Here is a 71504-nt window from a genome sequence, read left to right on the forward strand (position 1 = left end):
TTTTTATTGTGTGTTTTTTGAGTATTAGTTTAACCTATTGTGTGGAAATGGCTACTTTTGCTCTTGGAACTTTTTGCACTGTTTTTCTGTTACTTTGGACACTCTATGTAACGGAGAGCACTGCACAGCTGAGTGAGGGCATTGTGTACACACGTGATCATCTGATGGCGCTCTCCAAGGTGCTACTGCCCGGAGCAAGGCCTGTATTTCCGGGGGAGCTGAGGAGGCGACGCCGGGGTTGTAGAGCTGGAGCTAAGAGATGAGCTAAGAAGAAAAAACATAAGCCTTCTGTACCAGCTGTGATTATGGGGAACGGGAGGTCTTTGGGCAATAAGACGGACAAACTCGACGCGCTTGTTCAGCACCAGTGGGAATACCGCCAGTGCAGTATTATGTGCTTCACATAATGCCTGATTTGACCTGTCTGACTAGTGCTATTGTTTTTATGGTTTTATTGTAATTGCAGCACTAATTAGAACGCTAATAAGCAACTAGTTAATAGTGCATACGGTGAACATACCACACTACAGCCACTTTCACATCTGCACTTCTGAAAATATCTAGATGAGGACTGCCATCGCGCTATCCCGAGTTTTTCAGGAGTTTTCTGAAAGTGTGAAAGCCCTTTACGTTAAAGCTCCTGTGAGAAAACTGCAACTCATGCTACCTGACATCGTCCCTGTGGCAATGGTTACAAGCATTTAAAACATCAGAAATACAATGTAGAAATAATCAGTCCTTCTCTGACGGTTTTGTTGGCTTTTCACACAGAGGCATCAGAATTGGTTTGAGTCTGCTTTATAACCGGCTAAAAACTGCTCACAGGAGCTTTAATTCTAACATCCTTCTCTATTTCTTTTTTCTCTCTCTTCCAGTGAACAAAAACAATTCTATAACATTTCCATAAAGTTGTGATTAAATCAGAGAAAAACCTGAACTTACCCCGAGTGAGGAGGACTTAAAAATGCCAGGTGGACTGGGTGGAAGTGTTTCCTCTAACAAACAGGTTCTTGTGCTGTCACTAAAGAAACAGTTTGGGGGGGATGTGAGTCCTTTAATGAGAAAAGAGTCCAGAGTCCGCCTCCTATGCAGGTCATGTGACCCCCCCCCTTGAGCCGATAGCAGCACATTGTTAGTCTTTTCTTCTCTATTTATAGGGACCACCCTGGAGGCTACTGGTCTTTACAGAGTGTGTAAACAAAAGAAACCTTGCAAGAGCTAATCAGCAAGACAGATGACAATGTGTTTGTGTGTGTGTGTGTGTGTGTGTGTGTGTGTGTGTGTACGATGAAGACGACTACTTTCCTCATTTTTTTGTGCATGTTATATAAACCTGCAGTGTATTTTACCAGACAGCTGGAGAAGAATACGTTCTCACCTCCTGAGAGGAGTTCACTTTCATCCGAATGAAACGGTTGTCCAAACGGTTTTTGGGTCGTTCACAGGTGACAATCATGTCCTCATAACAACTGCAAACAACAACAACATTTATAACTCACAGTGAACTGAAATTTGATACTTTTCTTTTCTTTTTTTTAACTTTATCATTGTAAATATATTAAAACTAAATGTTACCATGACTTCCTGTCTGTGGTCTATTAATCATCAAACCAGTACTGAGTCAATTCAGTGTCGTGATACTAATATATATACAAACATGCCGGAGCTGCCCCACGATTTCTGAGAAATTCAACTGGCAGCATGCGGGCAAAATATGGCCCCTTGACTTCCTCAAAGTCGACTTCAAATTATTTATAAACTTGTGCACACAGACCTACAGAGACATCAGCTCTCACTGAAATATGAGCAGAATTAAGGAGCTGCTTCATCTGAATACAAACTGTTAGAAATAATAATCATGTGTAAGCAGCTCACACTCATTAAAAGAGGACAGTCACTTTTTTTAAAGATAATTTCTGGGTTTTTTGTACGATTATTAGAGAGACAGGACAGTGGCTAGAGTCCGACATCAGAGAGAGAGAGAGAGAGAGTTGAGTTTTGTATTATTCATTAAACGTAGAATTTTCCTTCCTGTCTGATTGTATCATTACTTTGTTGTACTAATAGTGTTAGTGTAATTTTATGAGCCTTTTGCTCACCATCAAATTACTCTCACAAACAGCACCCAGAACTGTTTGGTCCGAAAACACCTACAGTAGGTGGTCTGAAGCCTGAGTGACGTCATCCATCTGTTCCTGCAGGGGGGTCTGGAGGCTCATCAGCAGCAGCCGCCATGCTGGAAATGCTGTCTCAGTCTAACTTTCAGTCAACCTAACGACAGGCTGAGAGCTGGAGCTGTTAATCATGTCAGCTACACGCCTAACTATGGATAACATGTATCGTTTTCAAAATCAAAACAGAGCCGTTTAAATGAAATGAACCCCCCATACGGTGTGTGTCAGTGATGACAATAACTAATCAGACCTATTTTGTTTTTTGTACCAGTCTGTAAACATGTTTATTGATGCTGTAAAAACAGTTTTTTTGCCAGTCATGTGTTTGTGACTTCCGGTGTTCCTGGAGCCAGGCCTCTAGTGGACACTCGATGAATCTGCAGGATTTTGCACTTCCGCATTGGCTTCATTTTTCAAGACGGGAGGTTGCCTGACAACTACACAACATGGGGACTTTTTTCTGTCTTCATGGTACCATGCCACCATGGTACCTACTCTGAAGCAGGAGCTAAAAAGGTTCCACTAAACGGGGTTCTGGGAACATAAATAGTTCATAGTTCCTGCAGGAACTAGCAGCGACGGGCAACGATCTCCTTGATGTGTCAGGGCCTTAAAGCTGTACATGTTCTCACATCTCTCTGATCCATATGATAAGGCTGGTAATGGATTACTAAAAGGACATGTAGTTAAAGTCCCTGGAAACCCAAATCAGCTGCGTCCGATTGTGTAGGCACTTTTGCCACCCCGCTATAGAGTGTGAACACTGGGGACAAAAACTACAATATAAATCAGGAAACACTAAAGACACAGAGAACTTGAGAATTTACAGAGAAACTTTACAAAATAAAATCAGGAAACACTAAAGACTAAACTTGGAAAAAATAAGATAAAAACACACAAAGGAAACAAGCAACACCAGGGAAGAATGAGACCTAAAACAAGATAAAGAATTACTCAAAACACAAAACTAAGCAAGACCAAATCATGACACTGTCGTTAGGTTTCCTGGAAGTTAGGGTGAGAGGATTTCCAGCCTGGAGACCGCCACCAATGGGACTCCAAAGGCGCTGCAGGAACAAACGGGTGATGTCACTTAGGCTTTGTCCATTCATGTTTACAGTCTGTGGTGCTGACTCCTCCTTGGCTCCAAGAAGAACTACCTCAGTGATCATGAACATAACTCTAGAAGTAGTCAATCAATCCAAGGTTTTTATTGTTTATAATGATTTTATTTAAAGCACAGACTAATTAAGTTATTATGGTTCCAGTAAACACCTAATATAGGCAATGGATAATACATGAAGATGAAAATGAAGAATCAGTTATTAAAACTTGTTGTCATAATTTTCTGGGAGGAGGAGGGGTCTCTGGATGAGGAGATGTCCGATCGAGACTTGCAGGTCAAAGCGACAGACCACAGGAACACAAAAACACCTGAGGAGATAAAAAAAAAAGAGTTTTAATTCTCTCAGAAAAGGGTAAAGGTGGAGTGCAGACTTCCTGTATGAAGATCATCACACTGACCCTGCAGGGAGTTGAGTATGGTGAACACGTAGATCCCCGGCAGGGAGACGTAGGTGGTGCTCGCTAACCCCCACGGTAGACCCAGCACCCAGCTGAGCCCGATCACCGTGGCACAGTCCTTCCACAACCTGGATCCCTTCTCTCTGTCCATCTTCTGCCTCTCACCGCCCCTCCTCAGGCCCCACATCTTGAACACCACCAGCCCCAGCATGCAGGAGTTACACAGGATCACCAGACACGGGAGAGCCACGGTGGTGATGTAGCTGACCACAAGCCGCTGCTTGAAATCACTGCTAATCCAGCATCTGCAGGTTAGCAACAAAAAAACAACAAAGTCCAAGAACGTTTGAATAACCGCTGAGTTGGACATGAAACAGAGCACAGATTCAAACTCTTGATTTCTTACATGGCTGCTGTTGAGTTAAGATTGTTTTCATCCGTCAGCTCCACTTTGTATTTACCATAGACGCCGGAAATCCCACAAACCACTGCAGTCAGTGTAGGAAGTCCTGCATGAAGACAAGAAACTCAAGTTACTTCAACATGACGTGACAGCTGTGGAGGAGTCGACATGTTCACGCAAACTGGTCACTACAGTGGATACAGTGGATTCAGTTATTTTCACTGATGGACTTTGGATTTCACAGGAGAAAGACATGAGACGCTAAGCAGGGCAATGAGAGTGAGCGCTGTCAGATGGGGACCCATTAGGGAGGTTTCCTACTGTCTTTGCAAAATTTGCACATTTTTGAGCTCCTGCTGTGGTTTAAAGTACGTCAGCCCTCGGGGGCCCCTAAGTGGCCTGTTGACAAGCAGCGCCTCTGCCAATACACACCCTCTACTTCCTCCTGTGTGAGTGATGTCGAATGAGAACGATATTTTTCAACTGCTCTGGGACAATTTCTTCAAGTGGATTCAAAAGTTTGGATTAAAGACAAATAACAAAACCAAACTTTTCCACAAGGTGAGAAAACATGAAAAAAAGACAAAACACAAGCTCATGAAGACACCTGTAATAAACAACAGTTTCTTTGTGTCTCGTCTTGTTTTCTCAATCTGACCCATGTGGTATCAAAAGGATGTTTTTTTTTATTTCTTTGATTTTTGTCTAAATTCATCAGTTAATTCATTCATTCAACATTAAACAGATTAATTTAATTCTTCTTAAACCATTCAAATAAACGTCATCATACTCTTCACTCACCCCATCCCACCACGCTGAGTTTGAGCAGGTATCTCCTGACGTAGATGTTAAACATTCGGACCAGCAGGAGGTACAGGTGGAATCCTTCCAGAGCGGTCCAGGTGAAGGTGGCCAGCAGGGACCAGTGTAAAAACAAACCCAGACCACCACAGACCCAGCCCTCCTCCTCCTCCTTCTCGCCCTTCAGCTGCCACACCCAGAAGCAGCACAGCAGGAAGCTGAGGTGGAGGCAGAGCAGCGCTCCCGTTAGCTGCATGTGCACACTGATGGCCTTCTCAGGGCGCCGGCGCCTGGAGAGGAGGAAACGGTTTATCATGATCACTGAGCAGATAAAGGGCTGCATCTGAACAGTCGTGTACAGAGACATGCATCCAATATCACAAAAAACTCAAATTAATAAAAAGGAAACATTTTCACAAAATATAAACTAAACGAAAATCGAAAGTCAAAACAAAATAATGAAAAATCAAACTATTGTAACCTTGAACTGCAAACCTTAAAATAATCTTTAAAAAAAGATCTATATAATATACTGTGTATATAAACCTGAGTCATTGTAGGAAGAATGTGTGACTTTTTGATCCAGTAGATGTCGCCTTTGAGCCCCAGCATAAAAACCAAAACAAACTGCTGTTTGGCCACACCTCCTCCATACTGAAGCACCTCCACTCACGTTCGGCCAAAGGAGTTATCAATTAGAATGCACCATAATTAAAAACCATTAAGAGCAAGCAGGGGACAAACTTGTCCTTTGCTCGAGCTGCAATCACCTGTGTCCTGCGTTGTTGTGTTAGCATGCTAATGTTAGCGCTCTTTAGTTAGCTCGTAGCTTCACTTTGTTGTGTTAGCATGCTAATGTTAGCGCTCTTTAGTTAGCTCGTAGCTTCACATTTCATGTAAACTGACACAGAATGAGCGTGATCTAAAAACTCTTACTAACATCCAAATAATCAGTGAGTATGTTCTTCTTCTTCTCTCTAGTTCTTGACTAAAACAGCTTTTATACACAAGGGGAGGAGCCGGCCGTCCCGTCCATGTAAACACGGCTCTGACAACAACACAGCCAGCGGGACTCGAGCTTCTCCCTCATTGTAGACAGTCAGGACTCAGAGACACATTTACACAGGATGTATAGCTGATATATTAATGTCTAAAATGTCGCACAGTCTTCCTTCAAGGTGTTTCCACATCAGAACACAGTTTTACGGTCTGGCTTTCTCGTCACGTTGGGGTCAAGAAAAGTCCTCTTAATTCAATTTGTACTGACATAAAGTTCAATTTTTCTTTCCTGTTTCACACTCGAACCTTAAATAGAGTTTGCGAACACAAGTTCTCATGCAAAGGTCGCTTTAGAAAGCCTGAGATGTTTTTTTGTGTTGCGGCCGTGTGATCTGTTCATGCTTTCTTTCATTAGTAGTTCATTAGTAGTGTGCGAACATAACATGCTGTGTCCTCACAAAACATTGCAGTTTAAGGGGGCTGCGGCCACATCGGTCAAACTAAGTCAGCGTGAGAAATTAACAGTGTTAAAACCTCAGGCTTTATTTTAAGAAATTATCTTGTGGTTGGACTTGTGCAGGAAGAAACACCTTGGGCTCTCTTTTGAAGGTGTAGAATGAAGCTTACAGCGATTTGTAAAAAAAAAAACGGGTCGGGTAGCGACGGAGCCGGACACACTGCAAAAACTAGGACGACGTCTGGGCCTTTAAACACACTGAACTCTGACCGGCTCATTTACCTTCTCTCCTCTCATTGTGCCCCTGGTCCTCTCATTATTAAAACCTCCAGACACGCCGACAGGATGGGACAGGATCTATGATAACCAGCTAACCCATGTGATTAAATGATAGACCCTTTTTTTTATTTTGTCTGTTTCTGGATCAGATCAGAGCAGCCAGAGCTCTTTTATCGGCTTTGAGCCTCAAGCTTGAACTGAACTGATATTGACCTGTGTGACTCTGTATCAAGTCAACAACATAATCGTAAAGAGCATTAAGTGAAAGTCCGGTTTTTAGTGTGCTGCATTTGGCTTCCAAAAGGTCTAATTCACCTCAGAAAACTGTGAATATGAAGTGAATCCAAACAATCACTGTTGACAAATGTAGATGATCAGACTGATGGTGGTGAAGAAGACGGACAGAGCTGATCCCACGTAGGTGATGTAGCTCAAGTTATCAGCGCGACGTTTATCCACAGAGAGTTCAGGGTTCTGAAGCAGAGAAACATACGATCAAAGTTCAACTTAACACAATCTTTAAGTGTAAAAATCACAGAGACGACAATAAGCAGGCATGCTGATCACGGCTTTCATCTCATTATATAATAAATGATTCTTTGGATTATGTTTCGATACATACATATCATCCAAAGGGATTCAAATGTTGTTAGATTGTTGTATCAATAAATACAGATTTTTATTCCAACTCAGAAAACTCTTTCAAGTGTGTGATGAATCTGTGACTAAATTTAAGTTGTTCAAAGCTTGATCCAAAGGCGACTGGACTCGTTTGAAGCTCTTGAAAACGTTTCGAGCAGATGTCGCCCTTGAGCACCAGCATGAAACCAAAACAACTTGCATTGTTGTATTAGCATGCTAATGCTAGTGATCTTTATTATGCTGGTATCTTCACACTGCATGTAAATTTACCTGAAATGAGCGTGATCTAGAAACACAGTTAAGCAGTGAGTACAGTATGTTATTCTTCTTTTCTCTAGTCCCTCAATTAAACAACTTTTATACGAGAGGGGAGGAGCCGGCCGGCCGTCCCGGCGATGTAAACAAAGTGAAGATAGGACTCTGAAAACTCTGAGAACATCACAGACAGTGGGACTCGGGTGTTACACCCATTGTAGACAGTCATGACTCACAGAGTTATTTTCAGAGGATATACTTGATTTCTACATTTAAGTGTGAAAAATCGCATATAAAGCCTTCATCCGTCGTCTGTGGGTCGTCGGGGTCACATGTGGGACTGGGGCTTTAGTTTTGAGGGAGAATTCAAAACAGCACTGTAGGTTGGTGAAAGATGGTGTCTCAGACCACCACCTCGGTCAAGAGACGGTTTGTCCACCTTTACATGGATGACTTCTTTAACACCCCCTTCCAAACCAACGGTCTTCCCTGGCCAGGATGGGCACCTCGTCATCTCCAACATCTTGTCCTCAGCTGGCTCTCAAGCTGTCCCCCCAATGTATAAATCCCTGCATCCCTCTTCTTCTAGTCCAGTTACCTTTGGATCAAGCTTTGAATTTACCTGGATGACTGAGAACCTACACGGACAAACTGAAGCCGTGCGTTAAGCTCTCTCTGCATCTACATGTCTAAACGTGTTTTTTTTTTGGCAAGTGAAATAAAAATGTTCAATGGCAGATGTCATGAGCTGCAGCTAAACCTCAAAACAAATACTCCCCCGGGTGCTAATGGGAGTGCTAGCTCATTTGCTTTTTTAAACAAAGTGAGCGCTGGGCGTTAAACTGCATCAGGAGGAAAACAGGAAAAGACATCTGTGCCACCTGCCAAAGACGCTTAGCGCCACAAATTTACCACAAGTACGGCAAAGAAGCTCATGTGGTTGCAGCTGCAGATTGTTTCACTTCCAGTGTTGTTGGTTTCACAGCCGTCTGGGCTCCAATACACTAAAACACAAACACAGCAGGTTCATCATAAAATGAAACTTAGGTATTTATCCAAGAGAAAATATATTGTTTATGTCTGGCATGTGAAGTGAACCTGTTCCATTCCCGTGTGCAGACTCGTACCAGAACACACACGTCCCAGCGTCCACCTGAAACACGTTCAACATTAGAGCATATCTTTACATGTTTAAAGTGTCATGCCAGCACATCAGCTGTCCTTGTTGTACCTGTTTGTTGTGCACAAAGGTTAATCTGATGGGGTGTGGGAGGTTTGTGACCGACTGACTCCCTGCCCTCACCACCAACACAAACCCCCCCATGACATCTCCGTCTATGCGGGTTGGCATGATTGCTCTGCTCTTACTTCTTCTTGGTTCACTCACCTGTAATGAAAAAAACAAACACCAGAGCTATCAGAGGGGGCATGATGAATTTCTGCTGAGGTTAGCTTATTTCAACGTCAACTAAAGCCAAATAACTTACCCGTATTTATAAGAAGCCTTTAAATTAAGTAAAGTCACGAGGAGAGGTGGCTTTGAGTGACAGGTGGATATTGTTGACGTTTGAAATCAACTCAGCTGATTTAGTCACTAAAGCTGTTTTCATACATGCACTCCAGAAAATATCTAGATTATTTTAGAACCACCCTTCCTATTGGCTCGCGCTGAATTTTCCGGAGAATATCCTGCTGAGTTCTCACATCAGCCCACTCGGACTTGCTGCGGAAAAAATACCCGGCAGGAGAAACTGTGTGTGAAGTCTGAGCTGAGGCCTTATAAAACCAGGTCCCTGAGGTTCCTCTGACCAGGGTCTGCTGGTTGTTCCTCGCACAAGGCTAAAAAACCAAAGGAGACTGTGCCTTTGAGGATGTGGCACCTAAACTTTGGAACTGTCTTCCCCCCAGAACTGAGAGCCTTGACCTCTGTGGACACTTTTTAAAAAGCAGCTAAAGACCCATCTGTTCAGACTCGCCTTTGTTTGATCAGTCTGTATTTCATTTATGTGACTGTTTGTACTCTGTTTTTGTTTTTCTGTGAAGCACTTTGTGAGGTCTGCTCTTTAAAGGTGCTACACAAATAAACTTTTACTTACTTACTTACAGCTCCTCCTGGAAATATCAGGAGATTTTCAGGAGTTTTCTGCAAGTGTGAAAGCCCTATATCTCAACCTCTCTCTTTTGTTGTTGGGTCCTTTTGGGGATTTTTCATGAAACATAGAAGTGGAAAGAGTTTTAAATTCCTCAGGACACAAATCACAGAATTCCCATCACATCGACAATCACCTCCCCTCTGGTTAAAAAATGGCTTACACAGAGGGTAAATAGCACCAAAGAGGCTATACTCCCTCAGAACTCTGGAAAACCAACCTGTCTGCAAAGCTGCTCCTGTCCTTCTTTACCACTGCTCTTTAGGAAGTGGGCATACTAACAGTGTGGTCTGCAAACTTCTCAGCAGCAGACATGTCTCTGCATTTATCAGGGATTTTTATAAACAGAAATCCGGGGCTACATCCAGCCCATAAAAAGTCCATAAAAAAAACATCAAACAATGGTGTTAATAAAGTCTGCGAGTCAACGCTGTTGAATACTTTTTTGAGTCAGTTTGTTCTAAACCTATACAAACACATATATTTAAGAAATAACGGATTGTACTGTCACTGTAAGGCCACTTGTGACAGTACAATCTCAATGCAGGCTCACTGCAGACTTTCATCCTTTTCATACTAAACGTGGCGTCACAGTGAGTGTGTGTAGGATGATCCAAAATCATAGTATGCAATTTTGTTTATGTGAGAAATCCCCGGATGATTACTAGACAATGAACTGGGGCTCTTACACTGGCCAATCACAGAGCTCGAAAGCCAGCCAACAAGCGGCTTTAAAGAGGACATATCATGAAAAATCCACTTGTACAGTGTTTGTGAACATTTATTTGAGTAACCTGAGTGTCTACTGACCAACAAAATGTGAAATAAACCCATCCAGTCCTTTGTTTGTGGTCTGCATAAGTCTTACAACACAGAGAAAAATGCTCAGTTTCAAATGTGCTCTCCTTGTGATGTCACAGTGGGATTCTGGTAAAAAGAAAATGTAGACTCTCTGTCTAGCAAACAGTTGCTGACAACATATGCTTGGCTCCTATCCAAACATAGATCTGCTACTACTTAGGTGCTTCGCTCATATAAGGTTACAGCTTCAGACACCTAAAGGTAGGAGTGTTAACACGTGGTAGACAGACTTGAATAATACATTTCACGAAGTTACAAGATTAATGAATTTCATGAAAATTCGTACTAACAGGGATCTAAGGAAGTAAACCTGTCTCGCCATGAGGTCTCCAAAGTTGAGGTTACAGGGTGACTGACCTTAAAGTAAATGCTTTCGATCACAGTGCTCACCAGCAGCACCTCGTCTGACGCAGCTCCTCCCATGCTTCTTTGGAGCGCCGAGGATGGGATGTAAAACCGGTGCTGAGGCGTGAGGCCCTCTTCGATCTTTAAAAAACAACGCACACATAAAGTCCAGTTAAAGTCTAGTTTGATAATACAGTTTTTAATGTAGCCTCCAAAGATAGATAACATCAAGGTGATCAGAGTGCAATATGTAACTCTGACACCTAGTGTTTAAAATGGGTACTGCGGTCTAAATTCTAAACATTGTAGAGAGCTGTCTCCCCCCTCCTCTCCAGAGTGGATGCTCACACAGGTCACCATGTGGTGGACTCTGAAGCTTCAGTGTTTATCCAGCTCTGCATGGGTCTGTAAACCTTTCTGTGTTCTAACCTCTCTCCATTTTTCAAAAGCATCTCCAATATTGATCCTAGTTTGAGCACGTTTCTGCTCGTGGAGCTTATTAGAAACATGCAGAGGCTTTTTAGGTCGGGTACAATCACTTCTATCTGAACCACTTCTCTTGACCGCTTCCATCACTGCAACACCTGTTGACCTGATAACTGCTCTCATATCTGGCAAACAGAGGGCGTCCAAAACAGCCGTGTGGGGGGGTCGCCTTAAAAGCGCCTACCTTCTGTGGTCCAAACAAATCCAGAGCATTCAGGAGCAGAATCTAAAGTTAGAAGGAGGACATACTGGCTGCTGCATTGTTGTCAGAGAAGCCAGCACTTCAACATAGCATGTTTCCTTAATGTCTGATCAGATAGTAAGATACCTTTATCATTTCATTGGATAGATATCTTACTGATTGGTCCTTTAATAACAATTCTCCATATTTAGAGGCTACACATATATGAATTATATTTACTAATTTAACACCAAACCAAGAAAAAGCATTCATTAAATACCACTTACAGCCAAGGAAAGATAATAGACAAAAACATGTGACACCCCGAGCCCAAATGTACATATATATATGTGTGTGTGTGTGTGTGTGTGTGTGTGTGTGTGTGTGTGTGTGTGTGTGTGTACAATGAAGACGACTACTTTCCTCATTTTTTTGTGCATGTTATATAAACCTGCAGTGTATTTTACCAGACAGCTGGAGAAGAATACGTTCTCACCTCCTGAAAGGAGTTCACTTTCATCCGAATGAAACGGTTGTCCAAACGGCTTTTGGGCCGTTCACAGGTGGCAATCATGTCCTCATAACAACTGCAAACAACAACAACATTTATAACTCACAGTGAACTGAAATTTGATACTTTTCTTTTCTTTTTTTTAACTTTATCATTGTAAATATATTAAAACTAAATGTTACCATGACTTCCTGTCTGTGGTCTATTAATCATCAAACCAGTACTGAGTCAATTCAGTGTCGTGATACTAATATTGTTATTGGTGTCAACGTCCTCATTTGTTAAAAAAACAAAAAAACAGACCTTTGACACCTGAATGATTATTCCACAAAGTCTTCTGTGCGGTGGAGGCATTTCTGTGTTTTGTATCACAGTGTGTTGAAATGTCTTCACCACACAGATGACTGAGGTTCTTGATGTCAACACATCCGGTTCTAGGTTATCACATCTAAACCTTTGACATTTGAGTGATTTCCCCCGGAGTGAAGACATTTCGACACACTGCGGTAAAAAACACAGGAATGCAATGACATGTGAATTTTAGTTTCCTGAAAAGCAAACCTCCGACACAATGATGATAACCGGGTTTGCTCACAAACATGCTGGAACTGCCCCACGATTTCTGAGAAATTCAACTGGCAGCATGCGGGCAAAATATGGCCCCTTGACTTCCTCAAAGTCGACTTCAAATTATTTATAAACTTGTGCACACAGACCTACAGAGACATCAGCTCTCACTGAAATATGAGCAGAATTAAGGAGCTGCTTCATCTGAATACAAACTGTTAGAAATAATAATCATGTGTAAGCAGCTCACACTCATTAAAAGAGGACAGTCACTTTTTTTAAAGATAATTTCTGGGTTTTTTGTACAATTATTAGAGAGACAGGACAGTGGCTAGAGTCCGACATCAGAGCGAGAGAGAGAGAGTTGGGAGTGACATGTGGGATAGGAGACCCGGTTCGGATTTCAACCCGGGACGCCTGCTAGAGCACTGTAGCCTCATACGGCTTGCAAACTAACCACCAGCGCCCCCAGGGACAGTCACTTTACATTTCTTTTTAAATGGACTTGAGCTTGTAAGTTCTTTTCTAGTCCATCAGTATTAATCATGCACTGTAAATATGAATGGAGGAAGCCTGAGTGTTGTTACCCATCTGTTCCTGCAGGGGGGCTCTGGAGTCCCATCGACAGGCTGAGAGCTGGAGCTGAGGCAGGTTTTAAGGCTCTTTACAATTGGTTACACCTGCGCCCACCTGTCAATCATGTCAGCTACACGCCTAACTTTTGATAACACGTATTGATAATACGTTTTTGAAATTAAAACAGAGCCGTTAAAATAAAATACCTATTTGTTTTTTTGAACCAGGCTGTAAACATGTTAATCTCTGCTGTAAAAACAGACTTTTTTAGAATGGGTGTGTATGTGACCTCTGGTGTTCCTGGAGCCAGCCTCTAGTGGACACTCGAGGAACTGCAGGATTTCGGAGGTTTGGCTTCGTTCATTCACATTTACAGTCCATGACGCGGACACATCTGAAGGCTGAACCTTCTGCTCATGTGCTGTGAACTTTACAGGAAAAGAAACAGAAACTGCAGACACTTCGGGGATTTCTTTTCTTTTGAGAAAGAGGGGAAATGCAGCAATTTCTTTTCAGTAGAGGATTACTTTTAGGATGAAGTAACTATTGACTACAAGAAAGTAATCTAAGCACTCGGCTCACTTTTTAAGGCGTGACTTCCAACTGGTAATTAACCCCTGGTAATAAAATGTTAAAATGTTAAAGGGCCTATAAAGGAACCTTCAGTTGATGTCATTTTGTGCGCCCCCTGTGGACAAATTGATACTTGCATGCTTTTTTTTTCAAGTTATAAAGAAACATCAGTTATAATTCCTGCCTGTCTAGTTGGCTAAAAGGAGAGCTTTAGAATCTGTATCTCTACAGGGCTGTGCTTAAAACATTTCCAGATATCAACTCTCTGTCGCAGTGAAAAAACAGATCTGATCTACAGTTTGAATTCAGTATTCATGATTTGGTATACCCGGTCCAGGGGAGGCCGTAAGTAAGACAGGAGCTGATGACATCATCACAGGAATCTAACAAAAAAACAAAAGTGTCATCGAGGTAACAAAGTGCATAAAAGTGATTTAAACACACACTGGAAACATTTCTGTCTGATCATCACTTACTGTTGGAAACGCTGTTCGTTTTTTCCCCAGGATGAAATGATCCTCGACCTTCATGTATTCACAGTAAAGTTTTAAATTCATGAACACAGAGTCATATTTAAAATCAAACACAAACGAACAACTCACCACCAGCCAGAGTCTCATAGAAGCAGACGAGAGAGACAATTAAAACAATCCACATCTTCTCTTCACTGACGTTACACACTTATGTCAAACATCGCTCTGCATGTTTGAGGTCTGCTTGATGAGGTGATCACCGAGTTTCACATCTACAAAAAACGACACGTTGGTGGAGGAGCAGCTCATATTAACAGGAAGTAACTCATAACAATTGTGCTTTCAGAGGTGTTGCTTTGACTACAAGAGATCCAATCTCTGATAAAGAAACTCTGTATGATGTATTTAACAGTGTTTTTTCATGTCTGCTGTTTTGATTCACTGGGCAGGACTTTGTCATGTGGGTTTCGATCGGTTCTTCAGCAACAGATTTGGAGTTTATTCTATTTAACCTCGATGACTGAATCCCTAATCTTTGAAAAAAAGAGGAAGTTTCCAAATGTAACAGTTTTCCTAGTCACAATGTTCTTCATGTTGTCTGCTGGTCATGACATGCAGAGGAAGTGAAACCGAGATCATGGGGTGCCGGTGGTCGAGTGGTTTGTGCGCCCCCATGTAGGGTGTACAGAGGTTGTACACTGCACCCACACCACCATCCTGTCTCTCCAATAAAAGTCAACAAAAAGCCACACTGACATTAAAACTCCAGAGCATTCAGGAGCAGAATCTAAAGTTTCAGTGAACTGAAATTTGATACTTTTCCAAATTGTGCAGTTCTATAATTTTCTAGGGTTCAGGTCTTGTTGGAGGTCAAATGTGTCTCTGGTGTTTGTGACTCAGAGAGTAAAATCTGGATTGAGAGGAAGATAAATGATCTGAATCTGCACTGTTCAGCAGTTAGGGTTAGCTAGGAAAGTCAGACTCTCTTAGGTAGTATGGTGAAATGTGTTACATGAGACACGTTAGTGCATCAGTAGCGTGTCAGACGTTTTTTTTTTTGTGAAAATTGTATTTTTTGTGTCACAGCCAAAACATATTTTGTTGTTTATAAATTACCAGGAATCCCTTTTTTCTGCTTGTGTGCATTTTTTTTAAATGAAGAAAAAAGTGGGACAGAGCGAGAGGTCAGATCGCGGTCAGGTAGGGACGCATGAGTCGAGAGTTTTGTGCACTTCACGAGAGCTCAGCGATTTTTTCCAAAGTCGAAGGATCAATGGTTGTTTTGTTAGTTTCGTCCAAATAAAAAAAGTAGGAACAGGGTTTTAATGTTATTCTCTGCTGTGCTGCTGTGTCATGTTGATAATAGAAGAGTGTGTGATGATGACACTTGTTGATGTTTGTGCAGGGACATGGGAAGCACATTTAAACTATCAGGTTATTAAAACATTTAAACTAAGTAATAGTTTCTGCAGAGTGAGAGGCCTACAACTCTGAGAGCGTTTATATCGTTACGCACTGAAGTGTCGCTGAGAGGTTTTCAACATAATCAAAGAAACCAAAGACGTCTGATCATCCTGTCACACAGAGCAGCAACTAGATCATGTTATCCTAGATGTTGGAGTTTTAGTTGATTACTATTTTAATAACTGCAGAACAACCTCTGAAAGAAAGAGCGGGCGCTCATACAGAAACTTCAATCGATCATCACTTCTAATGTAAATCAGTTTATTGGGATCTACACTGCAGACTGTAGTCTCTGTTAACAGACTGATGCTGTCCAAACAGCTCCAACGTAGGTCAACGCGTCACCTTCACTGCTGTAATCATTATAAACTATAAACTGGTTATTGGACACGTCACAGAGAACTTTGGCTGTGAGGTTTGCCGTCTGCTGAAGTGTAAAATGTTCTGAAATCGATACTTAATACTAAGTATTACTAAAAGGCCTAAGTGATTATAAACCAGAATATTCAAATTAATTAATAAAATGTGAATTTATCATTATATAAAATGACATTTCTCAACTGAAAACAGCCAACACAAAACTCAGAGCACGACGGAGACAGATGTATGTGATTCCACGCCCTTCTCTCCAGTTGATTTTGAGCCATTATTTTGTGAAAGCCCCGGGGGATCAGGAGTTCTGAGTATTTTTGATTTATTCAGTGACTTTTCTGTCTCCTCCTGCCGCGCTCTCGTTGCCGCGGGACCTCAGGGTTTACAAATTACGCACGGCAAAAAGCGCATCACTAACTTGTTCCTTAAAACTTAGAAAACATTCGTACATAGTTTAATTTCGACCAGTATTCTTACCTGTAATGGAAGAAATGAAGAAGAAAGAAAAACAAACGTGAGCCTTTTCCGAAAAGCCACAGTTCAGTACGGAATGCGGACTTTACCCTAGGGGATTTCAGCAGACTGCATGGATGCCAACTTCCGGGTTTTCTAAAATGCTGAATGTCTTTGTCCACCCTCACACACTGACTGACTTTGATGCGCGTTCCCACTAAGTCTGTGAGGGTTCAGGTCTGTCCTGCTGTCAGACCATGAAGTGTGTGATCTCTCGCTGATTTTATGAGCTTCTTATGCACCCTGTCCGCAAGTGGGCACCTGCAGATTTGGCGCGAGGGAATTGCCCATAGTTTAAAGCATTGTGACGCAAAACATGGGTTTCCTAGGGGAAGCCCGGAAGAATGGAGATAAGAGTAGTCACTACAAGTGGCTTATTAAGGGCTTTGGGACAGTGGCGGTTCTAGACCACTTTTAGTGAGGGGGCCAAACTGGGACCAGTTGTTTTTTCTTCAGAGGGGGAAATTAAACCCAGGTGAAAAATAGACAAAGATGATCGCTTTAATAAATATATATTATGCCAAATAATAGCGCACATCATTAAATATTTGTTTCAGGGACAGAATTTAATACTAGATTAAGAATCCGGTTGTTGACTCAAATTCTGTGTGTGTGTTATGAGGGGGGCTCTTCCTGTTGGAGGGGTGGCCAGCTCAGTGTAACAGGGGCACTGGCCCCCCGTTGGCCCCTGTCTAGAACGGCCCATGCTGTGGGAGGAAATTAAGATTCAGTCAATGAACGTACAAAGACGTGCTGATGGCAGAGAAGGGCTCCAGTGGGCCGACTGGTAAAGAGGTGTGACTTTGGGTGAAGTCAGGCTTTAGGATTTCTAATGTTGTTATCAAAGACTGACCACACAAAAACTAAAACGACGGCTTCCTGTCCTCGGTAAAAAAAAACGTAGCAAGTGCCCATCAAACAGTCTGTGGCTGCTTTTCCGACTCCTGAGGCACTTCTTCAGTATCTGGTTCTGCAGACTCATCCACCTCCTCCATCCACTCCTCCAGAAACGCTTCTCCTTGTGACGCGCAGAGGTTGTGCAAGACACAGCAGCTGTTGACGACGGTGGGGACCCTCGAGGTGCTGACGTGCATCCTCTTCAACAGACACCGCCATCTTCCCTCAGCCGCCCTAAAGTACTCTCCACCATCGTCCGAGCATGAATCAGTCTGTAGTTAAAGTTCGTCTGCTCGACGGTGAGATGCCCGTCGTCCGGGTAACCGTTCATCAGCCAGCTGAGCAGAGGGTACACAGGGTCTCCCAACAACATCACGGGCACCTGCACACCTTCAACATCTTTAGAGTCCTGGTTTGTAAACATGATAACAAATTAACCATTTCAAACAACCCTCAAGATTTCTCTGAAAGTAAGGCAACAAACAAGAACGCCTCACCGGTGGGAAAAGGTCGGCGCTCTCAGCCAGATCGAACAGCGACGAGTTCCGGAGCATGGTGGCGTCGCGTACACTGCCAGCCCACCCCACGTTGATGTTGGTGAATCTGTTGATTGAGAGAAAAAGAGGCTTTAATGATATACGAGGAGGGCAAGCATACCTCAAAGAGTCTCACATAACGACTTCACGCGTCTACAAGAACCATCTTCTTCTTAAGGTCAGAGTTTAGTAAGGGTGTCATCATTATTGCGGCGGTTTAGGATTGAAAATTGCAGCACAGACACTAAAGTGGGATTGTACCTGCGACTCGTTCATGTTAAAATATTTTAAAAAGTCAGAAAAAATCCAAAAAAAGGGGGTGTGTGCCCAAACTTCATGGCCCAGGTGGAATCAGATGAAGTAGGAACAAATATCTGCCTACTGTGCGCGCCTACTTGTGAACATAGCATGCCTTCTAAAAGCTGTTTAAAGAGGACTCTCCCTAAAACAAAGATCCCTCTCATATGACTTCTCGTCACGCGCCACAGTTTGCTGAACAACTGGTTTGTTTGATTCTAAAGTAACAGCACATAGTTGTTTTATTAGAGCACAGAGCATTTGGATGTCATGAGGCTTGGCTAATCGCTGTGAGATGTTATTGTTATTGAGCAGCAACAGGCAGGGTTTGGATTTCTGAAGTTCCTTCCTGGAATGAAACACATCTTTCATGGTTGCAGAATGTGTCAAACATGTCATCGATATCTTCAGAGAAAAGGAACTTTTATCAATGAGGAAACAGAAGTTTAGAAACCTGTGTCCGATCAACTCTGATGATGAAAGCCATCATCACAACCAGAAGTTTTTCTGAATGAATGCAACCAGAATATAAATAAATAAATATTGTGATTGACATCTGCAGAGTTGTGAGTTCTGCTATGTACTTCTCCACTCCTCACTCCTCCCTCCTCACTCCTCCCTCCTCAACTCCTCACGCCTCCACTCATCCATTCCTCCACTCCTCCACTCCTCCACTCCTCACTCCTCCATATACAGGGGCCGGTAAGGACCAGTGTGCTCTATCTATTCTTCCTGTAAAGGTGAAGGTTTCAAATGGAAATCGCATAATAACAACTTATGCCTTCTTGGATCCTGGCAGCTCTGGCACATTCTGCTCTGAACATCTCATGAAGAAGTTGAATGCTGCAGGTAAAAGAACCAGCTTTCTGTTACGGACAGTGGGGCAAGAAACAGTGAAGACTGCATACTCCTTGACAGGTTTAGAGGTTGCTGGTCTTGAAAGCAGTGATTTTCATGTGCTTCCAGATGTTCTCACACAGGAGAAAATGCCTGTGAATGCTGATGACATAGTGACACAGGATAAATGGCCACACTTAGAAAAAGTAAGCATCCCAAGTATCGAGAAAACTGTCGACCTGTTAATTGGCACCAATGCTCCCAGGTTATTGGAACAATGGGAGGTTGTCAACAGCTGCGGGAATGGCCCGTATGCCGTCAGGACAGTGCTGGGATGGTCCGTAAATGGTCCACTGAATGGAAACGGTGGTGCCATTGAGGCAGAATTTCCCTCTGCAATGGTAAACAGGATCGCTGTGTGTAAACTGGAGGAGATGTTGGCTGCCCAGTATAACCATGACTTCAATGACAAGAATGTGGAGGATGAAGGTCAAGAGAAGACATTAGGTTTTTGGAAATTGTCAATCATTCAGCAAAGCAGGTGGATGGGCATTACAGCCTGAAAATGCCTTTTAGGAAAGAGCAGCCCATGCTTCCAAATAATCTATTGGTGGCCAAGCAAAGGATTCTTGGGCTCAAGAAAAGGTTTGAGAAAGATTAACAGTTTCATCAGGAGTACGCAAACTTCTTCAATGACGTCATTGGTAAAAGATATGCAGAGAAAATCCCTCAACATCAGATGGACTGTGAAGAAGGAAAAGTCTGGTATATCCCCCATCATGGTGTTTACCATCCCAGGAAGAATAATTTGCGGGTTGTGTTTGTGAAACAGGACCAGTATGCAAAAAGAAGGTGGAGACAGGTTCAATACATCTGGGATCTGTTCTGGAAGCGGTGGGTTCAGGAGTGCCTCCCTCTGCTTCAAGAACGGCAAAAGTGGAACAGAGAAAGGAGGAGTCTTGTGCCTGGAGACATTGTCATTGTCATGGATTCAACTGCCCCTCGTGGCTCTTGGCTGCTCGGCCGAGTGATTGAAAAACATTTCCTGACAAACATGGTGTTGTTCGGTCTGTTCGCCTTAAAACAAAGTCTAATGTGTTGGAAAGACCAGTCACCAAACTTTGTCGATTGAATGCAGCTGAAGATGTTTAATGATAATGCATTAATGGCATTGTTTTTGTTTGTGGCTCTTTGTTTGTATTTTGTGAATTGTTAGCTCCACTTGTCACTAACAATTAGGGACCGGAGTGTAAGAGCCATATTCATGTTTTTGGGTCAAGCTGTAAATCATTTTCATGATTGTGCCACTGGGTGTCGCTGTCCTATTGTTTAAGTCACAGGTATATATGTACGTCACTTGTCAAGGTACGGGAGGTGTTTGACCCCAGAAGGGCTTATGGTTTTTGACCGCTGAGGCGGCAGGCGGCATGGAGAAACCACAGCTGTATTGTTTGTTTGTTTGTTTAGTTCAAAAGAATGGAAACTGATGGACGCTGTATTCACTTCATGGTGCTGCAATAAATGGATTGTATTATGCTGCAAACCAAAGACACGACTGCAGAAATCTTATTGATCGACAAACAGCAAACGGGATCGTATTGACCTACGACAGTACGGCGCGTCAGCCAGGTCACTCCTGGGAGTCAAAACAAAACGGCAGCTTTAGTATTAGACTAAGCTTCTATAGTGTCCCTCGTGTATGTTTTGTTTCGAGTGGGCGCGAGCCGTCGGCAGGTTTCACCCATTCCTCCATCTCCAAGTTCTCCTCGATCGTCTTCAGGATGTCTAAACTGATCGCGGTGCTGTGGGGGACGCACTGAGGAGAAACACAGACGAGCTCTGATGGAACAAACACCACATGACTTCAAATAACACGTGAACTTTATCATTCATGTGGAGGCAGAGCAATAACATAGAACACCTTGTTCTGGCTTCTGGCCTTACAATAAACTACAAATACACCAGCTGGTACCAGGAGATACGTTTTAAATAATTCACTACACATGAAATAAAACAGCAGCTTTGGTTTGAATATCACTTCAGAGAACATGTGTCTCTGAGTCTATACGCACGCCGTGTGTTTGTCAGGAGACTTCTCAGAAAACATATTTATATTTTCATTTCATTGTACAGTGTTCACCTTTGTTATTTTTTGTATTATATCTTTGCTTTAATACAGTGTATAGCTTCTGTACAGTTTATTTAAGCAAATGTACCCTCTTTAATGAGTTGCATTTTGTACTTTTCAAGCTCTAGTTTTCTTTTTTTGTTTCAAATGTTAAACCTGCATCAACAAAACGAGGTGTAATGCCTGCCCCTAAAAAAAATAGCTTTCATAGGATTGTTACTCATACACTGAAGCCATTGTCAAAATCCCAAATCAAGTCTGCCACTGATTAAATACCAAGTTTAAAAACCAACTTAACCAAACGTCTCAGAAAATGTAATGTAACAAGGTAATCAGTCCAACAAACAAAGAAAATATGCTGCTTTACTTTACAAGCTTTATGGAGACACCCCAACACCTACACTAATAACTAACTCACCTAAGCCTCACTTCTTCAATGGCTTGTCGAGCTCGAGGCGTCTCCCAAACTCGGACACCATCCCTGAAGACCACTGACCGAGTCACCTGAAACACACCGAATTTGGTGCACCCCCTCCCCAGAGTTACCACCAAAAATAAAAATGGCAAAATAACAAAGTGGCAAGTCCTGCTTGCCTGGCGGCTTGCTGATCAGGGTGCTCAAAAATAAAACTCTTGTCAAACAAACCTTGTTACACCATTGTAATTTTAAATATCAATTAATCAAAATGACGGTCAAACTAACAAGTACAACTAATGCTCTGAAGAAAGTCAAATCTTTAAATCTTCAAACAAATTGTACCAGTAACAAGTCAGAGAGGTTACTTACCACTCTGCACAGATCAAGTTCCAAACAAACTACACAAACAATCTGATACACAACTAATTAGATTTACAACTACCAAGTATCAAGCCAAATCCAAGTTCAGAAGTCAGACAAGCCCCCATTTTCTCACAACCCAGGAAAATCCTCCTAATCAAAGAATGTGCAAACTGTAAATCAGTGGTGATTGTAATGGTGAATGTGTGTAGTGTTGACGAGAGAGAGACAGAGGCTGTATCTGAATTGCCAAGTACATACTCAATCTTTCAGTAGACAGTACCTACTATCCATGCTGTATACTGTTAGTACCTACTATTCAGTAGGCGCGCACAGTAGGAAGATATTTGTTCCTACTTCTTCTGATTCATTCAGTAAAGAAGTGACATCATTTACGTGTCCCGAACCGGCCGCATTCACCTGTTTTCTTTGATTTTTTTGTTTAGCGTTATTCAAGAAGAGTAATGCACATATACAGTCAGGTAAACAAAAAACAATATTACAATGTAAATCAAGTAAAAGGCAGATTAAATAACTAAATAACATACAGTACATAAAGAAAAGAACAAATGAAAGACAGTAATATACAGAATATAAAATAAACCAATAAAGACGCATTTAAAGAGTTAAATCATTATTTAAATAGAGGGGGAAAGGTTTTATAATAATGCAGACATTTGTTATATTTTCTGTTGTTAATTAAAAGTAGTGATTTCAGACGGGACTTTAACTCTAGATTAAAAATTGATTAAATTAATCCACGCTCGTTTGTTTTGATTTGGAGGCAGACGTGAAGTGACGATTTACGTTTAGTTTCGCACAGCATTGTGGGTAAAATACAATTCATTTCCTGAAAGCACGCATCCGATCCATATTGTATAAACCCCGGAAATTAGTATCCATACTGAAATGTTCAGTATACTGAAGTTAACCCAAACAATGCATACTGAATGACCACGAAAGTTCAGTATACTGAAACTCCTACTAAAAAGTACTGCCTACTGAACTGTGGCTATTCGGAAAGGGCCCGAGAATAAGAAGCCACTTTAAATACTGAGGCCCTGTGTGCCCAGGTGCACAACATCAAATGAAGTGGCTCTGCCCCTCTTTACCTGAAGGCAACCTGAGTGGGGAGAAACACAAGGCAGCAGAAAGAGCACTGACTGGGTGTGTGGTTATGGTGCACCACAAAGAGTGCACAGTGATCTGGGTCGGAACTTTGAGTCAGAGGTGTTCCAGAAAATGGGCTCACTGTTATTGAGAAAATGCACAACACACCTTTTCGACCACAGTCTGATGGACCGGTAGAAAGATTTAACTCCACCCTGCAGAAGATTCTGGCCAAAACAGCCGAGCGCTGACACGGGGACCTTAGGATCCCCTACGCTGTCATGGCTTACAGAGCAACCAGGCACAGCGCTACCAGTTTCACACCCAACTTCATGATGTTCAGCCGTGAAGTTAGTGAACCGGGGGACCTGGTATCTGGCCTGCCCACCGACCCTTAAACAGCTCCTTCTTCCCCTGAGTATGTCCAGCAAACTCCGGGAAAGTCAGAGTGGAGTTGGATCATCGGATTGCCAGAGATGCACTGGGGGAGTCAGTGAAGCAGCAAAAAGGAAGCCAAAGAGAGAAATGATAACAGAACAAATATACACACAATTGAAGTGTTTTTTCCACATACCATTTAATTATACACACTGAAGGCTATAATGCATTTCTATTGTTTCTTCTAACAATATGTTGAGTAAATCCAGAATGCCAGATGACATCTACAAGTGTTGTCATTCAGTTTGGGATCAAAGGCTGCAGCAGTTAGGTGCCCAGTGGCCTCTGCACTCTTAATTAATCCTGTGCATGTTCAGGTGTCATTGAGATTTTCTTTATTTTGTATTCTGACTGCAGGATTCTTATTAAGGGTTAAAGGTTTTCAGTTAAATAAACATGGACCTGATCTGACTGTGGTCGCTCTGCATCAGGATCTGCTGAGTTCCTTTTCTTTACCAAAGAGACTTTAGGCACTCGACACAAAATAACACAAGTAGATGAAAGTCTTTCTCACTCTACATCAGTTTATTTATTACAAGGTGACACGTGAGCTGTCTGAAGAACTTCTGCTAACCAACACAGAGGCATCCAAGGAAACAGAGTGACAGAAAGAAGAAGATATCAGGAGAGAAGAAGAATCCTTACACTGTAACTGTTTCATATAAACACTTTAAATTCAAACGTCATAGCTGATCCCAACTTACTGGTTCATATGTCAGCAACAAAACATCAATGTCAGAAAAGTAGAGACAGATTTATGTCTTTTATCTCTTTTTTGTCTTATATACACATTAGTGATGTGAAGTTGGAATCCTTTGGATCAGTTTTACCATTGCACAGAATTAGCATTTCTCTCCTGTGTGAATCATCATGTGTGTGGTCAGAGTCTCTTTCTGGTTAAACCTTTTACCACACTCGGAGCAGCTGAAGGGTTTCTCTCCTGTATGAACTAACATGTGTTTTGTCAGACTTCCTCTTAAGGTAAAACTTTTACTGCAAACAGAGCAGCTGAAGGGTTTCTCTCCTGTATGGACTAACATGTGTGTGATCAGATTTTGTCCTAGGGTAAAACTTTTACTGCAAACAGAGCAGCTGAAGGGTTTCTCTCCTGTATGAACTAACATGTGTCTGGTCAGAGTCTCTTTCCGGTTAAACCTTTTACCACACTCAGAGCAGCTGAAGGCTTTCTCTCCTGTATGAACTAACATGTGTGTGGTCAGACTTTGTCTAAGGGTAAAGCTTTTACTGCAAACAGAGCAGCTGAAGGGTTTCTCTCCTGTATGAACTAACATGTGTGTGGTCAGATTTCCTATTCGGGTAAAGCTTTTACTGCAAACAGAGCAGCTGAAGGGTTTCTCTCCTGTATGAACTAACATGTGTCTGGTCAGATTTCCTCTTAAGTTAAAGCTTTTACTGCAAAGAGAGCAGCTGAAGGGTTTCTCTCCTGTATGAACTAACATGTGTGTGGTCAGATTTCCTCTTAGGGTAAAGCTTTTACTGCAAACAGAGCAGCTGAAGGCTTTCTCTCCTGTATGAACTAACATGTGTCTGGTCAGATGCCCTATCTGGTTAAATCTTTTACCACACTCCGAGCAGCTGTGTTGTCTCTTACCAGTCTTTAGTTTCTTATTTTTCAAGTTTAATTCTGACAGATCTTCTCTTGTCTCTTTCCAATCATCACTGTCAACAGTCTCAGGTTCATAAGAGTCTTCAGTCTCGACCTCAGTCTCTGGTTGTAAACGTCTCTCTGGATCTGAGTCTCTCTCTGGTTCTGCTCCTCCACAGTCCTCTCCATCAACTCCTGTTTCCATCTGTTCAGTTTGTCTCTGATGAAGCTGTGAGGACTGAGGTTTCTCTTCATCATCTTCACTCTTCACAGAGACAGGAGTGAAGGGGAACTTGGTGGTATCAGCCTCCTCCAGTCCTTGAAGGTGTTCTTCCTCCTGACTGATCCACAGTTCCTCATGTTCTTCTTTAATGTGTTGGGGCTTAGTGTCCTCCTGGTCCAGAATGTGGCTCCACTCCTGCTGCTCAGGTGGAAGCTCTTCTTTACTCACCAACAGCTGCTGGACATCTGCAGGACACAGTAAACAAACATTAACGGTACTTAAACTGCTTTTTAAATATTAATAAGGGCTGTCAAATGATTTCATTTTTAAAGGCTGAAAATCAATAGTTCACTAGAATTGATCACATTTTAATCATGTTTGGAATTCACTCATTTTGCATTTAAAAAAACGTTTTTAATGCTTTTATTTTGTAATGCCTTAAGCTTAGGTTACTTTACTTCCTCTTCGGATACAAACCTACCTTTATTTTGAAAGAAAATAAGGAACTTGTCTAAGGCTGTGAAGATTGAGGTTTCTCATCATCATTAAGTCCTGGAGAGCGGGCAGCCAAGGTTCGAAACCGACCTGTGGCTCATTTCCAAAACGGCAACAGAAAGGCTGGCGTTATGTAAATGAGCCATGTGCTGCTGATCACTTCCTGATTATGTCAGATACTACCTCTTCACACACCAAAGTGCTGAGCTAGCTCAATCTTTAGGAAAGAATAAGATATGTGTCCAACAGAGAGTTTTTGCAATTAAATTGCAGAAATTGCAACAATTATTTGCATTTTTTTTAATACAAAAAATCAAGACTTTTTTCATTAAACTACGTTCTTACACACACTTTGATGTAGGGATGTAATGATTCACGAGACTGGGTTCGCGATACGATTCTTTCACGATTTATTTTACAAATTGAGACTGAAGAAACATTTTGAAATAACTGAAAAAGATTCCTTTAATTTATTCATGAAAACACCATGGGGGGTGGGGGGCACAGACCCTTAAAGGGATCATGGTGTTCATGTGTTTCTTTGAATAACAGCAGTCAAAACAATTATTTCAACTTTTAACGGTCTGTCTAGCTTAGTTTTTGTTCCTGCAACTCCCTTTTCTGAGCACCCCTGAATGCATCTCTCATTGTCTGAGCACCCCTGAATGCAGCATGGTCACAGCGCATTTTCTGAGTAATGGCAGAGAGAGAGACATGCCCAGAAAAGTCTGAAGTAAGCTAAGCGGCCTACTTTATTTTCTGATGGTTCTTGAGGACTTTTTATTATTGTGCACACCCAGGCCTCCGCTGGTGAAAGTGTGCTCACCTGTGTGTGTGTGTGTAGTGTCTCAGCTACAGACATCACACCCCCAGTCTCTTATTCTCATCTCAGGAGACTTGAATCACGCTTCCCTGTCTGCCACTCTCCCTACTTTCACTCAGTATGTTGACTGCCATACCAGGGACAATAAAACTTTGGACTTACTGTATGCAAACACCAAGGATGCATACAGATCATCACCCCTCCCCCCCTCTGGGCCGCTCAGACCACAACCTGGTGAGACTGCAGCCCATTTACATACCTATGGTGAAAAAACAACCCCCCACAACCAGGTATGTGAAGAAGTGGTCTAAGGAGGCCACTGAGGCGCTGCAGGACTGGAGGACTTTACACACCTTAAAGTTTGGGGATCTGGTAGAATTTAAGACTACACAAATAATGTGTAAAGCAAAAAATAAGCTGCTACCTGTAAACAGACAAAAAGTGTTCAAAGACAGAGAGGGGGGTTATAACTTTAGAGGGAAACTAAACTTGAAACAGCATTATGCTCGGACCAATTTGAAAAGTTCAGAAATGAGGAAGGAGAATGTAAATCTCACAGCTGTTAATGGCGCCTGTTCATTTTGTTCTTTTTTTTTGGTTTGTTTTGTTTTTCTTAATCACTCGATTGGAGTATTTTTTTTTGTATTGTCTGTTTAGTTTATTTGATTGGATTTTGCATTTGTTAATGGTGAAGAATGGGGGTAGGACTTGACAAGCCTAGGCTTCTTCTTATTCCTTTTTGAACGAGTCAAATGTGTATTATATTGAAATTGGCTTTTTATTTTATTTTTATTTTAATAAAATGTGTGTGTGTGTGTGTGACACAGAGAGCAGAGGAGAATTGTAAACGACCATGTAGAGACAGAAATGACATGATGCCGTCGTGTAAAGAAGATAGAATAAACTATCGTTTCTGAAGTGGAGGCTGGCTTGACCGCAGTCTGATGCAGAGGGTGGCCTGAAGTTTGTGTGCCCAAAGATACAATTGAATAGCATATTGTTAAGGTTTCTAAAACGTATCTCCAATAACCAGATCCGTTGCTGGATTCAATAGGTGAAGACTTAAAGAGTCTTTTAGTCCAGTAAACTCAATGATGTTGTTAGCAGGAGCTAGCTGCAGCTAACACTGTGCTGTGTGCGTCTGTGGAAGTTAGCTAAAGGCTCTGCTATCTGAAACATGAGCAGGAAACACGTTTCCAGCAGTGGAAAGAAAACCAACCTGTTCTCTGTAGCTTGATTTCAGGAGTTAAAATCACATCCAGCAGTTTTCTTTGTCGGTGGAGCTCCTCTTCGTATCCACTTGTTGTTCTTTCTTCTGTTATATCTCTGATAACCGCAGCGAGCAGCCGTCGACTGAATAACTCTTTAAGATCCTTAAACCCGGCCATCTTACACACATCCAAGAGTCACAGAGGGGAAACTCAACTCAGCGCTGACGTCTTTACAACTTTACTCTGATCATCTACTGTTACGTTAGCACCCTAACGATCATTAATAAACACACGGAGAATCACGTGTCTGCTCAGCAGGAACGTTTACTCACAACTTGTGTTACACACTCAATGGTCCGGGTGGAAACAACCCGCTTTAGTTCCCTTTACAGAACACCTCCCCTCCCTTTGACTTGCATTGTAACCACGCGGTTGACCTTTTTCCCGCCACCATATTGCTGTATTTAAAACTCTGGAAACCTATCTTTGTCTGTTTATCCTCATTCACCTCATTGAATAGTGTATGTAACACAGATTATGTCCAATGGGTGGCGCTGCTGTACATAATTATCATTGTCTTAAAACTGTGGAAAATACCGGTAGTGACTCTGCGCTGCACAGCTCCTCAGAAGTCTCACAGAATAAGAGCAAATGTCTGGGTAAAAAATAAAAATATATATATTCACATATCATTTATAGACCCTCTAACAATCATATTTTAGTTGAAGGAAATAAATTTGACAACAAAATATATATCTACGATTCCTCACAAAACATGGTTAACAGCTCGGTTGAGTTGCCAGTCTACGCAAACGGCCTGGCTCAAGTCACTCATTTCTTATTTTGTTCACCTTTTCTAACCATTGCTACTCATTTAATTTGTTGAATAAATTATAAGTTATTTTAACAAGTTCTACTCTCTGTGATGTTTACATATGAAAAAACTAAACATTTTGTTGCAGAAATGAAAGAAATCCATTCATATCCAAAGTAACCCTAAACAGTCAACCAGCTGGTTGACCTGCATATCTGCTTCCTGATTGAGTAATCCGAAAAATATAAACTGAAATGTTGCTTAATGAAGAGGCAGGAACACAATTTTACCAACAAATATTTTTTTGCAAATGGATTTCTTAGTGTGGAAGTCAAAGGGTTAAGTACGCATCCCCACCTGTGACATTTTCCAGCACTCACAGAGGTAGGATAGGATAGGATAGGATAATACTTTATTGATCCCCAGAGGGGAAATTCGGGCGTTGCAGCAGCACAGACAAGTAAACTCAAAATACACATTAAACAGAATAGATAAGATAAATAAAAATAAAAACAGGGGGTATATACAAGTACAAAATGAATGATGAAGTTAACTATGCATGGAAATTGAGACAGTATTTGCAGAGAATGACAAGATAAAGTGACAAGTGATGAATAACGTGACTTGGTATGATAAATAGCAGCAAGTAATGTAAACAGCAGAGACGAGAGGCAGTGTTGTACCACAGTAATGCAGAGTGCAGTTATATAATGTAGTATAGCAGGTTATCCAACACACAATACAAAAAACACAATGTTAGCAAATCTAAACACAATATAATATTAACTACAAAGTAATTAAGTACTAAAAGATATAAAAAATAAGAATGTTCTATATTGGTTGCCAAGCATTTACATTTTGAACCAGACAATATCACATCTGATAAAAATGGGAGATTTATAATTGTCTCAGGGAAACTATTTAATACAAAAGTTATCCTTGCCAATGTCTACGCTCCGAATGCTGATGATGTTAGCTTTTTTGATAGTTTTTTCTCTCTTCTCAATGGCCTAGACACACATTATCTAATACTTGGTGGGGACTTCAACTGCTGGTTGGACCCGACCCTGGATCGCTCTTCCAGCAGACCAGGGGTAGTGAGTAGATCTGCCTCATGTATCCAGTCTTTAATCTCTGAGTTTGGGATTTCAGTTATATTCCTCAACCCTAGAGCGAGACAGTATTCCTTTTTTTCAAATGTCCATCACACTTACTCCAGAATAGACAATATTTTTGTTGACAACAGACTAATTCCTCAGGTCCATTCCTGCACATATCACAGTATCGTCATATCTGATCATGCCCCTGTTGTGATGTCAATGCTATTTCCCAACGCTCCACAGCCTACGAGGGACTGGCGTCTCAACCCAACCCTACTTTCAGACCCCCAGTTTGTTAAATATATAGAAGAACAGATTAGCTTTTTCTTTGAAACTAACTGTACCCCGGATGTCTCTGCTCTTGTGGTCTGGGACGCATTTAAGGCCTACTTAAGAGGACAAATAATAGCATTCACTGCAAATAAGAAAAGACAGTCTCAGAAGGACCAACTGGAATTGATATCTAAAATCCAAGAAACTGATCGACAATATGCACTTAACCGAACTCCAGAACTATATAACCAACGATTGGAACTGAAAACTAAGTTTAACCTTCTCACCACTTACCAAACGGAAAATCTCTGGTTAAAAAGTAAAAGCACCTACTATGAACATAGTGAAAAAACTGGGAAATTGCTGGCTAATCAACTAAAGGGACTAAGGGCTAAACAACTTATAACAAGTATTCACACAGACAGTGGTGATACCACTCTAGACCCCACTAAGATAAATGATACCTTTAAAGGTTTTTACTCCCAACTGTATACCTCACAATTTAATGGTGACGATGCCGCTATTAAGGCCTTTCTTGACCCTTTGTCCACCCCAACCATTCCGCCAGAGTTGGTGGAGAAAATGGAGGCTCCTCTGTCTCAGGCGGAGATAGCCCTGGCTATATCATCCATGCAATCCGGGAAGTCCCCTGGCCCTGACGGCTTCCCAGCTGAATTTTTCAAGAAATTTTCAACACTCCTCTCTCCACGCCTTGCTACTGTCTTTTTTGAGTCTCTTAGGCGAGGCTCACTTCCTCAGTCGATGAATGAGGCTCGTATAACTCTTATAGCTAAAAAGGGTAAGGATCCCACATACTGTGCCTCGTACAGGCCAATCTCCCTGCTCAACACAGATGCAAAAGTCCTCGCTAAGACACTAGCACACAGGTTGGAGGAAGTTACCCCCTTAATAATAGCGCAGGGTCAGACTGGCTTTATAAAGAACCGACACTCCTTCTTCAATGTCCGACATTTATTTAACATTCTATACTCAAGCTCTAGTAATGTCCCCGAATGTGTCGTGACACTAGATGCAGAGAAGGCGTTTGATCGCGCTGAGTGGAAATATTTGTTTAAAGTTCTGGAAAATTTTGGATTAGGTCCGTTACCTATAGCCTCGATTAAATTATTGTATGCTTCTCCCATTGCTAAAGTTCAAACAAACAGCACAATCTCTCAGCCCTTCGCACTGGGTCGTGGAACCCGCCAGGGTTGCCCACTGAGCCCGAATCTCTTTGATCTAGCGATTGAACCGCTCGCAATGGCTCTTCAGAACAGCCAGGGTGTCTCTGGTATTTGGAGAGGGGGTACAGAGCATAGGGTGTCTTTATATGCAGATGGTCTCCTATTATATGTTTCAGACCCAAATACCTCGCTTCCAGCAGCTCTCTCCCTGCTTGAGCAATTTGGATCTATATCTGGATACAAGATCAATATGCACAAGAGCGAACTGTTTCCAATTAACAGACAGGCGTTTGACTTAGACTACAGTGGCATTCCATTCCAAATTGAAGAGAGACAATTTACCTATTTGGGAGTGGTTGCTACCCGACAATTTAAGAACATTTTGAAAGACAATTTTATAACCTTGTTAAACCAGGTCAGAACATCACTATCAAAGTGGTCCCCCCTCGCATTATCGCTCGCTGGGCGAATAAACTCCATAAAAATGAATGTTCTCCCAAAATTTACATATTTGTTTCAGTGTGTCCCAGTACTTGTTCCAAAATCGTTTTTTGTTTCATTGGATTCCATTATCTCCTCATATATATGGCAGGGCAAGAGGCCTCGAATTAGCAAAGCTCTGCTTCAGAGACCCAAAAGGGATGGAGGTATGGGGCTCCCTGATTTCCGTCACTACTAGTGGGCTACCAATATTCGTTGTATTGCTTTTTGGACTCGCTTTTATCTCCAGTCCGACGGTCCAGACTGGACATCCCTGGAGCTAAATTCATGCCGATTCATCTCCCTCCCTGTACTCCTCGGTGCGCCGCTTGACTGCCCCTTACCAAAATCACTGGATAATCCAGTGGTACGTCATACCCTTCGGGTGTGGACCCAATTTAGGAGATCCTTTCGATACGAATTCTTTTCCCTTCTGAGTCCGATTGCCTCAAATCATCTCTTCACCCCCTCGCGCTCTGACTCAACTTTTCGGACTTGGCATGAAAGGGGCATCAGATCGTTTGCGGACTTGTTTGAAGACGGTTGTTTTGTTTCCTTTAATCAATTGACTGAGAAATACAATTTACCCAAAACGCACTTCTTTCGGTATTTACAGGTCAGACAGTATGTTCGTTCGCACGTGCCTTGTTTCCCTTCAGTACCCATAGCTAACCCAATAGATACCTTTCTTTCCTTTGACCCACTGTCTAGAGGTGCGCTGTCCAAGTTACACAATATCATTTTGATGCTGATATGTTCACCACTGGACAAGATTAAGACGGCCTGGGAACAGGACTTGGGACATATCTCTGATGACCAATGGGATTCCATTCTTTTATCAATACATAAATCCTCAATCTGTGCTAGACACTGTCTACTTCAATTTAAGGTGGTCCACAGGGCTCACACGTCCAAGGTTAAGCTGTCCAGCATGTACCCCGATATAACTCCCACCTGTGACAAATGCAATTTGGGTGGCAGTAGCTCAGTCTGGGCGGCAGTAGCTCAGTCTGTAGGGACTTGGGTTGGGAACCGGAGGGTCGCCGGCTCAAGTCCCGGTGCGGACCAAATATGGAAGTTGGTCTGGCAGCTGGAGAGGTACCAGATCACTTCACTCAGCTCCGTCACTCTGACATCTCTCCATTAGTGCATGTCCATAGGATCCTGTTTCTGCATGTGTGTGTTCATGACCTACAGAGTGTAAAAACTAATATTTCCCTTTGCAGGGATCAATAAAAGTAAATCTTAAATCTTAATCTTAATTATATTGATGCTACCCTGATACATATGTATTGGCTATGTCCCAAATTGCAGAAATTCTAGCATGACATTTTTCATACTTTATCTACAATATTAAAGAAAAATATAAGCCTTAGCCCTACCCTTGCCCTGTTTGGTGTTGCTAGGGGAGATAACCCCCACCTGACTTCTACAGAACACCGCATGGTCGCTTTTGCCTTGCTCTTGGCCAGACGTGCAATCCTGCTGAAATGGAAGAGTGCTGCCCTGTCCACACTTGACCAGTGGCGTCAGGATGTAATGTCCTGTCTCAAACTTGAGATGTTACGTTTTTCTCTCAGAAGCTTGAGGAAGAAATTCTATGAGACATGGGAACCTTTCTTAACTTACTTTCATAACACTCAAACTAAATCATCATGAGATGAGCTTTGATCCGGCCCTTGACATAAAAAATAAGATCTGACTCTGTGTGGTGAGCCTTCATTTTTTAAGGACAGCTGGGGATGGGAGGGTGGGAAGGGCTATTGCACTTTATCAGGTATTACTGTCACTGCCACAGTGACAAGTCTTACTTGTTCTGCACATTTCTATACCATTTGTGGCATTGTGGAATATTACTGGCCAACCCTGGTGTTTTCTATGTTTCATTATTATTATTATTATTTTTGTATTTTGTGTTTATATGATGAAAACTCAATCAAGATATTTGAAATATAAGAAATAACAATGTGAATATATACAACCAGGATTTAACTAAGCATTACTAGTCTTAAATAGGAAGATTAAATATGGAAGATTGAATGTAAATGTGCAAAAACAGAGTCGGAAATGGTTGTAAATTAAATATGAAAGATTAAATGTAAATGTGCAAAAACAGAGTTGGAAATGGTTGTAAATTAAATATGAAAGATTAAATGTAAATGTGCAAAAACAGAGTTGGAAATGGACAGTATTGACATAAGTTAAAGTGCATGAGTGTCCAGAACAGATTACAGTATGGAGAGACAGATATTATCATGATGACAGTTCTCTGCTCGCATGAGGTGAACTGTTGTACAGAGTTATGGCCTTCGGTAAGAAAGATTTCTTGTATCTGTCCTTGTGACAGCGAAGTTGGATCAGTCTGTTAGAGAAGCTGCTCCGCTGTTTGTCCAGTAGGGTGTGCAGAGGGTGATCAGGATTATCCATAATGGATAACAGTTTGTTTAGAGTCCTCCTCTCTGTCACCACTACAAAAGAGTCCAGCTTGCAGCCTATCACAGAGCAGACCTTCTTAATAAGTTTGTCCAGTCTCTTAGTGTCACCAGCTCCAATGCTGCTCCCCCAGCAGACCACAGCAGAGAACAGTGCACTGGCCACAACAGACTGATAGAAGATCTCCAACATCTTGCTGCACACGTTGAAGGATCTCAGCTTCCTCAGAAAGTAGAGTCGGCTCATCCCCTGTTCTTGTACACAGCCTGAGTGTTGGCCTTCCAGTTCAGTTTGTTGTCTATGTTGACACCCAGGTACTTGTACTCCTCCACCACAGACACATCCTCTCCCAGGATGCACAGCGGTGGTAGCTCTCTCCTCTTCCTTCTGAAGTCGATCACCATCTCCCTGGTCTTATCCAAGTTCAGAATCAGGTGATTTCTTCCTGTCCACTCCACAAAGTAATCCACCAGCTCTCTGTACTCCCCCTCTTGCCCATCACTTATACACCCCACCACCGCAGAGTCATCAGAAAACTTCTGCAAGTGGCAAGACCTGGAGTTGTAATGAAAGTCAGAGGTGTACAAGGTGAAAAGGAAAGGAGACAGCACAGTCCCTGTGGAGCTCCTGTACTACTCTCCACCATTCCAGCCTGAACACTGCCAAGTCGGACAAACTGTGGTCTGTCTGTCAGGTAGTCAGTAATCCAGGAGGTGATGGACGAGTCCACACCCATCAACTGCAGCTTCTCTTCCAGCAGTTGTGGCTGGATGGTGTTTAATGCACTGGAGAAATCAAAAAAGGTGATTCTCACAGTGCAGCCGTTTCCCTCCAGATGTGAGTGAGCACGCTGCAGCAGGTAGATGATGGCATCGTCCACTCCCGGGTGTGGCTGGGAGGCAAATTGTTGAGGGTCAAGGGATGGTTTCACCTGCGGCCTGAGGTGGGTCAAGACGAGCCTCTCCAACACTTTCATCACATGAGATGTGAGAGCCACTGGTCGATAGTCCCTGAGGTCAGATGGTGTCGTCTTCTTTGGGACCGGGACCAAGCAGGACGTTTTCCACAGCACCGGTATCCTCTCCTGGCTCAGACTCAGGTTGAAGAGGTGTTGCAGAATCTCAGACAGCTGGCTGGCGCAGGTCTTCAGAACCCTTGGGCTGATGCCGTCCGGGCCTGGAGCCTTGCTAATGTTTAGTTTCTCCAGCTGTCTCTTCACCTGCCCAGTTGTAAGAGTCAGGGGGAGTTGGAGCAATTCACCTCAGAGGGGGAAGTGCATTCCTGTGGTGCGGGGCCAGAGTCCAAAGAGTTCACCATGGGGAGTTGGGGGGGAAGGAGAAAATACAAAGGGAGGCTGTAAGGTGTGAAGTACAGGGGTGTTGTTTGAGGTGGGTTGGGGGGAGGGAGAAAATACAGGGTGGGGGGGGGGGGGGGGTGCAGTGAGGTGTGAAGTTGTTAGGAAAACAGCGTACAGTCCGGGCCGGTAAAGCAGTGTTTTCACAGAATTTAATGTATTCTGTGATGCAGTCAGTCATGCTGTTAATGTCCTGTCCATGTGGCTCGCAGAGTACATCCCAGTATGTGGACTAAAAGCAGTCCTGCAGTGCCTCATTGCTCTCCTGTGTCCACCTCCTATCAGTCCTTGTGGTCAAAGGCTGTCTTTGGACCAGGGGGATATACTCTGGTGTCAGTAGGACCAGGTTGTGGTCTGATTTGCCCATGCTTAGTTTGAAGCTGTGAAACAGTAGAGTGAAGTGCATCACTCGCAGACTCGGCATCAGCTGACGGTGGGATGTAAACAGCTATAACAATGGCGTACGTGAGTTCCTTGGGCAGGTAATATGGGCGCATTCCAGCAGCTAACAGTTCAATGTCCGGGCTGCAGAGACGTTCCTTCACACTAACATGGCCAGGATTACACCATCTCTCACTCACATACAGTGCAATCCCTCCACCTTTCTTCTTACCGCTCTTAATAACGTCCCTGTCCCCCCGAAAACTCCTGAAGCCGGGTACCGCCACGCTGTGGTCCGGGATGTCCGAGTGCTGCCATGTCTCCGTGAAGCACATAATACTGCACTGGCAGTATTCCCACTGGTGCTGAACAAGCGCGTCGAGTTTGTCCGTCTTATTGCCCAAAGACCTCCCGTTCTAGGCTTATGTTTTTTCTTCTTAGCTCATCTCTTAGCTCCAGCTCTACAACCCCGGCGTCGCCTCCTCAGCTCCCCCGGAAATACAGGCCTTGCTCCGGGCAGTAGCACCTTGGAGAGCGCCATCAGCTGATCACGTGTGTACACAATGCCCTCACTCAGCTGTGCGCTGCTCTCCGTTACATAGAGTGTCCAAAGTAACAGAAAAACAGTGCAAAAAGTTCCAAGAGCAAAAGTAGCCATTTCCACACAATAGGTTAAACTAATACTCAAAAAACACACAATAAAAACAAATAATAACTAATCAAAAAATACGATATAACGACACGGACAACGGGAGCTGCTACAACCGGCGGCCACATCACACAGCGACGGAAGCGGAAGAAATTGTCAATCATTCAGCAAAGCAGGTGGATGGGCATTACAGCCTGAAAATGCCTTTTAGGAAAGAGCAGCCCATGCTTCCAAATAATCTATTGGTGGCCAAGCAAAGGATTCTTGGGCTCACAAAAAGTTTTGAGAAAGATGAACAGTTTCATCAGGAGTACGCAAACTTCTTCAATGACGTCATTGGTAAAAGATATGCAGAGAAAATCCCTCAACATCAGATGGACTGTGAAGAAGGAAAAGTCTGGTATATCCCCCATCATGGTGTTTACCATCCCAGGAAGAATAATTTGCGGGACCAGTGAAACAGGACCAGTATGCAAAAAGAAGGTGGAGACAGGTTCAATACATCTGGGATCTGTTCTGGAAGCGGTGGGTTCAGGAGTGCCTCCCTCTGCTTCAAGAACGGCAAAAGTGGAACAGAGAAAGGAGGAGTCTTGTGCCTGGAGACATTGTCATTGTCATGGATTCAACTGCCCCTCGTGGCTCTTGGCTGCTCGGCCGAGTGATCGAAAAACATTTCCTGACAAACATGGTGTTGTTCGGTCTGTTCGCCTTAAAACAAAGTCTAATGTGTTAGAAAGACCAGTCACCAAACTTTGTCTATTGAATGCAGCTGAAGATGTTTAATGATAATGCATTAATGGCATTGTTTTTGTTTGTGGCTCTTTGTTTGTATTTTGTGAATTGTTAGCTCCACTTGTCACTAACAATTAGGGACCGGAGTGTAAGAGCCATATTCATGTTTTTGGGTCAAGCTGTAAATCATTTTCACTATTGTGCCACTGGGTGTCGCTGTCCTATTGTTTAAGTCACAGGTATATATGTACGTCACTTGTCAAGGTACGGGAGGTGTTTGACCCCGGAAGGGCTTATGGTTTTTGACCGCTGAGGCGGCAGGCGGCATGGAGAAACTGCAGCTGTATTGTTTGTTTGTTTGTTTGTTTAGTTCAAAAGAATGGAAACTGATGGACGCTGTATTCACTTCATGGTGCTGCAATAAATGGATTGTATTATGCTGCAAACCAAAGACACGACTGCAGAAATCTTATTGATCGACAAACAGCAAACGGGATCGTATTGACCTACGACAGTACGGCGCGTCAGCCAGGTCACTCCTGGGAGTCAAAACAAAACGGCAGCTTTAGTATTAGACTAAGCTTCTATAGTGTCCCTCGTGTATGTTTTGTTTCGAGTGGGCGCGAGCCGTCGGCAGGTTTCACCCATTCCTCCATCTCCAAGTTCTCCTCGATTGTCTTCAGGACGTCTAAACTGATCGCGGTGCTGTGGGGGACGCACTGAGGAGAAACACAGACGAGCTCTGATGGAACAAACACCACATGACTTCAAATAACACGTGAACTTTATCATTCATGTGGAGGCAGAGCAATAACATAGAACACCTTGTTCTGGCTTCTGGCCTTACAATAAACTACAAATACACCAGCTGGTACCAGGAGATACGTTTTAAATAATTCACTACACATGAAATAAAACAGCAGCTTTGGTTTGAGCATCACTTCAGAGAACATGCGTCTCTGAGTCTATACGCACGCCGTGTGTTTGTCAGGAGACTTCTCAGAAAACATATTTATATTTTCATTTCATTGTACAGTGTTCCCCTTTGTTATTTTTTGTATTATATCTTTGCTTTAATACAGTGTATAGCTTCTGTACAGTTTATTTAAGCAAATTTACCCTCTTTAATGAGTTGCATTTCGTACTTTTCAAGCTCTATTTTTTTTTTTTGTTTCAAATGTTAAACCTGCATCAACAAAACGAGGTGTAATGCCTGCCCCTAAAAAAATTAGCTTTCATAGGATTGTTACTCATACACAGAAACCATTGTCAAAATTCCAAGTCAAGTCTGCCACTGATTAAATACCAAGTTTAAAAACCAACTTAACCAAACGTCTCAGAAAATGTAATGTAACAAGGTAATCAGTCGAACAAACAAAGAAAATATGCTGCTTTACTTTACAAGCTTTATGGAGACACCCCAACACCTACACTAATAACTAACTCACCTAAGCCTCACTTCTTCAATGGCTTGTCGAGCTCGAGGCGTCTCCCAAACTCGGACACCATCCCAGAAGACCACTGACCTAGTCACCTGAAACACACCGAATTTGGTGCACCCCCTCCCCAGAGTTACCACCAAAAATAAAAAAGGCAAAATAACAAAGTGGCAAGTCCTGCTTGCCTGGCGGCTTGCTGATCAGGGTGCTCAAAAATAAAACTCTTGTCAAACAAACCTTGTTACACCATTGTAATTTGAAATATCAATTAATCAAAATGACGGTCAAACTAACAAGTACAACTAATGCTCTGAAGAAAGTCAAATCTTTAAATCTTCAAACAAATTGTACCAGTAACAAGTCAGAGAGGATACTTACCACTCTGCACAGATCAAGTTCCAAACAAACTACAAAAAACAATCTGATACACAACTAATTAGATTTACAACTACCAAGTATCAAGCCAAATCCAAGTTCAGAAGTCAGACCAGCCCCATTTTCTCACAACCCAGGAAAAGCCTCCTAATCAAAGAAATGTGCAAACTGTAAATCAGTGGTGATTGTAATGGTGAATGTGTGTAGTGTTGACGAGAGAGAGACAGAGGCTGTATCTGAATTGCCAAGTACATACTCAATCTTTCAGTAGACAGTACCTACTATCCATGCTGTATACTGTTAGTACCTACTATTCAGTAGGAAGATATTTGTTCCTACTTCTTCTGATTCATTCAGTAAAGAAGTGATGTCATTTACATTTCCCGAACCGGCCGCATTCACCTGTTTTTTTTTTTTTTTTGTGTTTAGCTTTATTCAAGAAGAGTAATGCACATATACAGTCAGGTAAACAAAAAACAATATTACAATGTAAATCAAGTAAAAGGTAGATTAAATAACTAAATAACATACAATACATAAAGAAAAGTACAAATGAAAGACAGTAATATACAGAATATAAAATAAACCAATAAAAACACATTTAAAGAGTTAAATCATTATTTAAATAGAGGGGGAAAGGTTTTATAATAATGCAGACATTTGTTATATTTTCTGTTGTTAATTCAAAGTAGTGATTTCAGACGGGACTTTAACTCTAGATTAAAAATGGATTCTATTAATCCACGTTCGTTTATTTTGACCTGGAGGCGGACGTGAAGTGACGATTTACGTTTAGTTTCGCACTGCATTGTGGGTGGTAAAATACAATTCATTTCCTGAAAGCACGCATCCGATCCATATTGTATAAACCCCGGAAATTAGTATCCATACTGAAATGTTCAGTATGCTGAAGTGGACCCAAACAATGCATACTGAATGACCACAAAAGTTCAGTATACTGAAACTCCTACTAAAAAGTACTGCCTACTGAACTGTGGCTATTCGGGAAATGGCCCGAGAATAAGAAGCCACTTTAAATACTGAGGCCCTGTGTGCCCAGGTGCACAAAATCAAATGAAGTGGCTCCGCCCCTCTTTACCTGAAGGCAACCTGAGTGGGGAGAAACACAAGGCAGCAGAAAGAGCACTGACTGGGTGTGTGGTTATGGTGCACCACAAAGAGTGCACAGTGATCTGGGTCGGAACTTCGAGTCCGAGGTGTTCCAGAAAATGGGCTCACTGTTATTGAGAAAATGCACAACACACCTTTTCGACCACAGTCTGATGGACCGGTAGAAACATTTAACTCCACCCCGCAGAAGATTCTGGCCACAACAGCCGAGCGCTGACACGGGGACCTTAGGATCCCCTACGCTGTCATGGCTTACAGAGCAACCAGGCACAGCGCTACCAGTTTCACACCCAACTTCATGATGTTCAGCCGTGAAGTTAGTGAACCGGGGGACCTGGTAACTGGCCTGCCCCCGACCCTTAAACAGCTCCTTCTTCCCCTGAGTATATCCAGCAAACTCCGGGAGAGTCAGAGTGGAGTTGGAGTTTTGTATTCTGACTGCAGGATTCTTATTAATGGTTAAAGGTTTTCAGTTAAATAAACCTGGACCTGATCTGACTGTGGTCGCTCTGCATCAGGATCTGCTGAGTTCCTTTTCTTTACCAAAGAGACTTTAGGCACTCGACACAAAATAACACTAGTAGATGAAAGTCTTTCTCACTCTACATCAGTTTATTTATTACAAAGTGACGCGTGAGCTGTCTGAAGAACTTCTGCTAACCAACACAGAGGCATCCAAGGAAACAGAGTGACAGAAGAAGATATCAGCAGAGAAGAAGAATCCTTACACTGTAACTGTTTCATATAAACACTTTAAATTCAAACGTCATAGCTGATCCCAACTTACTGGTTCATATGTCAGCAACAAAACATCAATGTCAAAAAAGTAGATACAGATTTATGTATTTTATCTCTTTTTTGTCTTATATACACATTAGTGATGTGAAGTTGGAATCCTTTGGATCAGTTTTACCATTGCACAGAATTAGCATTTCTCTCCTGTGTGAATCATCATGTGTGTGGTCAGATTTACTCTTTGGGTAAAGCTTTTACTGCAAACAGAACAGCTGAAGGGTTTCTCTCCTGTATGAACTAACATGTGTGTGGTCAGATGTTGTCTTAGGGTAAAGCTTGTACTGCAAACAGAGCAGCTGAAGGGTTTCTCTCCTGTATGAACTAACATGTGTGTGGTCAGAGTCTCTTTCCGGTTAAACCTTTTACCACACTCAGAGCAGCTGAAGGGTTTCTCTCCTGTATGAACTAACATGTGTCTGGTCAGATTCCCTTTCCGGCTAAACCTTTTACCACACTCAGAGCAGCTGAAGGCTTTCTCTCCTGTATGAACTAACATGTGTTTTGTCAGACTTGCACTTTGGGTAAAACTTGTACTGCAAACAGAGCAGCTGAAGGGTTTCTCTCCTGTATGAACTAACATGTGTTTTGTCAGACTTCCACTTTGGGTAAAGCTTTTACTACAAACAGAGCAGCTGAAGGCTTTCTCTCCTGTATGAACTAACATGTGTCTGGTTAGACTTTGTCTTTGGGTAAAGCTTTTACTGCAAACAGAGCAGCTGAAGGCTTTCTCTCCTGTATGAACTAACATGTGTCTGGTCAGATGTTGTCTTTGGGTAAAGCTTTTACTGCAAACAGAGCAGCTGAAGGCTTTCTCTCCTGTATGAACTAACATGTGTTTGGTCAGATGTTGTCTTTGGGTAAAGCTTTTACTGCAAACAGAGCAACTGAAGGCTTTCTCTCCTGTATGAACTAACATGTGTCTGGTCAGATTCCCTTCCTGGTTAAATCTTTTACCACACTCCGAGCAGCTGTGTTGTCTCTTACCAGTCTTTAGTTTCTTATTTTTCAAGTTTAATTCTGACAGATCTTCTCTTGTCTCTTTCCAATCATCACTGTCAACAGTCTCAGGTTCATAAGAGTCTTCAGTCTCGACCTCAGTCTCTGGTTGTAAACGTCTCTCTGGATCTGAGTCTCTCTCTGGTTCTGCTCCTCCACAGTCCTCTCCATCAACTCCTGTTTCCATCTGTTCAGTTTGTGTCTGATGAAGCTGTGAGGACTGAGGTTTCTCTTCATCATCTTCACTCTTCACAGAGACAGGAGTGAAGGGGAACTTGGTGGTATCAGCCTCCTCCAGTCCTTGAAGCTGTTCTTCCTCCTGACTGAGCCACAATTCCTCATGTTCTTCTTTAATGTGTTGGGGCTTAGTGTCCTCCTGGTCCAGAATGTGGCTCCACTCCTGCTGCTCAGGTGGAAGCTCTTCTTTACTCACCAACAGCTGCTGGACATCTGCAGGACACAGTAAACAAACATTAACGGTACTTAAACTGCTTTTTAAATATTAATAAGGGCTGTCAAATGATTTCATTTTTAAAGGCTGAAAATCAATAGTTCACTAGAATTGATCACATTTTAATCATGTTTGGAATTCACTCATTTTGCATTTAAAAAACGTTTTTAATGCTTTTATTTTGTAATGCCTTAAGTTTAGGTTACTTTACTTCCTCTTCGGATACAAACCTACCTTTATTTTGAAAGAAAATAAGGAACTTGTCTAAGGCTGTGAAGATTGAGGTTTCTCATCATCATTAAGTCCTGGAGAGCGGGCAGCCAAGGTTCGAAGCCGACCTGTGGCTCCTTTCCAAAACGGACTATGATCAGACAGTATGTTGAACAGAAAGGCTGGCGTTATGTAAATGAGCCATGTGCTGCTGATCACTTCCTGATTATGTCAGATACTACCTCTTCACACACCAAAGTGCTGAGCTAGCTCAATCTTTAGGAAAGAATAAGATATGTGTCCAACAGAGAGTTTTTGCAATTAAACTGCGGAAGCAAGCGGAAATTGCAACAATTAGTTGCATTTTTTTTTAATATAACTCCATCTGACTACCCTGAGTACCCTGCCACCCCCCTCAACAACCCTCTCCTCCTCTTCTTCCTCCTCCACCGACGGCCTCTCATAACAGCTGATCAGGTGAGAAGTCAGCTGAGGAAGATCAAGGCGAGGAAGGCCAAAAGGTCCCGACAGCATCAGCTCCAGACTCCTGAAGGACTGTGCAGACCAGCTCTGTGAGGTTCTTCTGCACTTCCAAATATTACATTTCTGTATTATTTAAAATTTAACTTAGAACAGTAGTATATATATTTTTTGTCTGTCCGTATGTTCACGTCAACTCTGTTACCTCTGTTATAAAACTGCATTAAATCTTCCTGTGGTGGGAAACCTCTGGAAGACAGTGAGGTATGTCCATGTTTCTTCTCTCATTATTTAGTAATATGTTGAGAAATCATCAACAGTAGATTAATTCTTCGTCAAATCTGTTGTGTTAATATTCAGTGATTATCTCAGTCAATTGAAAAAGTATATATATGATAAAAATCTATTAAATTTGGTTTTAAGAAATGCTAGCTGATATCTGGTGTGAGGTTAGCATAAGGAGTAAAAGTACAAAATGGTGGAAAATGTCAACTCTGTTACTGTCAACTCTGTTTATGTTTTAAACAATTTGATCGTAACAGAGTTGACGATACGTAACAGAGTCACATATCACATTTAAGTATTTGGCAATAATTGATATTATTGATAATTATTATTGATTCTAGGTTATTTTACTGCAACAAGTACATCTGTGTTATACAATTTCAGGATAAGGAAGTCAGTCATTTATCTTCTAGGGAGATGAATCTTTCAGCAGCTGAAAGGCAGCAGCAGTACAGGGCCCGGCGAAATGCCGGAAAATAAAACGGGAGAACTCCAAATTACAAAGAGAAATCAAACAATGAAAGGTTTTGCTGAAAAAGAAAACAACTGCTGTCCGAAAATACCAGAAACGCATCCAGAGACTGACACCTGTGTCTGACTCCCCTCCATCAAAAACACAAAAACAAATAGGAAAACATAAAGTCCCTGCAGAAATTCAAAGAACTATCCTTTATCACAACGTGCTGACAGAAAATATAAAAAAGAAGTATCAAGACACAAAAGAAGAGAGAGTGTGTCAGATGATATCACGGATAAAAACCTACAAATTACAGAAAACAACACAGATCTCATTTGGTTTTTCAAGAAAGCGGTTTGGAAAGAAAAACCAAAGGGACCTGTCTTTTCAAAGAAGAAAATATAGATCCAGACAAAGCAAGCTCCAGAAGGAGGTAAAAGAATTCTTTTTGAGAGATGATGTCAGCCGCTTGACTGCAGGAAAAAAGTCAAAAAATCACAACAGGAAAAGCAAAAATGCAGAAAAGGTTTCTAAATGATACCATAAAGAACCTACATCACAAATTCATTCTTGAGAATCCATCAAGTCAGCTGTCATATGCACTTTTCTGTTTCATGCGTCCTTTCTGGGTTGTCCACCCATCCATGTCTGACAGAGAAACATGTCTGTGTAAAATTCACGAGAACTTATTCTTCATTGTGCAGAAGCTTCATACTCTCCAGCTTATTGGCACAACTGACTTCGAAATCATCTCCAACTCATTAAGTTGTGATGCTGCAAGCAAAGAATGTATGTATGGAGCATGTGACAAATGCAGAAGCAATGTCTATCAGTTCAGCAGTGACTATGATGCTGAAACACCGGTGAGGTTCACTCAGTTGACAACTGAACTGGCAGAAAGGAGGAAGAAAAACAAAGACAGTGAAAAAGAATCACAACCAGTCTGAATGACTGTAAAAAAGGAGATGGAAAGTTGTCTAGGAGACCTTAATGAGATGTTTCAAAACCAGCTGAGAGTTTTCATGAGACATCAATTCAACATCAAAACACAATACATTCACTACCGTGAGCTCAAGAAAAACATGAAATCTCACGAGTGTTTGATCTACATTGATTTCTCAGAGAATTATGCATGTAAATTGTCAGCAGAGATTCAGGCAGTTCACTTTGCATCCTCTTAGAAGCAGGCAACTCTACACACTGGGATCCTTCATGTGGGTGAAGTGGACAAACATTTGTGCTTTACATCCATCTCAGCATCAAAAGAGAAAGGTCCACCTGCTATATGGACACACCTGTCCCCTGTTCTGGACCACATAAAAACCCATCACCCATCAGTAACTGTCGTTCATTTTTTTAGTGATGGACCGTGTACCCAATACGGCCAAAAGGGCAACTTCTACTTGTTGAGCACGGAGTTGTACAAGAAGGGCTTCAAGAAAGGAATATGGAACTTCTTTGAAGCAAGGCACGGAAAGGGAGCTCCAGATGGAGTGGGTGGGGTTTTGAAAAGAAGAGCAGACAGATTAGTTAGTGCAGGGAAAGACATTCCAAATGCCATGCAGCTGTATGAGTGTCTTCTGAGTTCCCAGACCTCTAGAAAGCTGTTCTTTGTTGATGAGGAAGCTGTGGATAAAGCTGTGAAGAAGATGCCAAAAGTACTCCCAGTAGTTCCTTCGACAATGCGCCTTCATCAGCTGATCACTCTGACACCAGGAAAGGTCATCTACACAGATGTCAGCTGTGTCTGTTCAACTAGGCAGATACTTGAGTGTGCATGTCACAACACACAAAGGTTTGAATTTCATGTCCAGCCCAGCCTTTATGTCCCCACTGAAGAGCAACAAGTGCAGGCAACACATGACATCATGTGGGACGGCAGAAATGTCATTGGCCAGTGGTGTGTCATCAAATATGATGATGACATTTATCCTGGGACCATTATCGAGGTCAACGGGACCCATGCAAAGGTCAAATGCATGCACAATGTGGGGAGGAATCGCTTCTTTTGGCCAAACCGCGACCATACCTTGTGGTATCTCTTCGACGATGTCCTCAGAATCATTCCACAACCAACCGCTGTGACGGGACGTCATGTGGAGATAGACCCAGAAATATGGGCCGAAATTGCTGCAGACTAGCTCAAAATAGTGAAACATGGATGCCACGTTTCCTGAATGCATAATGGTCTTGGATGCAGGGTTCTAAATTAACTTTTTTGATCACCAGCCAATCAGAATTGTGTTTTATTGTGTTTGCCACTGGTTTTGGGCTTAGTTCTTGGCTGTCAGTATTGTACGAGACACACACCGTTATTATTCAGATTCCTGAAATATTTATATCCCAGATGTATTATTTAGGATTAAAAAATGTTTCTGTATATAAAATGTTGTTTAAATGTTCAAATTAAGCCGCAAGTTAAAGTGAATGTGTAATAGTTTTTTGGTCTTTTAACTATGAGTGGTCAACTCTGTTATGCACGTCATCTCTGTTACCATCAATGTCAACTCTGTTTGTGTTATGTTTTGATTTAAAAATGATGATTCTGATTCTGAAGTGGAGGCTGGCTTGACCGCAGTCTGATGCAGAGGGTGGCCTGAAGTTTGTGTGCCCAAAGATACAATTGAATAGCATATTGTTAAGGTTTCTAAAACGTATCTCCAATAACCAGATCCGTTGCTGGATTCAATAGGTGAAGACTTAAAGAGTCTTTTAGTCCAGTAAACTCAATGATGTTGTTAGCAGGAGCTAGCTGCAGCTAACACTGTGCTGTGTGCGTCTGTGGAAGTTAGCTAAAGGCTCTGCTATCTGAAACATGAGCAGGAAACACGTTTCCAGCAGTGGAAAGAAAACCAACCTGTTCTCTGTAGCTTGATTTCAGGAGTTAAAATCACATCCAGCAGTTTTCTTTGTCGGTGGAGCTCCTCTTCGTATCCACTTGTTGTTCTTTCTTCTGTTATATCTCTGATAACCGCAGCGAGCAGCCGTCGACTGAATAACTCTTTAAGATCCTTAAACCCGGCCATCTTACACACATCCAAGAGTCACAGAGGGGAAACTCAACTCAGCGCTGACGTCTTTACAACTTTACTCTGATCATCTACTGTTACGTTAGCACCCTAACGATCATTAATAAACACACGGAGAATCACGTGTCTGCTCAGCAGGAAGGTTTACTCACAACTTGTGTTACACACTCAATGGTCCGGGTGGAAACAGCCCGCTTTAGTTCCCTTTACAGAACACCTCCCCTCCCTTTGACTTGCATTGTAACCACACGGTTGACCGTTTTTCCTTCTTCTTCTTTGGATTTTATTGGCAGCTGGCATCCAAAAAGTTGCATTACTGCCATCTGCTGGATTTAATTATCACTCACATTCCTATATCCTCCTCAATAAACCTGTTCTCAAGAGAGATTTAAACAAGCATCTTCTCCTTTCCCTCTCCCCACACTCTGATGTGGATTCCCTTGTTGTTGATATGTTTGATGATGAAGAAATTCTCCGTTGACACTGACTTGCTTACATAATGATCATTTTATTGACAAACAAGTTACAGCATCGCCAGGCTCGCCATGGTTTGACCTGGGAGAGACACAGCCAAAAGTGATCTCCCCCCGAACACACAGAAACTCTGGTATTTATGGACACACCCCACAGGAGAACAACATGGGGACATCTGTTTGTTTTCAGGACACCCCTCTTACTACAACTGCGGGGGTTTCTGTCTTAGATATATGTATGTCATAAACTCAAAGGACAACACAGGTCACAGATACAATCTCTTGTCCCGATGTCCCTGGGCAACTCTCTGGACACAGGGGCCCCATTGTACACATTCCACTGAGAGGGCTCCTAAATCTCCTTCAGATACTATCTCCAGATGCGCCCGTTGTAAACTTATAGTATCTCTGTCCTGGTTACAACAGACACTTCAACTCCAAAATACTTTTTACATCTCTTCTTACGAGTCCCTCTCTCTCCATTTCTGACATCATGTTCTGTCTATGTGCTACATACTTTCTACATTTAATAACTACATGTTCAACTGTTTCTGCTAGATTGCATATCTCACAAAGACCAGATGGATGTTTTCCAGTGATATGTAGAGAGCTATTTAAATGACTGTGACTGATTCTTAACCTGGACATTACGACCTCCTCTCTTCTGTTGCTCCCTCTGTATTTTACTTTATCTATTTCCCTCTGAATTGAATATAAATGTCTTCCCTTTGTCTGATTGTTCCAATATTGTTGCCATTCCTGTTTGATTTTATTCCATGTGACTCGTTTCCCCTCTGACTGAGATCATTTGATGTTAATATCAATCCTCTCTTTCTTTACAGCTTCCTTTGCCAACCTGTCCACCTTTTCATTTCCTGCTATACCTGAATGTGCTGGAACCCACATGAACATCACATCTGTCCCCTGTTTAACCACCTGGGAATGTGTAAATATGATTTCATATAATACATCTTGACGACTGTGAGATGATCCTGATTGAATACTGTATAAAGCGCTGACTGAATCACTGCATATCAGCACTTTCCTTCCTTTGATTTGCTCAACACATTCTAATGCAACTAAAATGGCGTACAACTCTACTGTGTACACGTTCAGGAAATCTGACATTTTCTTCACTACTTCAACATGGAGTTTTGGGATAAACAGACCTTTTTCCCACCACCGTATTGCTGTATTTAAAACTTTGGAAACCTATCTTTGTCTGTTTATCCTCATTCACCTCATTGAATAGTGTATGTATATAGTGTATTATGTCCAATGGGTGGCGCTGTTGTACATAATTATCATTGTCTTAAAACTGTAGAAAATACCGGTAGTGACTCTGCGCTGCACAGCTCCTCAGAAATCTCACAGAATAAGAGCAAATGTTCAGGTAAAACAAAAAATATATATTCACATATCATTTATAGACCCTCTAACAATCATATTTTAGTTGAAGGAAATAAATTTGACAACAAAATATATATCTACGATTCCTCACAAAACATGGTTAACAGCTCGGTTGAGTTGCCAGTCTACGCAAACGGCCTGGCTCAAGTCACTCATTTCTTATTTTGTTCACCTTTTCTAACCATTGCTACTCGTTCAATTTGTTGAATGAATTATAAGTTATTAAGATCTTCTCTCTGTGATGTTTACATATGAAAAAACTGAACATTTTGTTGCAGAAATGAAAGAAATCCATTCATGTCTAAAGTAACCCTCAAGAGTCAACCAGCTGGTTGACCTGCACATCTGCTTCCTGATTGGGTAATCCGAAAAAATATAAACTGAAATGTTGCTTAATGAAGAGGCAGGAACACAATTTTACCAACAAATAATTTTTTGCAAATGGATTTCTTAGTGTGGAAGTCAAAGGGTTAAGTAAGCATCCCCACCTGTGGCATTTTCCAGCACTCACAGAGGTAGGATAGGATAGGATAGGATAGGATAATACTTTATTGATCCCCAGAGGGGAAATTCGGGCGTTGCAGCAGCACAGACAAGTAAGCTCAAAATACACATTAAACAGAATAGATAAGATAAATAAAAATAAAAACAGGGGGTATATACAAGTACAGAATGAATGATGAAGTTAACTATGCAGGGAATTGAGACAGTATTTGCAGAAAATGACAAGATAAAGTGACAAGTGATTAAAGTGACTTGGTATGATAAATAGCAGCAAGTAATGTAAACAGCAGAGAAGAGAGGCAGTGTTGTACCACAGTAATGCAGAGTGCAGTTATATAATATAATTGTAAGAGCCAATATGCAAATTATTGATTAATACTAAATATCTAGTTAAAAATGATTAAAATCTCATAACAGTAATTTCATGTAAATTCATAATGTTTAAAATTGTTTTATAGGCATAATTTAGTCATTTATAAATGATAAAAAGGTTATTGTTTATATTTTTGGATGTTTATGTTATGACAGCACTGCGTAGTTAAAGTTGTGACGGAGGTGACGTAAGCAGTTTGGAGTCCGATATTGATAGAAGCTACACAGTTTTTTGACCGTGCGTTAAACCTGTATTTTACTTTTAAGTTTTTTCAGTAAACCTTTAAAACGAAGGAAAGTTGTCCTGTCTTTTCGCTCGCGTTGCAAATACTGTGAGTTGACTCCAAAAAGTGGTACAGAGGACGAAGAAAGAGACGGAGTGCCACGACAATAATGTAGTATAATATAATATTATATAGTGCAATATGAACAATATAATGTAATATAATAGAATGTTATAAAATATAGACTAATATAATAAAAATATATAGAATGTACAGTATATATATATATATATATATATATATATATATATATATATATATATTGATGCTAAATAATAATAATACAATAATACAATGTTAGTAATGATAATAATGAAGCAAGTCATGTGGGTAGTGTTTTATGGGGGTGAAGTTTTGTGTCAGGACGGATTGTTATTGTTGTCATAGGCTGCTGTTGTACAGTCTTATGGCAGTGGGCACAAAGGAGCACCTGAAGCGCTCTGTTTTGCACCTGGAGGGATGAGGCGTTGGCTGAAGGAACTGCCCATCTGCCACAGCTCACCATGTAGAGGGCAAGAGGAGTTATCCAGGGTGGATAAGATTTTATCCTTCATCCTCCTCTCACCCACTGACTCCAAAGTGTCCAGATCAAGACCCACTACAGAGCGGGCCTTCCTCACCAGCTTGTTCAGCCTGTTTGCATCACCAGTCTTGATGCCATCCCACCAGCACGCCACAGCAAGAAAGAGGGCACTAGCCACCACAGACTGGTAGAAGGTCTTCAGGAGTCTGTTGCAGACACTGAACAGTCCTCTGTACTCCTTCTCGTCGTCATCAGTGATGCACCCAACAATGGAGGAGTCGTCGGAAAACTTTTGAGGTGGCAGGAACCAGAGTTAAACCTGAAGTCTGATGTGAAGAGAGTGAAGAGAAAAGGTGCCAGAACAGTTCCTTGAGGTACTCCTGTGTTGCCCGTCACTACATCAGAGACACAGCCGTCGACTCTGACATACTGTGGCCGGCCCGTGAAGTAGTTGAAGATCCAGGCTGAGTTGTCAGGGCGCAGCTGCATATCCAGCAGTTTGTCCCTCAGGAGGCAGGGCTGGATGGTATTGAAAGCACTGGAGAAGTCAAACAACATGACTCTCACAGTGCTTCCCTGCGTCTCCAGGAGTGACAGGGCTTTGTGGGTCAGGAAGATGATAGCGTCCTCCACACCAATGTGCCTCTGATATGCAAACTGCAACGGATCCTGGAAAGCAGTGAGCAGGGTCCTCAGGTGCTGGAGAACCAGCCTCTCAAATGTCTTCATGACATGTGACGTGAGTGTCACAGGTCTGTAGTCATTGAGAGCGCTGGGACGACCTTTCTTTGGAACTGGGACGATGCAGGAGGTCTTCCACAGGTCAGGCACCTTCATCAGCCTCAGGGAGAGGTTGAAGAGGTGCTGAAAGACTCCTGCAAGCTGCCCAGCACACACCTTGAGGATCCTGGGACTGATGTTGTCTGGTCCACTAGCTTTTCTGATGTGGAGTCTGGAGAGTTCTCTTTGTACCTGGCTGGTAGTAAGAGTTAGAGTGGGACAGTGAGCGGGGGAGGGGTGTAGAGAACTGTCTATTGTCATGCAGGTCCTTAAGGGAGGGAGCAGGGGGTTGAGGGTGAGGGTGGGCTGTCCTTTGAAGTTGCTGGTGAGGAGCTGAGAGAGGGGGGGGTGAGGTGGTTAGGACCTTGATGGGAGGAAGAGCAGAGTCTCCAGCAGAGGTGTGAATGGGGGCTGAGGTGGTGGGGGGAGACCTAGACCCACTATTCGAGCTCACTGGGTCGGGGGATGTGTCAAACCTACTGAAAAAAAGGTTCAACTCAGCAGCAAATACTGGGTCTCCTTTAATTCTGGGTTCCGGCCTGCTGCAGCCCGTCATCTGCTTCATGCCATTCCACACCTCCTTTGAGTTGTTCATCTTGGCCTCAGTCTTGTCCTTGAAGTTGTTCTTGGCCTCTCTCAGCTTCTTCTTTAACTCCTTTTGGACAGCCTTGAGCTCCTCACGATCCCTAGTCATGAAGGCCCTCTTCTTTCTGTTGAGGAGAGCTTTAATGTCTTTATTGATCTATGGTTTGTTGTTTGAGAAGCAGCAGACCTTTTTGGTAGGGACTATGGTGTCCTCACAGAAACGGATGTAGTCTGTAATACAATGAGACAGACCTTCAATGTCATCACCATATTCCTCCTTAAACAGTTCCCAGTCTGTGACATTGAAGCACTCCTGCAGGGCCTCCTCTGTATCCTTAGACCAAACCTTCAAAGTCCTTGTGTTGGCCACCTGCTGCACTCTTAATTAATCCAGTGCATGTTCAGGTGTCATTGAGATTTTCTTTATTTTGAATTCTGACTGCAGGATTCTTATTAAGGGTTAAAGGTTTTCAGTTAAATAAACCTGGACCTGATCTGACTGTGGTCGCTCTGCATCAGGATCTGCTGAGTTCCTTTTCTTTACCAAAAGAGACTTTAGACAGTCGACACAAAATAACAAGTAGATGAAAGTCTTTCTCACTCTACATCAGTTTATTTATTACAAGGTTACTGTGGCCAAAGGAGCCAATTTGGGTTGTTTGTTGTTGCTCCACCTCGGAACATGAATTACACGTTTTAGCGCACGCGTCAGTTTGTAGAATGACTTGTTATTCTTTCTGTGAAGTTTGGGGATGCTTCTTTTGAAACATTAATATTTTGCTTCAAACTTAGTTCATGACTTATTATCGCATTACAAATTATATTTTCCTTCATAAGAAACTTGAAAGGAGCAATATGTAACTCTTACACCTAGTGTTTAAAACTGGTACTGCAGTCCAAATTCAAAATAACTGATAATTAGATAAATACGAAGCGTACGACGGAGGATTAGGGCCACGTCATTTTTTTTTTTAATTTCGAGATTAAAGTCGTAAATTAACGAGTTCGAGACCAGCCTGCGCAAAAATGATGAGAGGAGAACCCTTAAAGTCTTTAAAGAATAAAGTCATTATTTTATCTATATCAGAAGAGCATCCTGTTCTCAGATGACAAACATGGATCATCTTGTCCTAAATGTTTCAATAATAAGGAAATAGGATACTTCCTTGTGTAGTCAGTAAAAACAGTTCAAGAGAAGTTTTCACTTCAACTTGCAAGACCTTGTTTATCTGTAAAATGATGAACAGGACACAAACTGTCTCTACACATGAGACACTTTAACAAGGCAGACCGATAACAGACACAAATAGTTGTTTTGGGGCTTTACTTATGCAGATATGAAACTACACATGCATCATCATCTTCACATTGTCTTTAAAATATCAGCACCCTGAAAAGAAAGAAACTGTGGCTTTTCCGAATAAAATAGGTAGGCTACTTTAAGAGTTCTACTTTCATCATTTTCACGCAGGCTGGTCTCCAACTCCAACAAAAGTTTCTTTCCGTGAAGAGCCGCCCTCTCTCCTGTCTGCTCTGTGAGAAGTTCAGCCTGAACACCTCAAACACTCACAGACAGACACACTTACACCTCAAACACTCACGGACAGACACACTTACACCTCAAACACTCACAGACAGACACACTTACACCTCAAACACTCACAGACAGACACACCTACACCTCAAACACTCACAGACAGACACACTTACACCTCAAACACTCACAGACAGACACACTTACACCTCAAACACTCACAGACAGACACACCTACACCTCAAACACTCACAGACAGACACACTTACACCTCAAACACTCACAGACAGACACACAGAGAGACTGAAAATGTCTCCACTGTCTTTATTCGTCTTCTTACTGATTTCTCGTGTCTTTGGTTTGAATGAGGCGATGTCCGCGCATGCACCGAGGATGAGATTCTCAAACACAGGTAGGAATTCTTCTTCTTCTTCTTCTACATCTGCAAATCATTTGTGTGGATGATTCCTTTAGAGGTGACAGGACGAGTTTTGGTCAAACGAGTGACAGTGTGATGAAGCTGCAACTTTAGGGGAGACCGGGGTCAGTTGTCACACTTTTCACTCTCTTCTCAGAGTGGAGAGGGAGCAAGGAGGAGCAGTACATGAAAACAGACACTTTTTTCGGACTTTAGCTATTGTGAACGTACAAAAGTAGGTACATAGATTAAATATACGAACCCCAAAAAGGGCAGAATATGGGCTCTTTAAATGTATCATCTATTGTATTTGGTTTGAAGTCTCTATCGCTTGCATTTCTCTCAATTTCCAAACAGTACACAGTTAGAAGTTATCTTCTTCAGACTATAATTAAAGCAGTTTTCTCACTTGTGTCTCCGTCCGTGTTCTGCTATCTTGGCTCTGTCCGACGCCATATTTCAGTCTTTACGACATTCTTAGGTTTAAGTAACTTAAAGTAATGCATAATAGATCTATAGTTAATTCTTCTTCTTTTTTAATTATTTACCAGGTTTACACCACATGAGGGATTTCCTACCTATAGCACAATCCGAAACTGAAACTCCTCTCCACCTTGTGTCTTCGCTGCCGTTCCCCCTTGGACGCATGAGTTTTCCAAAAGTCTCCTTCAAGCAGCTTCTCCTCCAAGTCAGCATTGTGAGATCTTGGGATCTGTATATCCAGGGCCTTACCGGCTGCATATGCGTCTTCATAGATGTCTATTTGGTCTTTTTCAAACACCCTGAGCTCTCTGGGTAGATTATGTGGGATTTCACCTGTCTTTCCTGCAAGTGTTTTCTGATTGGGTGCAGTCGGTTTCGTTCCTGTTGGATTTGAAGTCCTGTTCAAAAAAGATTCTTGTGCCCTGCAATAGGATTTCTCTTTTCCCCCAAGCCAATCTGTTGTCTTGTGTCCTAGTCAACCAAAGAGACAACAATCGAGCGTGGTCGAGGGCCAGAATACGGTACAGAGCACTATGTGAGCACAGCAGCTATTAAGACAACATCCACTAATGCAATTTTAATAGAAGCTGACGAGACACCTCTAGAGTTAAGGAGAGAAAAACTTACACTTGTGTACTGGTGGAGAGGAAGACCCTTATGGAGTTAGATGACTTAATCAGATTGACTGATAGCTAGGCTAATCGCTGTCTGCGCAGATGCAACGCTAAAGTGATCACATTAAATCATACCCTTGAATCTACTCTACTGTAATTGGCTGAATAGGAAGGAGACATCTGATTGGCTACAGAATTTCCCTGCTGAACAAAATGCATTTGTGAATCTAACCACGGCAGAGGAGTCACAAAAATCCCACACACAAATGCAGTGAGGTTCACAAGTGACAGTTTGTAAATGCAGACTGAACAGTTTATACATTTGTGGATTTCTATTACACATATACAAAACTATAAACATTTGTGTGTGAATCAGAAATACATTTGTGAATCTTATTTTTTTATTTGTGGATTTGTTTTAAATTTATATAGAATGAAGAATATTTGTGTGTGCATTGAAATACATTTGTGAATTCTTCTGTGTGCATTTGTGAATATTGAGACTGATCTCACTCCATAGACCCTGCAACAAAGACTATCCAGAGTTGTTGGGAATACTCCAGGTTCCAGAGGTGAGGATTTGGATGGAAAAGGAATGACTGTGCAAAAACATATATGCAGAGAAAATCCCTCAACATCAGTTGGACTGTGAAGAAGGAAAAGTCTGGTATATCCCCCATCATGGTGTTCACCATCCCAGGAAGAATCATTTGCAGGTTGTGTTTGTGAAACAGGACCAGTATGCAAAAAGAAGGTGGAGACAGGTTCAATACATCTGGGATCTGTTCTGGAAGCGGTGGGTTCAGGAGTGCCTCCCTCTGCTTCAAGAACGGCAAAAGTGGAACAGACAAAGGAGGAGTCTTGTGCCTGGAGACATTGTCATTGTCATGGATTCAACTGCCCCTCGTGGCTCTTGGCTGCTCGGCCGAGTGATCGAAACATTTCCTGACAAACATGGTGTTGTTCGGTCTGTTCGCCTTAAAACAAAGTCTAATGTGTTGGAAAGACCAGTCACCAAACTTTGTCTATTGAATGCAGCTGAAGATGTTTATTGATAATGCATTAATGGCATTGTTTTTGTTTGTGGCTCTTTGTTTGTATTTTGTGAATTGTTAGCTCCACTTGTCACTAACAATTAGGGACCGGAGTGTAAGAGCCATATTCATGTTTTTGGGTCAAGCTGTAAATCATTTTCATGATTGTGCCACTGGGTGTCGCTGTCCTATTGTTTCAGTCACAGGTATATATGTATGTCACTTGTCAAGGTACGGGAGGTGTTCGACCCCGGAAGGGTTTATGGTTTTTGACCGCTGAGGCGGCAGGCGGCATGGAGAAACCGCAGCTGTATTGTTTGTTTGTTTGTTTAGTTCAAAAGAATGGAAACTGATGGACGCTGTATTCACTTCATGGTGCTGCAATAAATGGATTGTATTATGCTGCAAACCAAAGTCACGACTGCAGAAATCTTATTGATCGACAAACAGCAAACGGTATCGTATTGACCTACGACAGTACGGCGCGTCAGCCAGGTCACTCCTGGGAGTCAAAACAAAACGGCAGCTTTAGTATTAGACTAAGCTTCTATAGTGTCCCTCGTGTATGTTTTGTTTCGAGTGGGCGCGAGCCGTCGGCAGGTTTCACCCATTCCTCCATCTCCAAGTTCTCCTCGATCGTCTTCAGGATGTCTAAACTGATCGCGGTGCTGTGGGGGACGCACTGAGGAGAAACACAGACGAGCTCTGATGGAACAAACACCACATGACTTCAAATAACACGTGAACTTTATCATTCATGTGGAGGCAGAGCAATAACATAGAACACCTTGTTCTGGCTTCTGACCTTACAATAAACTACAAATACACCAGCTGGTACCAGGAGATACGTTTCAAATAATTCACTACACATGAAATAAAACAGCAGCTGTGGTTTGAGCATCACTTCAGAGAACATGCGTCTCTGAGTCTATACGCACGCCGTGTGTTTGTCAGGAGACTTCTCAGAAAACATATTTATATTTTCATTTCATTGTACAGTGTTCCCCTTTGTTATTTTTTGTATTATATCTTTGCTTTAATACAGTGTATAGCTTCTGTACAGTTTATTTAAGCAAATTTACCCTCTTTAATGAGTTGCATTTCGTACTTTTCAAGCTCTAGTTTTTTCTTTTTTGTTTCAAATGTTAAACCTGCATCAACAAAACGAGGTGTAATGCCTGCCCCTAAAAAAAATTAGCTTTCATAGGATTGTTACTCATACACAGAAACCATTGTCAAAATCCCAAGTCAAGTCTGCCACTGATTAAATACCAAGTTTAAAAACCAACTTAACCAAACGTCTCAGAAAATGTAATGTAACAAGGTAATCAGTCCAACAAACAAAGAAAATATGCTGCTTTACTTTACAAGCTTTATGGAGACACCCCAACACCTACACTAATAACTAACTCACCTAAGCCTCACTTCTTCAATGGCTTGTCGAGCTCGAGGCGTCTCCCAAACTCGGACACCATCCCTGAAGACCACTGACCTAGTCACCTGAAACACACCGAATTTGGTGCACCCCCTCCCCAGAGTTACCACCAAAAATAAAAAAGGCAAAATAACAAAGTGGCAAGTCCTGCTTGCCTGGCGGCTTGCTGATCAGGGTGCTCAAAAATAAAACTCTTGTCAAACAAACCTTGTTACACCATTGTAATTTGAAATATCAATTAATCAAAATGACGGTCAAACTAACAAGTACAACTAATGCTCTGAAGAAAGTCAAATCGTTAAATCTTCAAACAAATTGTACCAGTAACAAGTCAGAGAGGTTACTTACCACTCTGCACAGATCAAGTTCCAAACAAACTACACAAACAATCTGATACACAACTAATTAGATTTACAACTACCAAGTATCAAGCCAAATCCAAGTTCAGAAGTCAGACCAGCCCCATTTTCTCACAACCCAGGAAAAGCCTCCTAATCAAAGAAATGTGCAAACTGTAAATCAGTGGTGATTGTAATGGTGAATGTGTGTAGTGTTGACGAGAGAGAGACAGAGAATAAGAAGCCACTTTAAATACTGAGGCCCTGTGTGCCCAGGTGCACAAAATCAAATGAAGTGGCTCCGCCCCTCTTTACCTGAAGGCAACCTGAGTGGGGAGAAACACAAGGCAGCAGAAAGAGCACTGACTGGGTGTGTGGTTATGGTGCACCACAAAGAGTGCACAGTGATCTGGGTCGGAACTTCGAGTCCGAGGTGTTCCAGAAAATGGGCTCACTGTTATTGAGAAAATGCACAACACACCTTTTCGACCACAGTCTGATGGACCGGTAGAAAGATTTAACTCCACCCTGCAGAAGATTCTGGCCACAACAGCCGAGCGCTGACACGGGGACCTTAGGATCCCCTACGCTGTCATGGCTTACAGAGCAACCAGGCACAGCGCTACCAGTTTCACACCCAACTTCATGATGTTCAGCCGTGAAGTTAGTGAACCGGGGGACCTGGTAACTGGCCTGCCCCCGACCCTTAAACAGCTCCTTCTTCCCCTGAGTATGTCCAGCAAACTCCGGGAGAGTCAGAGTGGAGTTGGCTCATCGGATTGCCAGAGATGCAGTGGGGGAGTCAGTGAAGCAGCGAAAAGGAAGCCAAAGAGAGAAATGATAACAGAACAAATATACACACAATTGAAGTGTTTTTTCCATATACCATTTAGTTATACACTGAAGGCTGTAATGCATTTCTATTGTTTCTTCTAACAGTATGTTGAGTAAATCCAGAATGCCAGATGACATCTACAAGTGTTGTCATTCACTTTGTGATCAAAGGCTGCAGCAGTTTTGTGCCCAGTGGCCTCTGCACTCTTAATTAATCCTGTGCATGTTCAGGTGTCATTGAGATTTTCTTTATTTTGTATTCTGACTGCAGGATTCTTATTAATGGTTAAAGGTTTTCAGTTAAATAAACCTGGACCTGATCTGACTGTGGTCGCTCTGCATCAGGATCTGCTGAGTTCCTTTTCTTTACCAAAGAGACTTTAGGCACTCGACACAAAATAACACAAGTAGATGAAAGTCTTTCTCACTCTACATCAGTTTATTTATTACAAGGTGACGCGTGAGCTGTCTGAAGAACTTCTGCGAACCAACACAGAGGAATCCAAGGAAAAAGAGTGACAGAAAGAAGAAGATATCAGCAGAGAAGAAGAATCCTTACACTGTAACTGTTTCATATAAACACTTTAAATTCAAACGTCATAGCTGATCCCAACTTACTGGTTCATATGTCAGCAACAAAACATCAATGTCAAAAAAGTAGAGACAGATTTATGTATTTTATCTCTTTTTTGTCTTATATACACATTAGTGATGTGAAGTTGGAATCCTTTGGATCAGTTTTACCATTGCACAGAATTAGCATTTCTCTCCTGTGTGAATCATCATGTGTGTGGTCAGAGTCTCTTTCCGGTTAAACCTTTTACCCCACTCGGAGCAGCTGAAGGGTTTCTCTCCTGTATGAACTAACATGTGTTTTGTCAGATTTCCTCCTAGGTTAAAACTTTTACTGCAAACAGAGCAGCTGAAGGGTTTCTCTCCTGTATGAACTAACATGTGTGTGGTCAGAGTCTCTTTACTGTTAAACCTTTTACCACACTCAGAGCAGCTGAAGGGTTTCTCTCCTGTATGAACTAACATGTGTTTTGTCAGACTTCCACTTTGGGTAAAGCTTTTACTACAAACAGAGCAGCTGAAGGCTTTCTCTCCTGTATGAACTAACATGTGTGTGTTCAGACTTTGTCTATGGGTAAAGCTTTTACTGCAAACAGAGCAACTGAAGGCTTTCTCTCCTGTATGAACTAACATGTGTGTGGTCAGAGTCTCTTTCCGGTCAAACTTTTTACCACACTCAGAGCAGCTGAAGGCTTTCTCTCCTGTATGAACTAACATGTGTCTAGTCAGACTTCGTCTATGGGTAAAGCTTTTACTGCAAACAGAGCAGATGAAGGCTTTCTCTCCTGTATGAACTAACATGTGTTTTGTCAAACTTCCTCTTTGGGTAAAGCTTTTACTGCAGACAGAGCAGCTGAAGGGTTTCTCTCCTGTATGAACTAACATGTGTTTTGTCAGATTTTCTCTTAGGGTAAAGCTTTTACTACAAACAGAGCAGCTGAAGGGTTTCTCTCCTGTATGAACTAACATGTGTTTTGTCAGATTTTCTCTTAGGGTAAAGCTTTTACTACAAACAGAGCAGCTGAAGGCTTTCTCTCCTGTATGAACTAACATGTGTTTTGTCAGACTTCCACTTTGGGTAAAACTTTTACTGCAAACAGAGCAGCTGAAGGGTTTCTCCCTTGTATGAACTAACATGTGTTTGGTCAGATGTTGTCTTTGGGTAAAACTTTTACTGCAAACAGAGCAGCTGAAGGCTTTCTCTCCTGTATGAACTAACATGTGTGTGGTCAGATGTTGTCTTTGGGTAAAACTTTTACTGCAAACAGAGCAGCTGAAGGGTTTCTCTCTTGTATGAACTAACATGTGTTTGGTCAGATGTTGTCTTTGGGTAAAACTTTTACTGCAAACAGAGCAGCTGAAGACTTTCTCTCCTGTATGAACTAACATGTGTGTGGTCAGATTCCCTTTCTGGTTAAATCTTTTACCACACTCCGAGCAGCTGTGTTGTCTCTTACCAGTCTTTAGTTTCTTGTTTTTCAAGTTTAATTCTGACAGATCTTCTCTTGTCTCTTTCCAATCATCACTGTCAACAGTCTCAGGTTCACCAGAGTCTTCAGTCTCGACCTCAGTCTCTGGTTGTAAACGTCTCTCTGGATCTGAGTCTCTATCTGGTTCTGCTCCTCCACAGTCCTCTCCATCAACTCCTGTTTCCATCTGTTCAGTTTGTCTCTGATGAAGCTGTGAGGACTGAGGTTTCTCTTCATCATCTTCACTCTTCACAGAGACAGGAGTGAAGGGGAACTTGGTGGTATCAGCCGCCTCCAGTCCTTGAAGCTGTTCTTCCTCCTGACTGAGCCACAGTTCCTCATGTTCTTCTTTAATGTGTTGGGGCTTAGTGTCCTCCTGGTCCAGAATGTGGCTCCACTCCTGCTGCTCAGGTGGAAGCTCTTCTTTACTCACCAACAGCTGCTGGACATCTGCAGGACACAGTAAACAAACATTAACGGTACTTAAACTGCTTTTTAAATATTAATAAGGGCTGTCAAATGATTTCATTTTTAAAGGCTGAAAATCAATAGTTTACTAGAATTGATCACATTTAAATCATGTTTGGAATTCACTCATTTTGCATTTAAAAAACGTTTTTAATGCTTTTATTTTGTAATGCCTTAAGCTGAGGTTACTTTACTTCCTCTTCGGATACAAACCTACCTTTATTTTGAAAGAAAATAAGGAACTTGTCTAAGGCTGTGAAGATTGAGGTTTCTCATCATCATTAAGTCCTGGAGAGCGGGCAGCCAAGGTTCGAAGCCGACCTGTGGCTCCTTTCCAAAACGGACTATGATCAGACAGTATGTTGAACAGAAAGGCTGGCGTTATGTAAATGAGCCATGTGCTGCTGATCACTTCCTGATTATGTCAGATACTACCTCTTCACACACCAAAGTGCTGAGCTAGCTCAATCTTTAGGAAAGAATAAGATATGTGTCCAACAGAGAGTTTTTGCAATTAAATTGCAGAAATTGCAACAATTATTTGCATTTTTTTTAAATACAAAAAAATCAAGACTTTTTTCACACACTTTGATGTAGGGATGTAATGATTCACGATACGATTCACGAGACTGGGTTCGCGATACGATTCTTTCACGATTTATTTTACAAATTGAGACTGAAGAAACATTTTGAAATAACTGAAAAAGATTCCTTTAATTTATTCATGAAAACACCATGGGGGGTGGGGGGCACAGACCCTTAAAGGGATCATGGTGTTCATGTGTTTCTTTGAATGACAGCAGTCAAAACAATTATTTCAACTTTTAACGGTCTGTCTAGCTTAGTTTTTGTTCCTGCAACTCCCTTTTCTGAGCGCACATGAATGCATCTCTCATTATCTGAGCACCCCTGAATGCAGCATGGTCACAGCACATTTTCTGAGTAATGGCAGAGAGAGAGACATGCCCAGAAAAGTCTGAAGTAAGCTAAGCAGCCTACTTTATTTTCTGATGGTTCTTGAGGACTTTTTATTATTGTGCACACCCAGGCCTCCGCTGGTGAAAGTGTGCTCACCTGTGTGTGTGTGCAAGTGTCTGTGTGTGTGTACAGTGTAGTGTCTCAGCTACAGACATCACACCCCCAGTCTCTTATTCTCATCTCAGGAGACTTGAATCACGCTTCCCTGTCTGCCACTCTCCCTACTTTCACTCAGTATGTTGACTGCCATACCAGGGACAATAAAACTTTGGACTTACTGTATGCAAACACCAAGGATGCATACAGATCATCACCCCTCCCCCCCACTGGGCCGCTCAGACCACAACCTGGTGAGACTGCATTCCATTTACATACCTATGGTGAAAAAACAACCCCCCACAACCAGGTATGTGAAGAAGTGGTCTAAGGAGGCCACTGAGGCGCTGCAGGACTGCTTCGACACCACTGACTGGGAGGTGCTGAGAAGCCCACATGGGGAGGACATCGACGGTTTAACCCACTGCATCACAGACTACATAAACTTCTGTGCTGAGAACACTGTACCCACCAAAAAAATACAGTGTTTCTCAAACAACAAACCCTGGGTGACCCCTGAGCTGAAAACCCTGCTCAATGAAAAGAAGAAGGTTTTAAGAGCTGGAGATAGAGAGGAGCTGAGGAGGGTGCAGAAGGAGCTCAAAAAAATGAAGGAGGGGAAAGCCAGCTACCGGGCAAAGATGGAGGAGCATTTAGAACAGAAAAATGCAAGAGATGTCTGGAGGGGCCTGAATAACATCTCAGGTCACAGCAGAAGGCGTGGGAGGGGCCCTGAAGCAGGAGACAGGGAGTGGGCAAATGAACTGAATCTGTTCTTCAATAGATTTGATTCTGCTCCCAACCCCACCTCCACCCTCCAGAACGCAGACCAACCCGCTTTTTAGACACTCCATCTGACTACCCTGAGTACCCTGCCACCCCCCTCAACAACCCTCTCCTACCCCTCATCCTCCTCCACCGATGGCCTCTCCATAACAGCTGATCAGGTGAGAAGTGAGTTGAGGAAGATCAAGGCGAGGAAGGCCACAAGGTCCCGACGGCATCAGCTCCAGACTCCTGAAGGACTGTGCAGACCAGCTCTGTGAAGTTCTTCTGCACATCTTCAACCTTTTAATATTACACACCTTAAAGTTTGGGGATCTGGTAGAATTTAAGACTACACAAATAATGTGTAAAGCAAAAAATAAACTGCTACCTGTAAACATACAAAAAGTGTTCAAAGACAGAGAGGGGGGCTATAACTTTAGAGGGAAACTAAACTTGAAACAGCATTATGCTCGGACCAATTTAAAAAGTATGTGTATTTCCATTTGTGAGGTGGTTTTGTGGAATGGTCTTGACGAAACAATTAAACAAAGTATGAATATAATGCAATTTTTTTTTTTAAATGTACAAAAGATATATCTTTGAAAAGTACAGAAATGAGGAAGGAGAATGTAAATCTCACAGCTGTTAATGGCGCCTGTTCATTTTGTTCTGTTTTTCTTAATCACTCGATTGGAGTATTTTTTTTGTATTGTCTGTTTAGTTTATTTGATTGGATTTTGCATTTGTTAATGGTGAAGAATGGGGGTAGGACTTGACAAGCCTAAGCTTCTTCCTATTCCTTTTTGAACGAGTCAAATGTGTATTATATTGAAATTGGCTTTTTCTTTTATTTTTATTTTAATAAAATGTGTGTGTGTATATGTGAATGTGCATCGTGCGCGACACAGAGAGCAGAGGAGAATGGTAAACGACCATGTAGAGACAGACGACATGATGCCGTCGTGTAAATAAGATAGAATAAACTATCGTTTCTGAAGTGGAGGCTGGCTTGACCGCAGTCTGATGCAGAGGGTGGCCTGAAGTTTGTGTGCCCAAAGATACAATTGAATAGCATATTGTTAAGGTTTCTAAAACGTATCTCCAATAACCAGATCCGTTGCTGGATTCAATAGGTGAAGACTTAAAGAGTCTTTTAGTCCAGTAAACTCAATGATGTTGTTAGCAGGAGCTAGCTGCAGCTAACACTGTGCTGTGTGCGTCTGTGGAAGTTAGCTAAAGGCTCTGCTATCTGAAACATGAGCAGGAAACACGTTTCCAGCAGTGGAAAGAAAACCAACCTGTTCTCTGTAGCTTGATTTCAGGAGTTAAAATCACATCCAGCAGTTTTCTTTGTCGGTGGAGCTCCTCTTCGTATCCACTTGTTGTTCTTTCTTCTGTTATATCTCTGATAACCGCAGCGAGCAGCCGTCGACTGAATAACTCTTTAAGATCCTTAAACCCGGCCATCTTACACACATCCAAGAGTCACAGAGGGGAAACTCAACTCAGCGCTGACGTCTTTACAACTTTACTCTGATCATCTACTGTTACGTTAGCACCCTAACGATCATTAATAAACACACGGAGAATCACGTGTCTGCTCAGCAGGAACGTTTACTTGTGTTACACACTCAATGGTCCGGGTGGAAACAACCCGCTTTAGTTCCCTTTACAGAACACCTCCCCTCCCTTTGACTTGCATTGTAACCACGCGGTTGACCTTTTTCCCGCCACCATATTGCTGTATTTAAAACTCTGGAAACCTATCTTTGTCTGTTTATACCAAGGGGCAACCTCCGGTCTCGAAAAATGAAGCCTATGCGGAAGTACAAAAAACTGCAGTTCCTCGAGGCTCCGCTTGAGGCTGGCTGCAGAAGCGCCGGAAGTGCCATAAGCCCACAGCCAAAAAAGCCCGTTTTTACCACAGGAATCAACATGTTTACAGCCTGGTTCAAAAAACGAGATATATCTGAGAAGTTGACGGCCCCTTCTCCTCACACTGTGGGGGGGGTGAATTTTTTTATAACTCATCGGATTTTATTCTTTTAAGGAAAACGACTATGCCCATATAAGGGTTGTGGCAGATTTGATTGACAACTCTGCGTGGTCAGCAGGTCAGCAGGTCAGGAGGTCAGCAGGTCAGCAGGTCAGGAGGTCAGCAGGTCAGCAGGTCAGCAGGTCAGGAGGTCAGCAGGTCAGCAGGTCAGGAGGCTAATAGCTTGATCCATCGGATTTCTCCTCTTTTTTACTTCGTTTGGAGAGTTTGTTTAACACATATCTGACAACATACATGGCTTGCTGTGCGGTTAACAAACCATCCAACAAGTTGATGCTTCAGTTTTCTTCGGTAAGTGATATAGTAGTGTTATATTTACTGCTTACTCAGTGTCGGTATTTATATTTACGGACCTAGCTTGTTTAGAGTTAGCTTTAAACCAGTCGGCTAACTGTACTCAGTGTAGCTCATTATTTACATTATTTACGGTCAATGTTTTAGAAATGTTTGTTGTTAAGATGTTGTTGTTTAAAATAATGAGTTTGTGTGATGTTAGAAGCTAAAGGTTCATCTCGGTGGTTATCTGACGTTATGATGAATGTTTTACTCCACCTAAATGTGGACATTAAAAAACAAACTTTGTGTAGTAATTATCCGTCAGTAACATAAACTGAACTGAACCTAATGTGCTGTGTAGGTTATAGAGGATGACATTAAAGTTACATGGTTGATGTAGTGTCTTAAGATTTGAGCAAACTGTTAACAAATAAAAAAACTTCACTTTGTAAGAGCATCTGTAACCATTAAGAACTATATTAATAACCATATTAATTTTCACTGAACTCATACACAGAATATAGCAGTAGAAATATAAAATATAAATAACATATGGAATGAAAATAAGATATAAAGCACATAGATATAAAGTATAAGAAATAGTTTGAAGAATACAGCCATGTACTGAGCTCATGTTAATAATAAATGAGTTACTGTATGTTCTAAAGCACAGAGAGTTGGGACCTGTTAATGATTTAAATAATTCAGGTTATATTTGTTTCATGTTAAGATGAAGTACTATCCACAATAAACTGCTTAATTTTTCCAAAATCTGAGACAGTTTGATGTAGAATATCATTGTGTGAGTGAGAGAGCTGAAAACAGCATGATTACAATAATGTTTATCTTCTTAACTTTGAATAGATGTTGATTACCTGAATACTGGACCTTTGTTGTCTGGGTAGTACACTGTTGAATTTATAAATGTGCTCTTACACACAGATGAATACAGAAAAATATATGAGAACAAAAAAATGATTTAATGAATAACTGATATTTTCTCTCTTTCTTTGTCATCCTGAAGACCCCGACCTAAAAGTCCATGTTCTCCTGGATCCATGTCACATGCTCGAGCTTCTTCTGAATGACTTTTCAACAGTCGACGTTCTGCTGAGAGAAGATGTCCAGCAGATAAGACAGCAGTACATGAAGGAGCTCCACAGGCTTCAGGAGGAGGAGGAGGGTTTGCACCTTGGAAGACTGTATTCATGCTGTTCAAATAAAACTAGATCTCCTCCAAACAACTTGCAATCAAACCATTTTCTTCCCATTTTAAAACCCTTTGTCCAGTTTAGATGAGAGAAGTTGATATTATGTGATATTGATCTGGGAAGACTACATTTCTAAATCATGTTTAACTGTGTTTTTATTCACAAGTTATTGATCTTATTTACTCTCCATGTATCTTGATTTAAGAATGGGGCTGTGTTTAAGGGCAAATGTGGCAATGACTCTGTTCCATCCCATTTTCAGAAATGAACTGCATTAGTCTTTGGTAAAAACAAATGTCGAAAGAATAAGAAGTTGTGTAAAAGTAGACTTCCTTCCCTAAGCTATTGAGTTGAGCATTAATGCACATTTTAGTCTTGTCATTTCAAATCTGAAATGTATACTCATAAGTAGACATAAAGGAGTGCATTTATATAGAAATATTTATTTAATATGAAAAACAACATTAAAAAAAGTCTGTTTTTACAGCAGAGATGAACATGTTTACAGCTTGGTACAAAACAAACAAATAGGTGTGATTAGCTCATGTCTCCATGGACACACACTGTACGGGGGGGGAATGTTTTGATGACTCATCAGTTTTGATTTGATGAAGGATAAGAGTTATTCACAATAAGGCGTGTAGCTGACCAGCTTGACAGGTGGGTGCGGTGTAACGGTTTGTCAGGAGGTTTAAAACCCGCCTCAGCTCTCAGCCTGTGGGTGACATCACTCAGTCCATCCGGGGGAGACCTCCCTCACAGCGAGCTGTTGAAGAGAAGCAACTGAAGTCCACCCCAGAAGAACCAACAAATACAGATGTTGTTGAGGCTCAGGTTTCTTCCTCTGTCTCTGCAGCTCTCTGGGCACCTTGACGGACCAGTCACCAATAATCCACACTGTGTCTATAGGAGAAATACAAAGGTGTTCAATTAATGCCTCAGACAAGACAAAATGTACAGTTAACTACATGTGACAGCTCAGGCTGTTGTTTTGTTATGAGCCACATCTGCAGGAATAATATTGAACAAGGTAGCTGCAACTCATCATAATAGATGCCAGTCTTAAACAATTTTTTCTAATACTTAAAGTTTCTGGTGTGAAGCTGACACTGTCCACAGACTCCATGACTTCACAGGTTCTATAGAAAACAAATGTCTTATAATAAATACTAAATTTTTCATTTTTCAATTGTCATGTTCACCTCATCGCTGTTGACATCAGTAAATATAAGACACAGACATTCCTCTTTTTGTCAGAACATGAACTGTATGCTTTGTAATATTGATTTCTTCTGGATGTCTCATTTATTTACAGTTTATGGATAAAACTTTGTTAATGTATTTCTCTGCTAACACTGACAAAGTCTAACTGCTCTGACAAATAACTGATAACACACACCTCTACAGGCGCTGAGAGTCGGCAGCCTGTTGCAGCAGCTCCGACTCTTTTTTCTTTATTTCGTCTATTTTCTTGCTTTTATTAAGTATTTTTGCACTGTTTCGGTGTTTATTGTTGGATACTCCTGCAGCGTTTTAGTTGCAGTATTACTCGTGGAATTACGTTTTTCTTTCGGGACTTTTTTTTTCTACTGTTGGAATGATCACGTACACTCGTGAGGAACTACTGAGCTTCATGCATGGAGCCGGTGTTCCTCCTACACACATCCCTGAGGAGTTATGGAGAGGTGTCCGCCGGGGGAAGAAAGCCGGCGCTAAAGTCAGGGAGCGGATTGAGAGAGACAGGAAATTTAAACCCTTTCTACCGTCGGTCATCATGGGGAACATCAGGTCACTCGCCAACAAAGCGGACGAACTCACAGCTTTAGTAAACAGCCAGAGTGTCTACAGGGAGTGCAGTTTACTTTGCTTCATGGAGACATGGCTACATGGGAATATACCGGACAGTCACATCGATCTGGCCGGCTTCACGCTGGTACGAGCGGACAGGGGGAGAGAGAGCGGTAAGAAGAGAGGAGGAGGTCTTGCTGTCTTTATTAACTCTAAATGGTGTAATCCCGGACATGTAACTGTGAAGGACTGTGTCTGTACCCCAGACGTTGAAATGCTGGCGGTGGGATTACGCCCGTACTATCTGCCACGGGAGTTCTCACATGCTATTGCTGTTGCTGTTTACGTCCCACCATCAGCTGTAGCCGCTAGCGCGAGTGACGTCATCCACACTATGATCGCGGGACTACAAACCCAGCATCCCAGCGCCCTCATACTGATCAACAGGGACTTTAATCATGTCTCTCTCTCCCCTGTCCTGACGAACTTTAAACAGTATGTGCACTGTGCTGTGAGAGGGAATAAAACCCTGGACCTCCTGTATGCCAACGTGAAGGGAGCATACAGCTCTTCTTCTCTCCCCCCTCTTGGGGAATCAGACCACAACCTCATCCACCTTGAGACCACCTACAGGCCCCTGGTGAAGCAGCAGGGGGCCAACACAAGGACTTTGAAGGTTTGGTCTAAGGATACAGAGGAGGCCCTGCAGGAGTGCTTCAATGTCACAGACTGGGAACTGTTTAAGGAGGAATATGGTGATAACATTGAAGGTCTGTCTCATTGTATTACAGACTACATCCGTTTCTGTGAGGACACCATAGTCCCTACCAAAAAGGTTTGCTGCTTCTCAAACAACAAACCATAGATCAATAAAGACATTAAAGCTCTCCTCAACAGAAAGAAGAGGGCCTTCATGACTAGGGATCGTGAGGAGCTCAAGGCTGTCCAAAAGGAGTTAAAGAAGAAGCTGAGAGAGGCCAAGAACAACTTCAAGGACAAGACTGAGGCCAAGATGAACAACTCAAAGGAGGTGTGGAATGGCATGAAGCAGATGACGGGCTGCAGCAGGCCGGAACCCAGAATTAAAGGAGACCCAGTATTTGCTGCTGAGTTGAACCTTTTTTTCAGTAGGTTTGACACATCCCCCGACCCAGTGAGCTCGAATAGTGGGTCTAGGTCTCCCCCCACCACCTCAGCCCCCATTCACACCTCTGCTGGAGACTCTGCTCTTCCTCCCATCAGGGTACTGACCACCTCCCCCCCCCCCTCTCAGCTCCTCACCAGCAACTTCAAAGGACAGCCCCCCCTCACCCCCCTGCTCCCTCCCTTCAGGACCTGCATGACAATAGACAGTTCTCTACACCCCTCCCCCGCTCACTATCCCACTCTCACTCTTACTACCAGCCAGGTACAAAGAGAACTCTCCAGACTCCACATCAGAAAAGCTAGTGGACCAGACAACATCAGTCCCAGGATCCTCAAGGTGTGTGCTGGGCAGCTTGCAGGAGTCTTTCAGCACCTCTTCAACCTCTCCCTGAGGCTGATGAAGGTGCCTGACCTGTGGAAGACCTCCTGCATCGTCCCAGTTCCAAAGAAAGGTCGTCCCAGCGCTCTCAATGACTACAGACCTGTGACACTCACGTCACATGTCATGAAGACATTTGAGAGGCTGGTTCTCCAGCACCTGAGGACCCTGCTCACTGCTTTCCAGGATCCGTTGCAGTTTGCATATCAGAGGCACATTAGTGTGGAGGACGCTATCATCTTCCTGACCCACAAAGCCCTGTCACACCTGGAGACGCAGGGAAGCACTGTGAGAGTCATGTTGTTTGACTTCTCCAGTGCTTTCAATACCATCCAGCCCTGCCTCCTGAGGGACAAACTGCTGGATATGCAGCTGCGCCCTGACAACTCAGCCTGGATCTTCAACTACCTCACGGGCCGGCCACAGTATGTCAGAGTCAACGGCTGTGTCTCTGATTTAGTGGCGGGCAACACAGGAGTACCTCAAGGAACTGTTCTGGCACCTTTTCTCTTCACTCTCTTTACATCATACTTCAGGTTTAACTCTGGTTCCTGCCACCTCAAAAGTTTTCCGACGACTCCTCCATTGTTGGGTGCATCACTGATGACGACGAGAAGGAGTACAGAGGACTGTTAGAGAGCTTCGTCACATGGTGCGAAAGCAACCACCTGAAGCTCAACATCAGCAAAACAAAGGAGGTGGTAGTGGACTACCGGAAGAAGAAGAGGCCCCCTGCCCCAGTCATCATCCAGGGGGAGGAAGGGGAGAGGGTGGACTCATACAAGTACCTTGGGGTCCACATCAGCAATAAAACTGGACTGGTCTCACAACTCTGACGCCCTCTTCAGGAAGGGACAGAGCAGGATGTTCTTCCTGAGGAGACTCAGATCATCCAGTGTCTGCGACAGACTCCTGAAGACCTTCTACCAGTCTGTGGTGGCCAGCGCCCTCTTCTTTGCTGTGGTGTACTGGTGGAGTGGCATCAAGACTGGTGATGCAAACAGGCTGAACAAGCTGGTGAGGAAGGCCCGCTCTGTAGTGGGTCTGGATCTGGACACTTTGGAGTCAATGGCTGAGAGGAGGATGAAGGAATATATATTTATTATATTATTCTATATTATATGACATTTCATTATATTTCACTATATTGTTCATATTGCACTATATTATATTATATTATACAACATTATATTATATAACTGCACTCTGCATTACTGTGGTACATCACTGCCTCTCTTCTCTGCTGTTTACATTACTTGCTGCTATTTATCATACCAAGTCACTTTAATCATCACTTATTTATATACTGTCTCAATTCCCTGCATAGTTAACTTCATCATTCATTCTGTACTTGTATATACCTCCTGTTTTTATTTTTATTTATCTTATCTATTCTGTTTAATGTGTATTTTGAGCTTACTTGTCTGTGCTGCTGCAACGCCCGAATTTCCCCTCTGGGGATCAATAAAGTATTATCCTATCCTATCCTATCCTACCTCTGTGAGTGCTGGAAAATGCCACAGGTGGGGATGCTTACTTAACCCTTTGACTTCCACACTAAGAAATCCATTTGCAAAAAATTATTTGTTGGTAAAATTGTGTTCCTGCCTCTTCATTAAGCAACATTTCAGTTTATATTTTT

General features: G+C 42.2%; 4 protein-coding genes and 1 long non-coding RNA gene across 6 annotated transcripts; all 5 read right to left on the reverse strand.

Annotated features, from left to right (window-relative positions):
• Positions 1-3366: 3366 nt before the first annotated feature.
• Positions 3367-16766, reverse strand: LOC136178539 (adhesion G-protein coupled receptor G1-like). Of its 2 annotated transcripts, XM_065952460.1 has the most exons (14): positions 16571-16766; positions 14387-14529; positions 14261-14308; positions 14113-14167; positions 12054-12144; positions 10903-11031; positions 8766-8921; positions 8633-8687; positions 8447-8538; positions 6993-7111; positions 4903-5192; positions 4105-4207; positions 3699-4003; positions 3367-3608 (listed from the first exon to the last, which is right to left on the reverse strand). In XM_065952460.1, the coding sequence occupies exons 2-14, from the start codon at positions 14439-14441 to the stop codon at positions 3493-3495; spliced, it is 1614 nt and encodes a 537-aa protein (XP_065808532.1). In that variant the 5' UTR covers positions 14442-14529; positions 16571-16766; the 3' UTR covers positions 3367-3492. The 2 variants fall into 2 exon arrangements, with proteins under 2 accessions (XP_065808532.1, XP_065808533.1); XM_065952461.1 differs by lacking the exon at positions 16571-16766 and having other exon boundaries at positions 14387-14830.
• Positions 16767-17395: 629 nt separating this feature from the next.
• On the reverse strand, positions 17396-18700 carry LOC136178547 (uncharacterized). Its single transcript, XR_010665934.1, has 3 exons — positions 18301-18700; positions 18001-18106; positions 17396-17912 (listed from the first exon to the last, which is right to left on the reverse strand). It is a non-coding gene; the product is annotated as an uncharacterized lncRNA (long non-coding RNA).
• A 5062-nt stretch (positions 18701-23762) lies between these two features.
• LOC136178541 (gastrula zinc finger protein XlCGF57.1-like) lies at positions 23763-28292 on the reverse strand. Its single transcript, XM_065952464.1, has 2 exons — positions 27994-28292; positions 23763-25701 (listed from the first exon to the last, which is right to left on the reverse strand). The coding sequence occupies exons 1-2, from the start codon at positions 28160-28162 to the stop codon at positions 24470-24472; spliced, it is 1401 nt and encodes a 466-aa protein (XP_065808536.1). The 5' UTR covers positions 28163-28292; the 3' UTR covers positions 23763-24469.
• Positions 28293-40921: 12629 nt separating this feature from the next.
• On the reverse strand, positions 40922-47151 carry LOC136178540 (gastrula zinc finger protein XlCGF57.1-like). Its single transcript, XM_065952462.1, has 2 exons — positions 46862-47151; positions 40922-42571 (listed from the first exon to the last, which is right to left on the reverse strand). The coding sequence occupies exons 1-2, from the start codon at positions 47028-47030 to the stop codon at positions 41256-41258; spliced, it is 1485 nt and encodes a 494-aa protein (XP_065808534.1). The 5' UTR covers positions 47031-47151; the 3' UTR covers positions 40922-41255.
• Positions 47152-59077: 11926 nt separating this feature from the next.
• Positions 59078-64600, reverse strand: LOC114921756 (zinc finger protein 708-like). Its single transcript, XM_065952455.1, has 2 exons — positions 64305-64600; positions 59078-61146 (listed from the first exon to the last, which is right to left on the reverse strand). Exons 1-2 carry the CDS (start codon positions 64471-64473, stop codon positions 59411-59413), a joined length of 1905 nt encoding a protein of 634 aa, XP_065808527.1. The 5' UTR covers positions 64474-64600; the 3' UTR covers positions 59078-59410.
• Positions 64601-71504: the final 6904 nt, after the last annotated feature.

This window comes from Labrus bergylta, chromosome 3, assembly GCF_963930695.1.
Source record: "Labrus bergylta chromosome 3, fLabBer1.1, whole genome shotgun sequence".
Classification (NCBI taxonomy): Eukaryota; Metazoa; Chordata; class Actinopteri; order Labriformes; family Labridae; genus Labrus; species Labrus bergylta.

Coding starts and splice junctions, on each gene's coding strand:
- LOC136178539 (XM_065952460.1), bottom strand. CDS start 14,441: ATGTGGATTGTTTTAATTGTCTCTCTCGTCTGCTTCTATGAGACTCTG. Junction 8,688..8,765: donor CCTTTGTGCACAACAAACAG/GTACAACAAGGA, acceptor AACGTGTTTCAG/GTGGACGCTGGGACGTGTGT. Junction 8,539..8,632: donor TGCACACGGGAATGGAACAG/GTTCACTTCACA, acceptor TTTGTGTTTTAG/TGTATTGGAGCCCAGACGGC.
- LOC136178540 (XM_065952462.1), bottom strand. CDS start 47,030: ATGGCCGGGTTTAAGGATCTTAAAGAGTTATTCAGTCGACGGCTGCTC. Junction 42,572..46,861: donor AATCAAGCTACAGAGAACAG/GTTGGTTTTCTT, acceptor TGTGTCCTGCAG/ATGTCCAGCAGCTGTTGGTG.
- LOC114921756 (XM_065952455.1), bottom strand. CDS start 64,473: ATGGCCGGGTTTAAGGATCTTAAAGAGTTATTCAGTCGACGGCTGCTC. Junction 61,147..64,304: donor AATCAAGCTACAGAGAACAG/GTTGGTTTTCTT, acceptor TGTGTCCTGCAG/ATGTCCAGCAGCTGTTGGTG.
- LOC136178541 (XM_065952464.1), bottom strand. CDS start 28,162: ATGGCCGGGTTTAAGGATCTTAAAGAGTTATTCAGTCGACGGCTGCTC. Junction 25,702..27,993: donor AATCAAGCTACAGAGAACAG/GTTGGTTTTCTT, acceptor TGTGTCCTGCAG/ATGTCCAGCAGCTGTTGGTG.